General features: G+C 36.5%; 2 protein-coding genes and 1 long non-coding RNA gene across 3 annotated transcripts; 2 read left to right on the plus strand and 1 right to left on the minus strand.

Moving 5' to 3' along the window:
* The first annotated feature begins 17922 nt into the window (after nucleotides 1-17922).
* Nucleotides 17923-22513, plus strand: LOC107794573 (uncharacterized). The gene is made up of 4 exons (XR_001649952.2): nucleotides 17923-18220; nucleotides 20804-20885; nucleotides 20961-21077; nucleotides 21627-22513. It is a non-coding gene; the product is annotated as an uncharacterized LOC107794573 (long non-coding RNA).
* A 5467-nt stretch (nucleotides 22514-27980) lies between these two features.
* Nucleotides 27981-30784, plus strand: LOC107794574 (non-specific lipid transfer protein GPI-anchored 25-like). The gene is made up of 4 exons (XM_016617069.2): nucleotides 27981-28586; nucleotides 29762-29797; nucleotides 29891-29977; nucleotides 30288-30784. Exons 1-4 carry the CDS (start codon nucleotides 28220-28222, stop codon nucleotides 30437-30439), a joined length of 642 nt encoding a protein of 213 aa, XP_016472555.1. The 5' UTR covers nucleotides 27981-28219; the 3' UTR covers nucleotides 30440-30784.
* Nucleotides 30785-32179: 1395 nt separating this feature from the next.
* LOC107794572 (proteasome subunit beta type-2-A) lies at nucleotides 32180-37904 on the minus strand. The gene is made up of 3 exons (XM_016617066.2): nucleotides 37643-37904; nucleotides 37426-37549; nucleotides 32180-32691 (listed from the first exon to the last, which is right to left on the minus strand). The coding sequence occupies exons 1-3, from the start codon at nucleotides 37798-37800 to the stop codon at nucleotides 32359-32361; spliced, it is 615 nt and encodes a 204-aa protein (XP_016472552.1). The 5' UTR covers nucleotides 37801-37904; the 3' UTR covers nucleotides 32180-32358.
* Between the last annotated feature and the right edge of the window lie 34185 nt (nucleotides 37905-72089).

A 72089-nucleotide genomic window follows, 5' to 3' on the forward strand; every position in this document is an offset into this window, starting at 1 on the left:
TCAATTATGTGCTCCTATTTGTGGGGGCTACATACATACGAGGTGACGAGAGTTCGTGCGTAGCTACTAAAATGTGTAAGTCCGGGTAGTCTAGGACCCAAAAGCATGTTATACTTGGAGTATCTGTAATCTTATTGACAGTTGAATTGCTTAAAACCTATCGAATTGGTAAATGAATTTCTAAAAGGATTAAACTTCATCTTCACGTTCATTTAAAGAGAATTTTACCTCTTTCTTGAGTAAATGCTTTCCTGATAAAAATGTGAACTTAATGTGGAAATATGTGTATCTATGAGTACCTGAGTCACACGTATGATTCGCAAACAGGGTAGCTCTATTATTATGTGTGGCCGCATCGCATGTATGATTTGCGAGCGGGGACCGTGTCGCATGTACGATTTGCGAGCGGGGTAAATAGATGCATCTATGGTTCGAGCCGTTCGACCCTCAGCAGTGCACATTTTATTATTGTTGGTCCGCACCATTCGACCCTCGGCATTACTTGCGCATGATAATTGCTGCAAACTGTTGGTGATTTTTAGCTGTTTACCAGCCTGGATTTAATACCTGCCTACAAAAATGAAATGACGAAGGTTTAAAGTTTGTATTTTATGGAAGAACTTGCCCTCTCTACTGCTATATGCTATTTGGTAGTAACTTTTATGCTTAGCATTTCACCTGAAAATCTTAATTGACCTTTAGCAAGTGTCTAATTCAACCCTTCGTCACTACCTCTCTTAGGTTAGGCAAGATGTTCATTGGGTACACGTTGTTTTCGTACTCATACTACACTTCTGTGTATTTTTATTGCACATGCACATGCATCTCTAGTGGCCTAGTAGGCGTAGCAACATGGTTGATACGGAGACTTAGGTGAGCTGCACTCTCGAGATAACCCGTAGCCAACAGAGTCTCTTTCATATTACTATATTTATTTTTTGTCCAATATTGTATTCCGGACAGTTGTTGTATACATTATTCCTTAGAAATTGCCCATGTACTTGTGACACCGGGTTCTGGGATGATCACTGGATTTTATTTCAGTAGTTAAATTTTGTAAAGACATCCTCATTTATTCAATGGAGATTGTTATCTATCATTTATTTGTTTAAAGAAAATTATTTCAAAATAATTAAATAAAATGAGAATTTATTAATACTTCTGTGGTGGCTTGCCTGACAGTTTTGTCCATCGCCATCACGACCCTTAGTGGATTTTGGGTCGTGACATATTAACCACTTCAATTAAATGCAAAAAAGAAGCCTAAGAGTCTAAACCGACCAAATGCCATATATAAGCTCGTGTACATACTCGTCACCTCGTGTACACGTCTTTCACATAATTCAAATAGTACAATCAGCCTAAATCCTAAGGGGTAGTTTTTCCCACAGAAAGTTAGGCAAGATATTTACCTCAATTAAGCTAAATCAATACTCAAAATAGCTTTTTCCTTTAAAATTCACCTCTGCTCGGCTCAAATCTAGCCAAACAACGACTTAACAATATCAAACAATGCACGAGAAACCAATGCCAATTAATAAAGCTATAATCTTTATACAATTCCCCAAAAGTCAACAAAAGTCAACTCCGGGCCCTCCCGGTCATAGCTCGAGTCGAAAGGTAGGTCTCAACTATCCATAGCCCCATGAGTTTATATATGTGTTTTATTTCCAATCCAAGTCCGATTCGCCTCTAAAATCTCAATTTTTTATTTTTCAAAACATAGACAAAAATCCCAAAATTCCTCTTAGATTCTTATGAATTTGATGTTAAATCTTGTATACAATCATGAAATATAATTGAAAATCTAAAATCACTTGCCCAATAGTTTGATATGAAAATATCACCACAAAATCGCTTCCTACCGAGTCTAGGATTCAAAATATGATAAAATGAAGCTATGTCCCGAAATACTTAGCTATAAACAAGATGCATATGTCTTATTTGCGACCTGGGGTTCGCAAATGCGAACCCCCCAATTGCGGAAACTTGATCGCAAAAGCGACCAATGACCAACTTTGTTGACGTCGCAAATGTGACATAAAATCTCACAAATGCGAATCTGGGCACCTTGCAAAAGCGACAAGAGGGTCGCAAATACGAAAAAATACAATGCTAGGTGCCATCGCAAATGCGAAATCAATAGTGCCACCCAACCTCACAAATGCGTAAACCTCCTCGCAAATGCGAGGTTCACAAATGCGAACAAGATCTCGCATTTGCGAGACCTAAAGCACTAGAACAAAACCAACAAAACTGAAACTCTTCCAAACACTCTGAAACGCGTCCGAAACCCACTCGAGCCCCCGGGGCTCCACACCAAACATCCACACAAGTGCATAAACATCATAGGAAATCGCTCACGCGATCAAAATACCAAAATAACATCTAGAACTACGAAATCTTACCATTAGTTGAAGTCTCCAATACATTAATATCACTGCTATGTCTAAATAATTTAAATGAAGTATTACCCAACATGACATAATAAAGAGTAAACAACAGATATCTTACCATATCATGAGTTCTCCAAGTGTTAATAAGAAGAAAGGTCTGTATTTGAGAATGAATACAACAACAAGTGAAGATAATGTATTAAGAAAAAATCGTTTACTTTATGGGCCATCTTAGTGAAATTTTTAATTGGAAATCTCAGCTGGTCATACTAATATTTAATGGTGTTAGTCATGTATATGATGACTATGATAAAACATAATAATGAAGCACCTCTCGACCTCCCAGAGATGGCACAAAAAGAAAAACATAATCAATCTGCCTTCAGCCTATGGAAACAAATCAAATTGCAATTGCAATAGGCACCACTGAATTTACTTTTGAATAATGATTATAATCAAAGAAATTTGCAAATCTCTGGAAGAAATTATCATTCTTTTAACCGTATAAGGTCCTTACATGAAATTTAGAGAATTACATGTTGGTTAATGAGAACACATCATAAGCAGAGATGCTAACTTTCTGAAAGATTATAAATCACCAAAAGAGAGAGAAAAAAGTAAAATTACACCAATTTACCTTAGTTTTTTGTGAAATTATGCCAATTTTTATATTCAAAATGAGAGAAAAAAATATGGAATCTGAAACCCAAGAAGATACTCAAAGCTGAATAATTTCGGGATGAAAAACTAAATTACCATCAAAATTGACAACAGTAATTCAATAGCACCATTTACCAGCCTCGACCGCTTCTTTTTGAGTTTTCAGTCATTTCCAGCTAGCAGTCTAATATTTATCATGGTTGTCGTTATCGGAGAAATAAATTTCTACATCTGGCCAAGTTACAACAACAACAACAACGACCCAGTAAAATTCCATTAGTGGAGTCTGGAAGGATAGTGTGTACGCGGACCTTATCCCTACCCCGAGAGAGTAGAGAGGTTATTTTCTATAGACCCTCGGTTCAAGAAGGCGAAAAGAGATAATATATCAGTACCATTAACAAAAACCATAGAAATAATAACAATATCATAAGAACCAGAAAATAGATGAAAAGAAAAAATAATAACCAGTAAATAAGGCCGACATTATGAAAAAAGGAAGAGTAGTGTGAACATAACATTAACCACTAGCAGTCTAAGACAAAATCCTATCAGACTAGCCTCACACTTGTCAAAGTAGAACTAAGCTCAACTCCTCCTAGACTACAACCCTAATGCTCGACCTTCATAGCTTCCTATCAAGGGCCATGTCCTCAGAAATCTGAAGCCACACCATGTCCTGCCTGATCACCTCTCCCCAATACTTCTTAAGCCACCATCTACCTCTTCTCGTGCCTTCCAAAGCCAGCCACTCACACCTCCTTACCGAGGCATCTGGGCTTCTCCTCTGTACATGCCCGAACCATCTGAGTCTCGCTTCCCGCATCTTTTCATCCATGGGGTCCACACCCATCTTCTCTAGAATATCTTCATTCCTAATCTTATCCATCCTAGTGTGCCCGCACACCCACCTCAACATCCTCATTTCTGCTACTTTCATCTTCTAGATATGTGAGTTTTTAATTGGCAAACACTCAGCCCCATATACCATGGCCGGTCTAACCATCGCTTTATAAAACTTACCTTTGAGTATCGCTGGTACTTTCGTGTCACACAAGACTCCAGATGCTAGCATCCACTTCATCCACCCCACCCCTATACGGTGTGTGACATCCTCGGCGATCTCCCCATTTTCCTGGATAACTGATCCAAGGTACTTGAAACTCCCTCTCCTAGATGACCTGAGATTCAAGCCTCACGTCCATGCCTGCTTCCATCGGCTCGGCGCTGAACTTGCTCTCCAGGTATTCCGTCTTAGTCTTGCTTAACTTGAAACCCTTAGACTCAAGGGTCTGTCTCCAAACCTCCAGCCTCTCATTAATTCCGCCTCGCGTCTCGTCAATTAGAACTATGTCGTTAACGAATAACACACACCATGTGACCTCCCATCACCAGGGCAAATAAGAATGGGCTGAGTGCAGATCCTTGGTGTAACCCCATAACAATCGGAAAATGCTCTGAGTCGCCTCCCACTGTCATGACTCGAGTCTTAGCTCCATCATACATGTCCTTAATCACCCCAATCTAAGAAACCAACACACATGTTGCCTCCAGTCATCTCTAGAGAACCTCTCTAAGAACCTTGTCATACGCTTTCTCTAGATCAATAAACACCACGTGCAGATACTTCTTCCTATCCATGTACTGTTCCACCAACTTCCTAATAAGGTGGATAGCTTCCGTAGTAGAATGACCCAGCATGAACCTGAACTGGTTGTCGGATATAAACACCATCCTCCTCACCCTCACTTCTACTATCCTCTCCCAAACTTTCATGGTATGACTTAGTAATTTGATACCCCTATAGATGTTATAATTCTGGATATCACTTTTGTTCTTATACAACAGAACCACCGTACTCCACCTCCCAAATTTCCAAATCCCGAAACCCAAATCCCAAAACCATCTCAAGAGCTGCTTTTGACCCAAAATATTACTGTTTGGATTTTTAAAAAAATTCAACAATTGCCCCAAACTTTTATAGTTTGTAAAAAAGTCCACTTTCTGTTATTATGACCCAACTAATTCATATTTACTGACTTTTCCCTCATTAAACTCACGCAGCTTTGCGCTTCTCTAAAAACAGAAGAAAACCTTCGCCAAAGTTGTGCTAATATGTGGCGATGCACCACAAAGACAAAATTTGAAGGTAATTTGCTAAAATCTGCTAATGCTTGTATAAATTTTCTTCAGATTTGTTTCGCTTGTTTTGTATGAATTTTTTTCAGAGTTGTTGGGTATTTTTAATAGTTTTAAAAACTTATGGGTATAAGTCACATTTCATGTTTTTAAAAAAAAGTGAAATATGTTTTGAAAAATTATGTCCAAACAGATTTTCATCTTCAAACCAAACTCCACCCAATCAGATTTTTTTAAAACAAATTTAGAAATCTATGGCCAAACACTTGTTAAGTTTGATTTGAATTTTTGGCTTCATTTTGAAAAACTTTATGAAATACATATGAATTAAAATTATAAACTTGTATCTTAAAATATCTATTATAAGAAAAGTTGAAATTATTTTACTTTGGGTTATTTTTAATGTTGAAGAATAAGGAGAAAAAATTTGTAACTTAAAAAGTCCATTTTACTAGTCTATATAGAATAAGAGAAGCAAAAGCACTACAGTAAGACAAGTGTCTTAACCACAAAAAGCCAAATGAGCATCTATATAGAATAGGAGAAGCAAAAGCACTACAGTAAGACAAGTGTCTTAACCACAAAAGATATTATACATAAGATAATATATTATATATAAAATACATTTTAATAATTATTATAATATTGTTAGATTTTTATAAAAATAATAAAATGCTTATCTCTTTATACTTTTGATGAATTCAAAATTATAATTTAGTAAAAATATATTACATTATTTAAATTTTCAGTAAACTACAAAACGAGAAAACTAATCAAATATTACATTAGAAATAAATGTACAAAAAAGGTAAATAAAGATAATTTATAATATTTATATTTTGAATTAATAAATAACACTCAAGAAAATTATTGGGCGGTAGTCCGCACGGCCATCCAGATCTAGCTGCTTTAGTACACTTTAAAGGTTGGCGGTAGTCCGCACGACCAATAAGGATTCGAAATATACGGAAATTCTATTATAGTTTAATGACTGTATGGAAGGATCTATATCCTTTTACCCAAGCAAGGGGCATGTCTAAGCCCGATACATACTCTTACTGAGCCCATGTGTCTAGCAGTTCTAACTGTGAAAGAGATAGCCCTTTTGACAACTTCAGCGGGCTTTAATGTCACAGCTGGCTAGACGTAGCCACTAAGGCAAAGCCAATAAGAGTAGTACCAGAACCGACTGTACCACCATCTTGGAACCAAATCAAGAAACTATATTAAAATTTCTTTATATTTTGAAAGAGTCTGGATTCTTCATGGTTAATATTCAAGAGAAATTAGTTCTTCAACATAGATATGAATCCGTTTAGCCGGACATAGTCACGGCTGGGGAGAGAAACTAAGTATATAAAATACTATATAAAGAAATAAAATAAATACCTTTAAGGCCGGGACGCAAGGCCCTGAAGATGAAGGTTGAACTTCAAACTTTATTTACTTCAACTAAGTTACAAAAATAAACTAAGGATTTACAATGGAGAAGGTTTAGAGAGAGAGAGAGGGGTTCCGACTCCTGCTTCTTCAAATGAAGAAGTCTTCTATATAAAGAAAACAAAGAATCTAAAACAGTAAATTGGGTCCCACATCTGGGTCCCTACACAGTGTTTCTACTGTTGTTGAACAGTGTTTCTACTGTGGGTAAACAGTGAATCTACTGTTGAGTGGGTCCTGGCGGCTGGTAAGTTGTCAAGTCTTTTTCTTGTCCAGATTTTGCATTTGTTGGAGGAAATCTTCCACCTTTTCTAGATGTTTGTCAGATAGTATCATCTCTGGTTGTGTTGGTTGTGAATCTTCTACGATATCATCACCACTTGTTTCACTTCTCATTGATGTGTCTGATCTTTCGCACTGATCTAGTGTCTGAAGCAAGTTTCTTTATACTTCTTCCAAGTATTGATTTATTAAATCAGTTTTATCTCCTTCTTGAATTGAGATCCTTCGAGCAATATGTTTGACTATGCTATCCTCTATCATCTTTTTCTGCGGGGTCGTTGAATATATTTGGATTTGTGTTTTAACGGAATCCAATAACTCTTGTCCATATAATGTATTTGTTTTGGGATCCTTCTTCATTAATTTATCCCAGAAATTATTGTAGAATACCCTGTATAAGCAAGGGATTTGTTCTTCTGTGAAACCCAATTCAGGAGTCCATTTATGAATCCAAGGGATCGAGAATTCAATAAAGAAATAAATTTGATCTATTTTATCGAGGTAGCTGATATGATCTGCGTGATATAATTCTGTTAGAACTGGATAAATTTTTGCCCATTCTTTGTATAGTTTAAGAAATGGTTCGGGCAAGATTTTAATTGTGGGACCGTGGTATGACCACTAATTTAAGAACCAGTTAGGAATAGGATTTGCAAAAATATTTGCACACACCTTAATAAACCAAGTGTGTTTATGTCGTTCGTTATTATAATAAAGAACCCTGTCGAACGCCTGGATATAATCCCAATATGTAAAGTTCATGGCTGATTTGTTAAGGCTGATCTGCCTTTCTTTCATTGTAGAAATTCCCCATTCTTCAACAGATATAATCTGTTTGATAATGATTTTGGAGAAGTTATAAACGTTCTCATTTGTGTTATAACCTGAAAAGTGCTGGAATTCTGCACTTCCTGTACTGGTTAGAATAGTTTCATAATAAGTGTGGGTTTTATATGATTCACCCGGGTAGTATAATCCGTTAATCAGGTATCTCTGGAATATCTTCCATGGTTCATTTTTTCTCTGAATCTCAGAATTTTCAAGGAGAAATATCATTTCTTTCTTTGGTAATTTTTCGTATGACTTGATATCATCGTTGTCTTCTTCTTTAGCAATTGAAGCAAAAGTATCACTTTGCTTTTTGGATGCCAAATAAGCTTGCAGATGTCCATATAAGGGGCTATCTTCTGGAATATCATCCAGATGTATAGAATGGCCTGATGATTCACCTGTATGAGGTATTTTGGAGTTTATCAAGCTCCTTTTTCCTCTTTGTATTACTGGAGAATTTGATGAGGATCCGTATGACGATCCTTGAGAATAAGACTTACTAGGGGAAGATTTTTCCCTACCTCTGCCCCTGGTGGCCCACGAAGGGTCCATTCTGCATGAATAGCAATTCATTAGTAATTACAAAAGATATCAGAATTCTATTGCTGATATAATCCTGGCTGGGGATTTTATCTTCAAATTCTTGAAGAATATTATTAATAGCTTTAAGACTAGAGCATTCCTCTTCAATATCTTTAATAATGTCACCCATAATTTTATCAAGTATGAGACCTTTTAAGTCTCTGTTTAAATTAATCACTTTAAGAATAGTGATTAATATTTTATCACCTAAAGTCATGGTATAATAACTCATACTTAATCTAAATATTCCCGGGATAGGAAATCCGGAAGGGAATTATCAATTTCTTTTTTGTATTGTATTTCAAAATCGAAAGGCGCCAGCTGAGCCTGCCATCTAGCAAATATTAGTTTAGAAGCATCGTGCTTAAAATCTTTGTCAAACATATATTTAACAGATTGAGCATCAATTTTTATCAAAAACTTTTGGTTATACAAGTCGTCTTGAAATTTTAGAACACATTTAACAATTGTTAACATTTCATGAGCCACATTAGCATATTTCTTCTGGGCTTCGGTCCATTTACCAGAGTGAAATCTTATCAGGTATTCACTCTTATTATTGGGATTTACTTGTTTTAAAATCCCTCCATAGCCAACGTTAGATGCATCTGTCTCGATAATTTTTTGCCATGTAGGATTAGCAAGGGTTAAACAAGGTAAAGATTTAACACGTTGTTTAATACTTTTGACTAACGCAGTATGCTGGTTAGTCCAAGGCTGCCTATGATCCTTTTTCAGCCTATCGTATAGAGGAGCTAGATCACGAGACAAACTTTTGTAGAAAGGGGATATATAATTCAAACTTCCCAAAAATCTTTGCAATTGAGTCCTGTTAGTAATAACATCAGGAAATTTTGAGGCAAAATCAATTGATCTTTGTATTGGGATAATTTTTTCCTGGCAAATATTATGACCTAAAAAACGAACATTTATTTGGAATAGACTCATTTTTTGTTTAGAAATTACTAAACCGTTTTGTATTACAATTTTCTTAAAAATATTAAGATGCTTAATATGCATCTCCAATGTTTTAGAAAATACTAATATGTCGTCAATATATACGATGATAAAATCTAAATAAGGGTTAAAAATATCATTCATAATTTTCTGAAATTCAGAAGGGGCATTTTTAAACCAAATGGCATAACATTCCATTCATATTGCCCAAATGGAACATTAAAAGCAGTTCTATAAGTATGCTCTTTAAAAATTTGAATTTGCCAATATCCAGATTTTAAATCGAATTATGAAAATATATTGGCGTCATATAATCTAGATAGCAAGTCCCTTTTATTAGGGATAGGATATCTAATCTATTTTAGATGTTTATTCAATGGTTTATAATTTATAACTAATCTAGGAATACCTCGTTCTTTTTCTGCAGCATTATTAACATAAAAGGCAGAACATGACCAAGGAGATTTTGAGGGTTTTATCAAACCATTTTGTAACAAGCTGTCAATCTCGTTTTTGCAGAATTCAACTAGTTCAGCATTCATCTGGCAAGGTCGAGATTTAGTAGGAATATCATCCTTGGAGAAATTTTCTTTGTAAGGAAGAGTTACAATATGCCTTTTTCGGTTCCAGAAGGCACTAGGGTGATCGGCGCAAACATCAACAACCATTTTTTCAGCAATCAATTTAATCTTTTGCTGAACTTTAGCAGATTGTAAAGTATCGAATATATTCATGCTTAATATTTCTAATTGTAATGAATCAACATGCCTTTGTTTCATACTAATCAAGGGGTTAATATCTCTAGTTACGGGATCTGTAACAAAAGAATAACTTATCTTTTTATCTTGATAAGTAGCAGAAAAACCATGTGCATCTATGTTATTAAAAGGATAAATAGCATTATTAAAAGGGGTTCCAAGTATAATTGGGGGGTATAACTAGTTATTTACCAAAAAGAAGAAATGAGGAATACAGACTTTATTTTGGCAAATATGAGTATTCGGTAGATTGTATTCTATATCTAAAGCATGACCAGAAGTGGATTTAACCAAATGAGTGGTCTTTTGAAAATATTTAGTTGGAATTAATCCTTCCTGAATGCAGCTTACATCAGCACCACTATCAATCATAGCTATGTCAGTTATAGAAAAATTATTATCGATCAAAATAATACATTTAATATACCATTTATGTGCAGTAATAATTTGCATCATACCTAAAAACATATCAGATTTTTCTTCAGTCAGATCAGAAATTTCTTTTCCTTTATCATTAGAAATTTCAGAAATTTCTTTAGTCAAAAAATCAGGTAGAGAATTATTTTTCTCAATTTGAGTAATTCGGTGGTCGTAAATCATTTGATTTTGCTTAAGAGACTTAATATCCCTTTTCAAATTCTCAATTTCTTCCTTTAAATCATCAAAAGAAGTATCTCTGCTAGGCGTACTGGACTTCTGAAGTCGTCTATTAATTTCAGACAAAGAATAAGGCGCAAAATGTTCAAATTCGTTCTTGTATTTTTCAAAAGGTTTTGAACTACTAGAACTAGAACTTGCAGCTAAATTAATAATTTTTTCACGAAGTTTTTCATCTGTAACTTCTTTTAAAAGTTCTATTACATTATCAGATGTAATAGTTTTCATATTTAGATTATGAAATTGTGATTGCAATTTATAAAATTCGTCACTATCGCAAGTACAAATATCACCTTTGCAAGCAGTGCAAGAAGTATCAATATTTTTATCATTATCAGAAAAATCAATTAACTCAACTTCGTCTTCAGATTCAGTCTCAGAGTAATAGTTATATTCTGATCCTGAAGTGTATAATAAGCCATAAACCTTATCGTGTAACTCATCATCGAGTTCTAAGGTTTTCAGCTTTTGAAGCTTGCAATTTGGAGAAATATGACCAAACTTTCCACACTTATAACACTTAATATCAGCGAGATCTCTTTTTGATCTATTCTTTGTAAATCGAGTAGATTTTCGATGCATTTTTCTAGTATCACGTTCTTCCTTAGGCCTATATCTAGACCTCTTTTTCTTATACGGGCTATCCGGGTAAGGATACCTATGATATTTGTTTTTCTTCTTCCTACTTTGAGTAGAAGTTCCGGGTAAACCGAACTGGGTATAGAAGTCACCTAATTGGGATTTCTCTTTAAGCTTATCAATCTTAAGCTGTCTAGAAAGCTTAGCTCATTACACAATTTCAATCCTTCTTGTGTACATACTCCTATAAGTTTACCATAGGTATAATTACCATACTGAATCTCACTGTAACTACCCCTTAACACATTCCTTACTCTTTCGGCAAACAAGGAAGGGAGACCGTCTATAAACTTGGCTTTCCAATGGTCATATTTATTCTCGGGTAGTTCCATAACCCTACTCATAAAAGTATCTTTATACCATCTAAATTCACTAAGGGTCTTACATCTAAGCCCATTAAGTAAGGTTCTGATGGTCTCATGATTTGAGGTAAATCTACCATTAAAATGCTCTAAGATTGTAAGGATAAGGGTATACACTGCATCTTCTCTACCCTTAACTAGAGCCATACCTATATCATCAACACCTTCGTCGACGGCTGTAGCATTAATAACGAAAGTCTTTTCTTCTATAGATAAATGATTATCCCACCAGCCCCGAAGTTGGCCAGTAAATCCTGCAATAATCATTTTGCAAATAGTTCTATCCGTATTTTTAACACTTTTATAGATAGTCGAATACATAAGCATTCTGTTTACAAGAATGGTTAATTGTCTATTAGTTAAACCATCAAGATTCCATTCATAAATTTCGGAACCGCTATACGACGTATTAGTCTGATTCCAATCACGTTCCTCAATCAACACATCTTGAGGAGAAGGACGGGGATAATAGTAAGTTTGCATCCTTGGTCTGTCAGCATACCTACTATTTGGTTTAACTATGCCTTTGAGTTTATTAAACTCTGACTATGTCTCAGTTTTATAATCAGAAACGGGGTCAGTTTTATCAGCAAATTTTTTTGATAAATCAATTGGTCTAACATTCAAACCAGAAAGCTTTTTATCTAAGAGCTGAGCTAAGTCATCAAGAGATTTAAATTTAAAATCCTGAATCTCAAGAGGTCTTTGAATATGAGTAAGAATAGCTTGATCAACTGTTTTACTTCCTGAAATGGAGGCAATATCAGTTGGTCCTTTCTTAGTACTCACTTCTTTTATTAAAATAGTCAAATCATCAAGCTTTTTATCAAGAGAACCAATATGTTCTCCTAAATTTTTTACATATATACCCAAATAATTATTTTGAGAAATCAATTTATTAATTTCTGCGATACTAATAGCTGCAACATTATCATCAATAAATTTTTGAAAAGCAATGAAAGTAATACCAGTATTATTAGGTAAAATAAAGGGAGCCTGAGGAGGATAAATAACTTTAGTAATATTACCACTCCCATCTTTATAAGATCTTTCTAATACCTTTATATAAAGAGGCAAATAAGTTGTTATAAACCAAGGAACAAAATACATAATTTGATTATGCAGGGCACAAGTTTCATAAAATTCTTGAGATATATTGTTCAAATAATCTTTACTATAAGTATAAAAAAACCATGTTTTAAACTGGTTCCATTTATTACTAAAAAATTTCTTTTGAATATAATTTCGTGCCCGAGAACCGGGGCTAAAATCAATTTGGTGCGGAATCATTAAATACTATTGGGGTCGAAATCCATCCCGGATACAGAAGGAATATCCTTATATGAAATATTGTCATTATCTTGAACAATATTTGTTTGAGGGTTAACTTTAACCCTTTCAACCATCTTAACCCTTTCATCAGGTTTATTACTAATTTGACTAGCAATAGTGTGTAAAGAGACTGCACGATTGTGAGCTGGACCGTATACTGGTTCAACAGGGGAAATATGTTGAATAGCAGGGAGAAGTCTATGATTAGAAAACGAATGTCTATTATAAATAGTAGACTTATCATCAAATTGAATACAAATCATACCATCCGGATTTTGAGTAACATACGAAAATTCAGTATTTGACAAGTCGTCAGTAATCTGACTTGGGGATATGACAGAATTTAAAGTCCAAGTAGTTGGGAAATTAATTTCTTCCTACCTAATAGGTCTCCTAGTGGTGACCTTGGATCTTGCAAAATTGGTTTCTACCAATATGGTCTGATCCGATGTATCGTATAACTTACATCTAGGATTCAAAGTAGATAACAATTTGAAATAAATCCTATAAGACAGACATATAAGTTCAGAACCAGGCGCATAATTATAACCATGCGTTTTCACATTTAAAGTCAAAGCATCAAAAATATTAACATCAGAAAGAGATAGTTGTAGATTGGGTTGAGTATTAAAATATACTGGACCATAGGCCACTGTAGATTCGATCGAACCCATCAGAGACTGTCTGAAGTTCAGATTTCTAGCATCTCTAAGAGCTGCTAAAAAGGTCTCTGGTAATCCTTTAAGGGTTAACGATTTAAATGCAATTTGAACCATACAAATATGCAGATAATGATAATGATGTTTATATAAATCTATATCATGTTTGTTTAACAAACAAATAGTCTGTTCATACGAATTTAATGCTAAAGAATGCTCAGTTGTTTTTATCAATTGTTTAGAAGAAAGTTTATCAAACCAACCATAATCATAAATGGTTTTTATAGAAACTTTAGGAATTGTCCATTTATTTAATAAATCAAGGTTTTGAGGTATATCTACCTCTTCAATTCTAGTACCTTTAGTACTTGTTTCTCCCAGATCCATTCCAAAAGCTTCATATCTATGTTGAATATTTCATATCTATTACATATTTACCATGCCAGTTCCTAGGCTCTGATACCATTTTACACCAGGATCAGGGGTAGGCGGGCGGTAGTCCGCACGGCCATCCAGATCTAGCTGCTTTAGTACCTTTGAAGGTTGGCGGTAAAGATTCGAAATATACGAGAATTCTATTATAGTTTAATGACTGTATGGAAGGATCTATATCCTTTTACCCAAGCAAGGGGCCTGTCTAGGTCTGATACATACTCTTATTAAGCTCATGTGTCTAGCAGTTCTAACTGTGAAAGAGATAGCCCTTTTGACAACTTCAGCGGGCTTTAATGTCACAGCTGGCTAGACATAGCCACTAAGGCAAAACCAATAAAAGTAGTACCAGAGTCGACTGTACCACCATCTTGGAACCAAGCCAAGAAACTATATTAAAATTTCTTTATATTTTGAAAAAGTCTGGATTCTTCATGGTTAATATACAAGAGAAATTAGTTCTTCAATATAGATATGAATCCGCTTAGCAGCTTACATAGATATGAATCCGTTTAGCAGAGAAATTAGTTCTTCAACATAGATATTTAGTTGGAATTAATCCTTCCTGAATGCAGCTTACATCAGCACAACTATCAATCATAGCTATGTCAATTATAGAAAAATTATTATCGATCAAAATAGTACATTTAATATACCATTTATGTGCAGTAATAATTTGCATCATACCTAAAAACATGTCAGATTTTTCTTCAGTCAGATCAGAAATTTCTTTTCCTTTATCATTAGAAAATTCAGAAATTTCTTTAGTCGAAAAATCAGGTAGAGAATTATTTTTCTCAATTTGAGTAATTCGGTGCTAAAATCAATTTGGTGCGGAATCATTAAATACTATTGGGGTCGAAATCCATCTCGGATACAGAAGGAATATCCTTATCTGAAATATTGTCATTGTCTTGAACAATATTTGTTTGAGGGTTAACTTTAACCCTTTCAACCATCTTAACCCTTTCATCAGGTTTATTACTAATTTGACTAGCAATAGTGTGTAAAGAGGCTGCACGATTGCGAGCTGGACCGTATACTGGTTCAATAGGGGAAATATGTTGAATAGCAGGTAGAAGTCTATGATTAGAAAACGAATGTCTATTATAAATAGTAAACTTATCATCAAATTGAATACAAATCATACCATCCGGATTTTGAGTAACATGCGAAAATTCAGTATTTGACAAGTCGTCAGTAATCTGACTTGGGGATATGACAGAATTTAAAGTCCAAGTAGTTGGGAAATTAATTTCTTCCCACCTAATAGGTCTCCTAGTGGTGACCTTGGACCTTGCAAAATTGGTTTCTACCAATATAGTCTGATCCGATGTATCGTATAACTTACATCTAGGATTCAAAGTAGATAACAATTTGAAATAAATCCTATAAGACAGACATATAAGTTCAGAACCAGGCGCATAATTATAACCATGTGTTTTCACATTTAAAGTCAAAGCATCAAAAATATTAACATCAGAAAGAGATAGTTGTAGATTGGGTTGAGTATTAAAATATACTGGACCATAGGCCACTGTAGATTCGATCGAACCCATCAGAGACTGTCTGAAGTTCAGATTTCTAGCATCTCTAAGAGCTGCTAAAAAGGTCTCTGGTAATCCTTTAAGGGTTAACGATTTAAATGCAATTTGAACCATACCAATATGCACATAATGGTAATGATGTTTATATAAATTTATATCATGTTTGTTTAACAAACGAATAGTCTGTTCAGACGAATTTAATGCTAAAGACTGCTCAGTTGTTTTTATCAATTGTTTAGAAGAAAGTTTATCAAACCAACCATAATCATAAATGGTTTTTATAGAAACTTTAGGAATTGTCCATTTATTTAATAAATCAAGGTTTTGAGGTATATCTACCTCTTCAAGTCTAGTACCTTTAGTACTTGTTTCTCCCAGATCCATTCCAAAAGCTTCATATCTATGTTGAATATTTCATATCTATTACATATTTACCATGTCAGTTCCTAGGCTCTGATACCATTTTACACCAGGATCAGGGGTAGGCGGGCGGTAGTCCGCACGGCCATCCAGATCTAGCTGCTTTAGTACCTTTGAAGGTTGGCGGTAAAGATTCGAAATATACGGGAATTCTATTATAGTTTAATGACTGTATGGAAGGATTTATATCCTTTTACCCAAGCAAGGGGCCTGTCTAGGTCTGATACATACTCTTATTGAGCTCATGTGTCTAGCAGTTCTAACTGTGAAAGAGATAGCCCTTTTGACAACTTCAGCGGGCTTTAATGTCACAGCTGGCTAGACATAGCCACTAAGGCAAAACCAATAAAAGTAGTACCAGAGTCGACTGTACCACCATCTTGGAACCAAGCCAAGAAACTATATTAAAATTTCTTTATATTTTGAAAAAGTCTGGATTCTTCATGGTTAATATGCAAGAGAAATTAGTTCTTCAATATAGATATGAATCCGTTTAGCAGCTTACATAGATATGAATCCGTTTAGCAGAGAAATTAGTTCTTCAACATAGATATTTAGTTGGAATTAATCCTTCCTGAATGCAGCTTACATCAGCACCACTATCAATCATAGCTATGTCAGTTATAGAAAAATTATTATCGATCAAAATAGTACATTTAATATACCATTTATGTGCAGTAATAATTTGCATCATACCTAAAAACATATCAGATTTTTCTTCAGTCAGATCAGAAATTTCTTTTCCTTTATCATTAGAAAATTCAGAAATTTCTTTAGTCGAAAAATCAGGTAGAGAATTATTTTTCTCAATTTGAGTAATTCGGTGCTAAAATCAATTTGGTGCGGAATCATTAAATACTATTGTGGTCGAAATCCATCTCGGATACAGAAGGAATATCCTTATCTGAAATATTGTCATTGTCTTGAACAATATTTGTTTGAGGGTTAACTTTAACCCTTTCAACCACCTTAACCCTTTCATCAGGTTTATTACTAATTTGACTAGCAATAGTGTGTAAAGAGGCTGCACGATTACGAGCTTGACCGTATAGTGGTTCAACTTGGGAAATATGTTGAATAGTAGGTAGAAGTCTATGATTAGAAAACGAATGTCTATTATAAATAGTAGACTTATCATCAAATTGAATACAAATTCTACCATCCGGATTTTGAGTAACATGCGAAAATTCAGTATTCGACAAGTCGTTAGTAATCTGACTTGGGGATATAACAGAATTTAAAGTCCAAGAAGTTGGGAAATTAATTAGAAAACTAATCAAATATTATAGTAGAAATAAATGTACAAAAAAGGTAAATACAGATAATTTATAATATTTATATTTTGAATTAATAAATAAATAAAATATAAATAAATAACACTCAAGAAAATTATTGACAAATTTAGATAATTGAAGAATTTTAAACAGTATAACATAAATATAAAAATATATATTTTCAGAATAAGAAAATATATATGTATGTTCTACTAAAAGAGAAGTAGTATCAAAATATTAAGTCAATTGACAAATTAATAAAAAATTATATTTGTAAATTAGTAAATGTATAGTACTAAGTACTGCTAATTTAATAAAGAATAAACAATGAATAAATAATTTATTCAATTACTATAATACTTTGTATCCTTTGATTTTGTATAGATTTTTATTATATTTATATATACTACATTAAATAATAAAATAATATAATTATTATTTATTAAAATAATATGATATATTAGATCATAATTTAATTTACGTCCAATTATGTGACACTTTGACCCAAAAAAAAGAATTATCTAAAACTACTGGTAGGAATAGTACTGTAGATATTTCGACAGTTTTGGCACATTTCATTTTCGGAAAATTTCCCTCTCGCCGAAAAAATATTAAAAGATTTGCCTTCTCAATCTTCTCTCTTTTATCGGGCAGCGACAAATCTATGGCTTCCTTCGAGACAGGAGCATAACCTTCATAATATTTTTCTCAGCTGTTTTTGTTAGTTTTTTATTTTCGTTCGCTCCGCAGTTGTTCGCATTCGAGAAGGTTTCGGTGTTTAGTAGGTGGGTTTGAGACCGGAGGAGATCTCGTTTAAGGCTTAATTCGGTTTTGAGTCCTCAAATAACATACGGTAAAATCTACTCAACTTTTCTATTGTTAGCCTAATTTTTTTTATTTGCTATTTGTTGTCGCTTTCTTTTACTTGTGAAGACCAAATGTTAAGTCTCTTTTGCTATTTATTTTGCTTGTGAAGAAATAGCCCTAAATTTATTCCATCAATTCGTTCCTGTCTAAATCTCTGATGTTTTTCTCATGTTTCGTGGTGCAATAGGTGTTACAGATCTAGATTTTCTGTTTCATGTGTGATCTTGTCTCACTGACAGTCTCAGCTCCTATTTCTTTTTGAAATAATTTTATGTCACTTGATTACTCCTTTTTCTGGTACAAGATTAATTAGTTGGAGAAGGGAAACCCTAGTAGCCTTATCTGCGATTAATAAGATAGGCTTCCTTGATGGGTCTTGTGTTAAACCTTTACCTCATTCTCTGAATGAGTTAGTTATCATGGCTCCTTAACTTACTGACCCATCAAAGTAAGTATCCGGGTTAAGGGCTTGCCCATTGTGCATATGGTTCATTTTTTTTTTTTTTTGGGAATCAATATATAAAATCTAATCCTGTTTTTTTCTTCTTCTTCTGGTTCCAAATTTTGCTGTAATAATTTTGTTAACATTATTATGTTTGATATGATCTTTCTTTCAGCATTTTTTTTCACTTCATCTTCTTTTCCTTCCATTAATTCCTGTTTCATTTTCAGCCCTTTACAATCACTGAGTAACATAAGCCTAGTTATACGACGACGAAAGGTGATTATAAAAAGTTGCGAAAGGTGATTATAAAAAGCTGCGAAAGGTGATTATAAAAAGTTGTTTTTGCTGCCTCCTGGGAAGGAATACTTTCTTTTTGTGGGAGATAAGTCCTTTGAAATCAAGGAAATTGGAGATAATTGGCATGAGACTATTGAGAGGAAGGGGAATTTTGTCAACAGACTATCGGTTGATAGGACTAACTTACTGGGAATTTGCAAATACCTTAAAATTACTTCAAAAGGCAAATGTAGAATCACTAGAAAGTGGGAAATTATGAATCAGTTATATTCATATGTTATCTTTCAGAACTTTAATGTGTATTGTAGATACATCAGAATAGTGTCACAAAAAGGCAAGACGAAGTCCACCATAATCATTCCAGAGATAAGAGTTATGCCATATCAATAATTCTAGCTAGGTATAGCTATGCAGAGATTGTCGAAATCAAAAGCTAGCCCAAGAATGAAGTCAAAGTAGTAGAAGTAGCAAGGAAAGAACAAAATGTGATTGTCATTTATAATGGTTTGCTGAAATCCAGAGTTGAGTATTTGCAGAGGTGCTTGTTGGGTATTTCGAAAACTTAAACTCAACCATCCCAATAAGAGTGAGGTTCAAAGATGGGCAGAGAAGTTATGGAATATACCCGGGGGGTTATAGTTAAAGAGCTAATGGTCTCCTTTTTCTATTTGAATTCCCTTCCAGAAAAGAAGCTGCAAGAATTAAAGTGAGTGCCGGGTCACTTAAATTGCAGGTTACATTTGAAATGGTGGTTGCCAGTGAGTCTCTGTCATCGGAGAAATTGGTGTCAGATATCATATGGGTAAAACTCCTACGTTTCCAACGCATCTATGGTCAGATAATATCTTTCAAGAAATAGGAGATAAGCTGAAGGATTCATTGAAATGGATGAGGAAACCAGAGAAAGGAAGCATATGAGATGGGCAAGAATATGTATTCAATATTCAGGTGTAAAATTACCGGAAAATATGGAATTAATGGTGGATGATTTGGTGTTCTTTGTTCCGATACTGGTAGAATCTAATATTTGGGTTTAAAAAAGTGATCGGAAAGTTGATCGAAAAATCAATGACCCTCATCAAGATCGGGAACATGAGCAAACAACCTCATTAATGCAGTGTGAGAAATTGAATTTTTCCAATGAGGATTCGTCATTAAGGCAAGGCATGCGTGATGAGCGAGATAATAGCTGTGAAGAGCGAGATGATCGGAATCTAGAGGGGGCTGGAGTAATAATGGAGAATGTAACGGTGTAAATCCCAAAAGAAACATCGAGAAAGTTATGGGCAAGCAGACTGTTAACGGACATTACATTGGAAAAAATTTAAGAGGCTCATATAAAGGACACTTTCACAAGTCCCAACTTGCTTTGGACCGAGGCTCATATGAATGGAATGAGGATTCATATCCCTGACCCCAACTTGCTTTGGACCGAAGCGCAGTTATTGTTTCGAAAGTAGGAATATCTAGTTATCCATTCTCTCTGAATTATAGGTTATGTGATCAAGTAATTACCGATTGATAGTTAAGGTTGATTTCATATTTAGGTATACATCATATGGATTTCTAGTTATATAGCATTTTTTCGGTAAACAATAAAAATAACAATAAAAGATGAGAATGATGTCATCTAAGAACAAATGTTAATCATTTGTTGGAAGAAAATAAGGAGTGTGTATTCCACGTCTCTTGTCATTTTAACATGAATAGGTATTGACATTGTATATTTTTGCTTATCTTTGGATATTCTGTTATTCAGTCCATACTTATATTCTACATTTCTATTCATCAAATATAAGCCTTCAATCGATTCTTCTGTAACTCCAGGTAGCCCTATGGCAATGCTAGTAGCGTTCCACCGACGTTATAAAAGAGATGGTTTTGGCCCCATTATTGTTCCCAAGGACAAGTTTGTGCTCTCTCTCACAATCTCTTTTACTTTATTTCTACCTGAAGTAAGTGGTTGAGTTTTACTTGCTTTCAGATTATGGGGCGACAAACCCAAATATCCTTGCAAAACTTTGAAATTGGGGGTGAGCGTGAAAGAATGCCGGAAGCAATCATACGCGCATTCGGTATTTTTAAAATGTGTGCTGCCGAGGTTCGTACTACTATAAACTAGACAATATCAATTTTATCTCTAAAATTATACTACCTCAACTTTAGAAGGGCTTCTTATGCAATAGAGCCTTTTCTGTGTCTGAGTTGGTTGTTTCTTCTTTCTTTTTTTTTTTAAGCTGATTTTTCCATGATTGTTTTAGCATTTGTAATTGGTCAGCTGCTAACTGCTCTAATTCTCTGCTTTGTTGGTGAATTTTTGGTATGACAAATTTTTTTTTGCTTCTTCTGCTTACGTGTTTAAGTAATGGGATTAGCTCAAGTTTATAAATTTAGCTGGATTAGAGCCTTTTATTTGGCTGGCTAAGCAAGACTTTGTTCCTTTTTTTTTTTTCTCTCCTTTTTCTTTTCAGTTGTTTTTTTCTTTTTTCTTTTCAGCAGATTTCTTATTGAGTGTTTCAGAACTTGTTGACGGTATGCTTTCTAGTTGGTCTAATTATACTTCGTTGGTGGGGATCTTGGGGGTTGGCATAATGGTTTATCAGACTTGGCATAAAATTTTCTTTGCTTTTGTCTATTTTGTTGAAATTAGGAGCGCACCTAGAGAACAAGGGAATACAATTCAAGTTTCAGCAATCAGGAGCCCACCTGGAGAACAAGGGAATACAATTCGAGTCTCAGCAATCAGGAGCCCACCTGGAGAGCAAGAGAATGCAGTTCAAGTTTCAGCAATCAGGAGCCCACCTGGAGAATAAGGGAATACAATTCAAGTTTCAGCAATCAGGAGCCCATCTAGAGAACAAGGGAATACATTTCGAGTCTCAGCAATCAGGAGCCCACCTGGAGAACGAAGGGAAGAAGCAATTCAAATTTCAAATAATCAAGAGCCCGCCTGGGGAACAGAGGAAAGGAAACAATAGTCAAAGGAAGACATTTAAAGGGTTCAGCAATCAGGTGCCCGCCTGGAGAAGAAAGGAAAGCATTTCAAAGAATACCATTCAAGTCAGCCACAAAGGAACTTCTGAGGAAAATACAAGTCAACGAGGCAACATCAGTCACAAGATCAAGTTTGAAAATAAATCTTTGTAAAGCATAGATCATAGCTTAGTCTAGCTTCTTCATTTTTGTCATGGGGTAATAAGGAGGTCAGTAGGCAGTATCAGCAGCAGCAACAGCAGTAACAGCAAAACCGCAGCTTCATGGTAGTCTCAGCTACCAAAACTTCCCGAACTACATTGACCTGATTCCTTTATAGCTAAGGATATGTAGGAAACCTTTGAAGCAGAGGTTCGGTCAAAAATTTCAAAAAATGCTTCCCACGGAGTGTTCGAACAGGCAAAAATCTCTCGTATCCGCTCACTTTATTTTTGCACGAAAACTCTTCATGTTTTCGGACAAAGAGGGGCAACTGTGAGCATGTAATTTTTGCTTCATAAGAATTACTCCAAAATAATTCCCAAAATTAGGTATTGTCTTTAATTATGTGTTATTTTAGGAATTATTGTGTGATTTTCCTGATTGTTTGCATATATTTATGTGCATGTTTAATTTTATTAATGCATCAAAAATACAAAAATATAGCATTTGCACTTAAGATTTGTTTTTTATATTTTTTGGAATTAATTAATAATTAGGTGTTTTACAAAAATGAAAATTCAAAAAATAATAACATATTTTTGTAATTTTAGTCAAATTGTGTGATTTTCTTTTAATTTGGCATTTAATTATTTGTGATAATTATTAGTTAGAGTTAATTAGTATTTCTAAGTTAATTTGGTGTTTTATAATTTAATTAGGATTTTAGTTTTAAATTTTTGAAAGAAAAAGAAGAAAAGAAAAGAAAAAAAGAGTTAATAAAATATAGGAGATCAAATCTGGGCCAAAAGATCCCCAAGCCCAAACAATTACCTAGCCAGACCTGATCCCCAGGCCAGCCCAACCCATTCCCTACCCGGTCCACCCCTACCAGAACCAAACGACGTCGTTTGGACACGTTTTGATCAGGGCCGTCAATTTTATTTGATCGGACGGTCCCAAACCTTCCCCACAACCTGACCTATTCCCAGACCACTCAGTTACTACACAAAACGACCCCATTTCATCAGAAAGTTAATCGGAGCCGTTGGATTCCCATCATCCAACGGCCCAAATTAACTGACTAATTTAATATACCAAACACCACCCCCACCCCCACCCCCCCACTCGTCTCTTCAGAGACCAAGAACATGCACCACCGCGCACCGCCCTCGTTCGCCCACCGGAAATCGCCTCACGGCGGTTCCGGTGGCCCAAACAGCCCCAAATTAACACCATCGATTCTCTTTCATCTCCCCAGCCCAAATCCCCAAACTGTTTCCTTCAAATCACAGCCAAACTTGTCAAATCTTCGATCAAAGTTTGAACCCCAAACCCTAGGTTACCCCCAATCACTCCCAAATTAACACCACACAACCCCCCATAACTCCCTCATACCAAATCCATCAATGGTTTCCTTCGAATCTGACCAGAACTCGTCGAATTTTAAATCTAAGTTCGAACCTAAAAGTTCAAAATCAGTTTCCGTTGATCCTGATAACATGCATCGATCCAAGTCTCTAGTTTTTGTGATTAGAAGGTCGACTCACTACAAAACCGATGCTGTTCATTTGTTCTTGATAAAGAACAAATGATTAGCATTAGTTTGGGGTGAGTCACAGTATCAAAGCCAAACCCAAGTTCGAGCCTGTCCTGTGAGTTCTCTCTTAGTCTTTGTTTATTTACATTAGTTTTATTCTGATATTCGTCTTCCTCATCTCTTTTTCTTTTCCTGGTCAATAAAAATTCGATAAGTACTCTGGTATAAACTATTTATGTTCACTATTTATTTATTTAGATTGGTTTTGTGGATGTGTTTCGTATAATTAGGATATCAGAAAACTTTGAAATGGTATCTCGTTTAATCACTTAGGCAGAATAACTGGGATTAGTTCAATAATTTGGTTGAATGTGTATAATAATCAACTGATTAGTATAAGTTTATGCAAGTGGTCACTAATTGAGAAGCTTCTAATAGTGGTAGGGTAGTATTTGCATTATCGAATTAACTAAAAGCACTAATTGAGTGGATCATTAAAGAAATGAAAAGTTGAATTGGTAGTGGAAAATGCAATAATTGAATGCCCATTTAAGGGAGCTGAAAATCAGAGACAAAGGGGGGATTCAGAAAATACTGGAATTGAATACAAAAAAGAAAAACATTCTAAGAGAGAGATTCTAAGAGGGAAGGAGACAGAAAAAAGATACAGAAAGGGAGCTTAAGAATACAGAGAGATAGAGTACAAAGATAGATAAAGGAGAGCTCAAAGACTTTAAGAGATAGAAAATCCAGAAAACCAAAAACGGCTGAACTTCTGAAACTGCACTGATTTCTGGCACTTTTGCTTGATAAAAATTGATCAAATTCTGTATTATGTGGGTCTTTTGATCTTTTTAATGAGCCAAAATCTCTAAAAGCTTTACATTCTGCACTTGAGTTGAGAAATGGTCTGAATTTGGGGGTTCTGAAAGCTTTGTTCTAAATTCTGTTGTTTGGTTACTGTTTGATTGGTTCTGGGCACTGTTTCATAGCTGTGACTGCTGCTGCTTGGCTACTGATCTCACATTTCTTACTTCCTCTCATTTTCCAGGTATGCTTCAGCATTTGAGTAGCATATGAGATGTAAAGGGAAACTATGTAGTTGATTTAGATAGTGAATAAATGACCTCTGTTTTGAATGATCTGTTCATGTGTTTTCTTGTCTAAATTAGTTTGATTACCTGGACATTATTATATTCAGTCATGACTTATGTCGTATATTTTAGGAAGATGCTTGAACTTTGGTTTTTGTTATTTTAATTCTAGATTAGATGAACTCCTTCTCAAATACTTGTGTGTTGGAACTGTTATGAATGAAATTTTAGTTGTTTGGTTGATGTTGTTCATCTAATTTGATTGTTTTTTGTTGTTGTTAATTGTTAATTGAGTCTATGGTTGAAGTTAATCTTATTTTAGTTGTATGAAATCTCAAATGAGATCTTATATTGAATAAAAATTAGCAATGTCAACAATAGTGACTATTGAGCTATATAGATTTGTGGTTGAACTTTTTTCTTGGTTAAAAGACTCATGGACAGAATTGATCCAACAATTTTGCATTTAAATGGTCTGTGAGTGTTTATATAGATTTTGATTTTGTTTGGGTTAAGAGGTAGTCTTTGTTGGTAAACTCAAAAATGAAAAGAATTGCGGCTTTAGATAAAACCAGCATATACAGGTTTTCCCCTTTCTAGAATTGATTTGTCTGTAGACAAAATACTAGTACATGTATTTTTTTATTTTTTATTTTTGTTCGTATGACATTTTTGTTAAATCAAGCAAATGATACATTTAATCTCTTTCTTCAACTTTAAATGCTAAAAGGACTATTTGAACGCTAGTTAGCAATTCTCATCCTAGCAGAAGCATATCGAGCGTTAAAATGTTCTTTTTGCTTTCCTTTATTAACCATCAGTTGCAAATTTAGTATTTTATAAACTATAGGCTTCGACAGAAGGATTAGATTTAAGAGTAAGTGAAAATTTGGATTTGAAACGTTTTATTACTATACTTTGTTGCTTATTGCTAGGGACATGCTTAGGCCGCCCACACCCAGATAGGCAATCTTTAGGATTTTCGATGTTTGCGTGACGTAATTATAATTTCCAAATATAAGTCAAGTATGCGTTCGCGTAACTTTGGGCGACACAATTTTAGTAATTAAAATGTTATTAGTTCAATTGTGTACACGTTTGCATGGCACGATTACAATTTCTAAAAAATGAACACTCGTAGTTTGCTTTAGGCTCGATTTAGACTAGTGTTGTGATTACGTATACGTTTCACGTAACATAATTGCGAATTTGATTCTAAAAAGTGACTTGAGGGATGTGTTCGCGCAACTTCAACCAAATATTTCTTAATAAATAGACAAAAGCGTTATTAATCATGGACACGTTCGCGTGACATGATTTTGATGCGCCAAAAGTGTTATTAATTATGTACACGTACGCGTGACATGATTCCTTACATGCAAAAAAAAAACGAATATACGTACGCATGATTCGTTTCAAGACAATTCTATAATTACAAATAATCAAGCTAAAAGCGGTTATAAAAGTTAAAAATACACAATAAGTTTAAAACGTGTAATAAGTCAGATAATTAGGCCAAGTATAAATTGTTAAGCGACCGTGCTAGAACCACGAAATTCGGGAGTGTCTAACACCTTCTCCCGGGTTAACAGAATTCCTTACCCGAATTTCTGGTTCGCAGGCTACAATACAGAGTCAATCTTTTCCTCGATTTGGGATTCGAACCGGTGACTTGGGACACCATAAATTATCCCAAGTGGCGACTCTGAATCTTTAAATAAACGAATCCCGTTTCGATTGTCCTTTAATTGGAAAAACTCCCTTATACACTCTTTCTCGGATGTGTAGTAAAAAGGAGGTGTGACAAGCTTCATTTTGTAAATCTTAGCTAAGGTGAGCTGATGTGGCAGTTAGTTGGAAGATTCCGGAAATTAGTTAGAAGCAGTTAGGAAGTTAATTGTTGTTAAAAGTTAGTTATATGAGCGGAAAAGAGAAAGCATCAAATTAGTTGTATATAAAGATCTCATTGTGCACATTTGGATCTCATTCATGAAATAACATTCTTCTTCTTCTCTAAATTGTTCTTCTCTTAGCTAACATCTCGGTTGATACCCTGATCTAGCCTAATTGTTCTTCGAAATTCTTCATTTCTTAGAACTGTCGACACTCGATTGCACTGTGTGCATCATATATATTGGGTTAATTATTTAAATTTAAGTAAGTTGATTTAAATAAAAATCCAATATTATTGTGCCAGCCTATTTAGATGGATATTATTGTGCTAGCTTATTTAGATGGTTTTCTTCTAACTAGGTCGACCTATAAAGACTAAGCCCATGGCCCATAAGCCTTTTTTAGAGGCTACTCGACCCCTACAACTATATAAAGGGGTCACTTCTCTCATTTGAGAAGAAGAAAAGTGGAGACTACGATTATTACAATATTTTTCAATCCCGCTTAATTTCTTGATACGAATTTTATTGTTTACAATTGCTACACACGATAATTGTATGCCAATGTATAAGGAGATGATGGAATTTTTAATTAAGGAGCTAGAAAATGAAATAGAATGTGATTGTGAAACATGAGTGAGACCACAAAAAAATGTGCTAGTTGGTACGACGATATAAGTAGGCCAAAAAGGCAAAGCTACACATTAGCACCAAAGATGGATCGTAAGTTTGATATGATAGCTCAAAGAGAATGAATGCTCTTATGTTTACTAGCTACATGAGTTTTTGCATCTATCTCTACACGCTATATGTACTTGGATCATTACCAACTGCAACGTGCAATTTTCCATAATTTTCATCCCAAGGGAACATAAACAAGAGGAATTGGCTAAGACCTAAGCTCTCTCTACCTATAACGATTAGTCACATAAGGATAAGAAGGGGCCCTATTTTCTATCAAAAACATTTTAGAGAAATAAAATTCTCAAAAGTTTCAACGGAACATAATAACGAAATCTTTCTATAAATAGTAGTTAAAGTCTAAATATGAATTTGGTCAAAGTTCATTACATCCTTTCAAAATACAAATCTAAGCAAAAGCTTTTGGAATGCAGGGAATAAATAGAAGGTAAAAACTTATCCATGGCACCAAATCATACTAATTTATATTGATTAAATGATAAATTGAAATAAAAATATGGACAATTAACTAGAGTTTAGGATAATAGTATAGGTAAAGTTATGTGCCATATATTCATAGGATTGATATAAACATTGTGTGCTAATAGATTAAAAACATGACAACAAAATAAAACAAAGCTAAAAAGAAATACCGGCCTGATACATAAAGAGGACAAAATAAATTAACCATCTAGACCATTTCTGTAAAATCGCGACAAATTAGAGGGTATATCTGTAATAAAGAAAATCTCCTTTCCCGCCATTCGCTACTCTCCTCTTCCATGCACAAAACAGAATACAACTCCAACAAACTTACAGACTCAGTTCAAATCAATCTCCACTAATCTGTTACTCAACAACTCACATACCCGTTTCTCTCTCCTCTCTCTTTTTCTCTAGAACAATGGCCGACGTACTCTTCCTAGTCTCTGTTCTACTACTCGCCGCCGCCGGCAGTACACCTTCGGCACTGCCGTCAACACCACCGCCGTCTTCCGGCTGCGCTGACGAACTAGTGGCATTCTCTCCATGCCTTCCCTTCATTTCCGGCTCCCCGAACAACATCTCCGATTCGCCTCCGGTTCAGTGTTGCGATAACTTCGCGGCAGCGTTTGATGATAATACCGCGATTTGTCTTTGTTACCTCGTTCATAACCCTCAGATCCTTGGATTCCCTATCAATTCAACGAAGCTGATGTCGCTAGCTTCTGTTTGTCCTGTTAAGGAGAAAGAAGGCGAGGAGAATTTATCTCTTGAATCTCTCTGTTCGGGTAATTTTGCTTCCGATTTCACGCTTGTTTACCTACATTTTCTGTGATTGCACATGAATCTTCTAGAAGTATCAAGAACTTTTCGTTATGGACTGATGGTAACATTATACTTGGAAGTAAATGTGTTACTTACTCGAGTCTATAGTTTGAATTAGTTGCTCTGTTTCAAAATGTTTGATGCTTCCGTCTCAGATGTTCAGGCTAATTGTGATTTTAAAAATGTATATTTAATGTTTAATCATTTTCATATGAGGAGAGTTCTAGCTTATGTAATCGTGTAGTTTGTAAATACTTATCTAAACTTTAATTTTAAAAACTGATTCAATTTAGGTCAATTTAGCTCTACAGTTGATCAAAACTGGATAGATGAGATTATGAGAAGTGCCAATATGGGACAGTAGAGAACTATATTACCTATGCTAGAATTTTTGTTGTTTCTTTGAGGGGAAAAAAGGAAAATACTGGTTCTGCTTTTGGCAGCAGTAATTTAATTAAACTTTATAGATTTAGGCGCACTATATATATATTCGATAGAGTTCAGAATGTGCTGCTTACCAACGTAAGCATTTTCCTAATACATGCATTTTAGATTTGGAGGAATTTGCTACATATCTTGTGATGCAGCCGATACAAACGAAGATTTATATAGCATGGAATAATGCATACTGGTAGTATTGATTACTAAGGTAAAATGATAAACCTACGTAGAAAACACATGTTATGTATGCATCATTTGCGAGTAAATATATCCACTTAGTGGATCATGATTCCATAGTTGGATTAACTTGAAATAGTTGTAACTTAGCCATATATGAGTACTCCATCTGCAGCATTACATAGCTAGTTCCAAACTGAGCACTATTCCAGGAACCAATGCCTTAACCAGTTAACCTCTTTCTCTATTGCCCATTTTGTTTGCTAATTTTACACTTGAGTTTCATTCACCACTTACGTTATTCCGGACTCCTTTAGGGGTACATATATGAATTGCAGTATACTTCTAAGAGTTCAGTATATTCATGTTAACCTATTCGACACAAATATGTTAAAGACAAATGACAAATTACATATATAGTTCACTACAAAGAAGATTTTACATTCAAAGATTAGCCATTTCAATTAGTACACAATATCTCGACATAAAAATGCTTAGTATTTTTGTTTCCGTGACTCAGGATCAACTATGCTGCCTCCTTTTCGGGCAATAACAGGTAATTTTCCTTTGGTCTTTTGCTATTACCAAACTGGTGATGCTACTTATTCACAATATCCTGATCACTTCATTGTGTAAAAATTTCTAGCAGATCACAGGGGTTCAAGTTCGGGTCCAAGGCGTCCTAGCCCTAGCCCTAGCCCAAGTCCTAGGCCTACACCACGCATTCCACACCCAGGTAATCTACACCAATTGGAACTGATATTTATATCTTCTGTTTCTTTTAATGTTTATAACTTTGACATACCAACTGTTCCCTTCAATTTTCATGAATGCCTTGCTACCAAATTTAGGGGCACTACTGTATCTCTAATCACATTCATAAATTGATAAAGCCACAAACTGCATTTCTAGAAGCTTAGATAGAAAACTACGACTACTAGCTTCCAATATGGACGGAAAATGAATGGAAGAATAAAACAGGGGAATGAATTTTGAAGGGGGAAGTTGAGTTTATACTAGAAAAATGAATTATCACTTTATTGCAGGTGATCATGATAACCCTTCACCGCAAGAACCACCAGGACAAGGCAGTTCATCACCACCATCCTCTGTTGTTGATGATAATCCTGCCCCTGCTGCTCAGGCCACACCATCATGTGCATCAACCATAGCCATACGAATACTGAGTTACATATAGGGTTTCTCATTCCAATATTGATTTCCCTGTTTTTCTCTGAATGTGGTGATAATCCTTCTCGTGCTGCCCAGGCCACACCATCATGTGTTTCAATCCTAGCCAAAGGAATTATGATATGGAATTACTATCTCTGTGGTCTCTCTGCCATAATATTCACTCTCCGGTATTTCTCTCGCAAGAACACAACTTAGGTATTACTGTCTGTTTCATGGCTTCATAAACAGACAGGTCAACATATTAATAACTCCTTCTAAAGTGTAAGCATCAGATTGGATTTTGAAAAACACCTATTGTGAGGCTTGGAAGCCCTAGTAGTTTCAATCTGACCTCCAAAAAAACAAAACAGATGTTGCGAGCTTTATCTGTACTGGAGTTATTTCCACTCATTCTGATGCGTAATCTGAGTATTAATCTTGTATTGCAGTTTTCATATACCATTAGTATGTAGTTGACTGGTTTATATGCAATTGCATTAGAATTTTGTGTTCATTATATGTCATCTCAATATATAGTTCACAGGCTTTGTTGGCGTTTTTGCTGGATCAGTGCGATGATCTAATAATGCCTTTATGTATCTACGCTCTCTTAAATGTGCTTTTAGCATATGCTCAATTTAGAAAATACATCAGTTTTCCCAATAAACAACACATATTTTTTCGTTACTTTGCTTTTACTTTGTGCTTTTGTGCACTTAATATTTGTTCTCAGCTAGAGGATTTTATCAAATATCTGCTCATGGACAAATAAGGGAGTTGGACAAGTTAGAATTGCTAATTACTAGTTTGAAGGAAATAATGAAAAAGCTTGTCTTACTAGCTACAGCCATCCATTCTATTAACTTGTATTGCTCTTGTTCGTCCTCTTCCTTTCTTTCAGTTGATCAGTTGGTGTCAACATTTACTGAGCGATAAATTTACATGTCATAAGGACTAGGATTAGATGAAATATGTGTACGATGCTCTTTCTTTGTTTTTTTTTCCTAGAGGCGTTAGGGGAGGCCGGAGAAGAAATTGTTAGTGTTTATCCATTTAATATATGAATTATCAAAAGTACTTCTATGTTTACTTTAAGCTCTCTCTTGTTCTTTCTAAATTTGGGGTATAAAAAGGAGATTCCATTAACAATTTTCAAGAAATAACATAAGATGGGTATGTAAACTAGAAATTTTACAGATTACTCAACAAATGACAAACACTTTTATTACTTTGTCCTTTCATTTGTTTCCATTATTCTAGAGGACTTTTTTAGTCTGTCACTAAGTTGGTGTAGGAACTTGGAAACGCTCTCTTTCTTCCAATCAACAAGGCCTTTAAGTTGAAGACAATATACCATCCGCGCTCCGAAGTTTGAGAGGGTAAAATGAAGCCCCCCTTTAACATATTCAGAATGCTAAATCTAGCAAGGCTTCTAGACAAAGATGGCCTGATTAGCTCCAAAATGAGCCTCAGAATCTATGCGAAGCAGCTTCCAGCAAACCTACCTCCCAACTGTCTCTTTTAGCATAATAAGTTCTCCCCTGCATTATTCACTTGAAGCTCTTACAGTTCATTTGAAACTTATCCTCCAACACAATCCACATGCTTAATCGAGTCTTTTTAACCAACAGCCTCACCCAAACTAACTCTATTTTGGTCTGAAGACCGACCCCTGTATTACCGCTATTTTCAAACAAATGAAAGAAACGCATGCTAGCATAAAACAAGTGATAGTTGAAACATAAGAAAGTCTCACATCACCAGCTTTCCATCAACATGCAACTTGAAAATAATTAAAACTAAATTCCTTGCTACAACTGGTGTATCAATCAAACAACAAACACTTGTAGCAACAGATATTTTGGCAGTTATAATGACTGAAGTTTTTCCCATCACATAGATTCATATGCTTAAAGAGTAAACATAACAACCAAAAGCAGAGCTTCAAGAGTCGGAAACAGGGGCATCTTTGACAGACTGGCGCCAAGCATATTCCCTAGCTCCATCCTTGTCAACAATTTTAATCACAAAGTTTGGTGGGGCAACCACCAACCTAGATCGGATCTCCATGATGCACTTATCAGCTAAATCGACAGCCTCTTCTACTGTCATGTCCTTCCGGTAGTGCCTATCCATCATGGCGAGAGAGAAATACGAGCCATAACCAAATGCTGCCTTATCCACTTTATGAAGAGTAGCAATATAATCAACGTAATAAAGAGAAGGGCCAGTCTCTTTGTCATAGCCAGCCAGGATAATGTTCACCATGTAAGGATTCTACAAAAACAACATTGCAGTTACCCAATGTGTAGCAGATAACCAATTGCACATCAAAATTCTGAAAACTAGCCCTTGAAAGAATGATGACATTTCAAGGATAAAACAGAGCGGAAGGCTTCTTTCCCCAGCATCCTCTCCATAATAAGTAATCAAAACCAAGGAACTCAAAGTAAATGATAAGGGACAATAAGGGCAAAACTGGCCAAGACACTCTACATTTTGTTTTAAAAAGCTTCAGATGTCAAACAGAAGAGTGTGACACCTTGGTTCCATTGTCATAAATCTGATCATGCTTATAAAGAGAGATGGTAGGAAAGATCAATGATGCACCCATTTAGGTGGACCCTAACAGGTATATAAATCTAATTATTAACACACAGTAGCAACTGAAGAATGCAGCAGAGAATGGATTTATTGGCTTTAGAATTCCACCAGTTCATTACAGTTTCTTAAAAAAGAAAAAAACAAATTATGAGAATCTTGCACATTTTCTTTTATCTACAGCTGCACTGCTGCCCAGATTCGGCTTTATTTTGCTTCTCTACTCTGTAACCAAAAGATTAAGTAATATCATTTGTGTGATACTATCAATACTCTTACCATGTAAAGTTAAATCTGAAATCAATCTGTGTGCCAAAAATTCCTTCTAGCTACAGTTCTTGCTGTCTCAGAACATGCCACATAGAAGCTGCCCCTTAAAATATGATTAGTTCTTTCCCTGTGGGGGAAGCCAGGTTCCTTGGTGATAGAGCATGTCAAAACTGTATCTTTGCTACCACCATTCTCCCTTTATCTATCAATTGGTTTTCCACATATCAGACTTCACTATTTGGTATGTAAGATCTCTTCCTAATCAAAACTATGTCTCATAAGCGAGATTGAAGGAGAAATACAAATTAGTATTTCCTAATACGACATTGTTTCCCTTCTCTTTTTTCTTTCTTTCCTTTTCATTTTAGATTCTAACGCAAGACTAGGCTGTATCTTCAAGCAAAGCTCTCTTCTCTAATCGTCTTCTCAATTCAACATAAACTTCAACAACAACGAACCCAGTGTATTTCCATAAATGGGGTCTGGGGGAGGGTAGTGTGAGCGTAGACCTTACCCCTACCTTATAAAGATAGCAATTCAACATAAACTCAGTCATTATTATTTTCATTTTCCCATTAAGTAATTGTATATAATTGAGTTTTAAACAATAGGTGTCTTGGCTTTAAGCATTCTAGAATTTTAACAATAGGGTGTTAATGCATTTAAACAGCTCTTTTTCTTCTCTTCTCTTGAGGTGTTTCATCTATTCCATGGTTTTTGTTATCTTTTTACAGGAAACGCACCTATACTGATCAGTCAAAAACTTGGGGATAAATTGATGAAACTCTAGATAAAGCTGAAGCATTTGAGGACCAAGAATTGTATTTTGTTATCCCCGAGACTTTAAGCAGGAGAAATAGTTTGATTACAATTTTGCTTTCCATAAAGCACTATGTGATCTGTAATGTATCAGAGGAATAGGTACAATGAATTTTCTTGCAACATTTAGCAATGATGATGTCTGTGCTATAAATTGATTCCACTGTCTCCCATGCTAAAGTACCTTTTAATTGCACATATACGTTTTTCTGAATGATGTTCATTTTTTTTTTGAAAGGTTTAAAAAAAAATTTGAAAAGGAAATGATGTTCATATGGATATCTACATGATAGTGGCGTGTAATTTGTTAGGGAATGTGGGTTCAAAGATGTCCTAATGAATACGAGTGATTCTTCTCCTGTTAACAGATCCTATTCAAGATTTTCCCCGAACAAGTGATCCAATTCAAGATTTTTAAATGGGTGAATGACTTATCTGCCCACATCTTCCTCATATGCATGCTTCCTCTTAATGGTGGCCAATTCTTAATGACTTCATTTCCAGCTGTAATAACACATTAACCGTAGCCAGTACTCAAGTTGGAGCAAACCCCCTCCCCCTCCTTGTCCAACTTAATTTAGATGGTTGTTCTAAGGTTAATTCAGTTTGAAGTGCCAATGGAGGAACCAGCGCAAGCCGTATGGCAACATATCCTAGGCCTATTTATACTAGTCATAAAAAGAGAGCAAGGTGGTTTCGGTGTAAATGGTTTTGAAGCACGTCACTATTCATTTCATCATACTTCATAACTACAAGATTAACAAGAATACATGGAGGCCATAAAGCTGATTTGCATTAAATGGGAGGCACTTCATTTTACCCGAGTTCTCACTATCCATCAGCACACTTTGTATTTCTGTTCTTTCCCAATTAATCAATTTGTTCAAAAGAAACAATGAAGTTAAGCGAAATCAAATAGGATTTGTGGGGTCTGCCTAAATGCAAACAATTTAAATATTTAGATTCAATCTTTCAGGAGTGCCACGACATATCCTATGGCCTACAGGACTATACCTACCAAAGCGACAAGGCAGATTATATAGAATGCTGCAAGAGTAGCAATGTTAAATGAAAAAGAATATTAGCGCTTACCAAATCCACAAAGAAATGATAAGTTTGATGTGATTCATATAAGATTAGACAAAACTTTTGAGAATTATAAGATTAGGAAAAATTAGACAAGATTTTTAATATTTTATATTATACATAGGAGGTAGGAAAACAGAAATGGGGAGCGGACTACAAGATGGGAATTGAACCCTCACCAACAAGGTGAGAGTTCAGGTAGCCAGCCAGCGGAGCTACTAAAATTCCCCAAATTAGAAAAGATTAAAAATGATTCCCATGCAACAGAGGGTTCAAAGGGCATATACAGAGGATAAAAAGAGAAAAGGTCACTTGAGATAATTTGGTCATGTTTTATGTAAACCTAAAAATGCACCACAAGTGTGATAAATGATGAATGAAGGTGCAAAAAAAGGACCTAAACCTAAAATCATATAAAGGGAAGTTCTCCAAGAGGACCTAAATTTTCTCTACTATCTCTCTAAATCCAATGGATTTATCTAAGAATGAACACAACGTAAGCAAATGATCAGTGTAGATGATCCCAATTAGTTGGATTAAGACTTAATGGTTGATACCTACACTAAATCTCATACTTGCCAGAATCTGTTTAGTTTGCTAAAGGATTTGTATGTCAGTGCAGGAATAAGTGCGAGACCTAGAGAAACTCTAATTTTAGATAACCCTTACTTTGTCTTAAAAGACAAATTACTGAGTATTAAAATAAAGTGGGCCCCAATAGAGCAAAATCAATGTAGAGAATTTATAAGCCACCCTCAATTAGTTAAAAAATTAGTTTGGAACTGAAGTTTAGGTGATTGACCCATCACTATCTTTTAGCAAAAATATATATTGAGCAGACAAACAAGTCTGTGCTTTGAAATCAGGTTAAACGCACAATGATTTTTGCAAACAACCTGTTTTACTTCTACAACCGTGACCTACAAGTCATCAAGGAAGCAACTCTAACATTGCACCAAAACTTGCCCTCTATAGCTTCACTGGTAAATGCACTTATACTACAGCTGAGGAAGAGATATTTATGTTAGGATCAGAAAGGTTCCTCAACGTTGTTTATCATGCAATTATACCCAAACTGACAGATGGGCTACATAGTAGAGGTTATACTAAGTTTTATACAAGGAAGAAAGTTTCTCTACTTCCTGGAACATAAATTTTATCAATTTCCAGATTCTGAAAGGTGCTTTTGTTGTTTAACTTTCTTCCTTTTATTTTTTTTGGGATGATAATTAAACAGTAAGTTATGTAAATCTGAGGGAAAACCTCCAGTTAACATTGTCACCAAAGAAGCTAACACAAGAAGACAGAACTTTCACAAAATTAGGAGTGCAATCAAAGATAACGATCTTCATGGTGAAGCTAATGTATACACAAAATGGAGAGAATTCAACTACATTAAATGACATTAAGTGATGATGTATGATATTTTTACTGCTGCAGACACTTTGAAACACAAGGTTGATAATATGGCAAGACTCAAAAATGCTACAACAGGAAATGGCACAAGAAGTGCCAACCTTGTGCCATTACCAACCGTATGTTATGCCCTGATAAATATGCAGCATGCAACGGCTTAGACACAACAACAGCGACTCACTATTAGACAGAGCAGACAACTACAAGCAGTAGCATATGCCAAACTTGCCAGGACAAACTTACTTTGCTCTCTCAATAACGTTTTCATACATACAAACTTATTAGAAAACCAGAGAAAGATGCTTAATTGTTTCAGCATCTGTTTGAATTTTCAATTTCCCTCTGTCTAGCTTTACAGAACCACAAAATGAAATGGTCCTGAATAGAGAGAAATGGTTTCAAGGATTCACTCCGCTGACCCCAACTACTTTGGAGTAACACTTATTACTTCATTGACAGGGGCGGATCTAGTGAATAAGTTACAGATTCATTTGAACACAGTAGTTTCGGCTTAGACCCTACATATGTGTTACAAAAAATCACTAAATAAGTATAAATAATAGATTTGGAACCCAGTAAATTAGATGAGATGGTGGTAGAACTCCTAATTAAAACTCATAAAGTTCAAATGCTGCATCCGCCTCTGTTGATTGAGTTATAGTTGATTATTGATTTATTAACTGACTGAAACACCAAGCCCTAATTTTGACATTTTGGACTTCTACAAATTTAAAACCCTAGAATTGCACAATAAAACAAAACAGGCCCAAATTCATCATTTAACCACAGTACTAAAACCCTAGATGCTATAAGCAATACCTTTCGTAAGGCTGTAGCAAGCTCGCCTCTTGTAAAATTAGCCGCAGCAGCCGTAGTCAACGGAATACCATTACGGAACTGGTACAACGCCACATTTTTTTGTACATACTCAGTGAACTGAGCTCTGTAATTTCACCCAAAAAACACTCAAAAACTCAACATAAATAAAAAGTTGATGGAAATCGAAAATATGATTATTGAATCTAGGAAATATAACCTGTCGCCGGCTTCACCGCTCGCTCCCATGAGCTTGTGAGAATCGAGGATCATGATTTTATCTTCGTTGGATTTGTGAACCAGTATACTGTGCACCGCGGATGAATCCGCCACCACCAGTGCAAATCCATTGCCCACCATCCCGAACACGCACTCCATCTTCTTCTAGGAAAAAGTTCTGAGGAATTCTCGCACACAAATCTGAGGTTTGGTTTCGAATAAGAGCTTTGAAGGCGTCTGTCTTGGAGAACAAGCAGAGTTTGCTTCAATTTTGAGTTAATTGCACTTTGCTCTATATATCTTATCATTATTATATCAAACTACCTTACACTTTTTGAAATTTAGAATTCTACTACACCAACTTTAATTTATTTTTTGTCCCTTAGCATTGATAAAATTCTAATTATAGTTTTGTGATGTCTGACTAACCACATTTGATCTTTAATATTTGAAATGTGCAATTTTGACCCTTTTACTTGAAAATATTCATTAATTACCTGGATAATTATTCGTTCCATTATTTAGTTACTCATTTCTTACATTGAATTAGTAATGTTACTCCATATTTGAGGGTATTATAGTTCTAAATATTATATATTACCTACATAAAGAGAAAAAAATATACACTTTAACTAGTTGAAAGTTATATATGCCGAGTCCAATATCACAAGGACAAAATACAGAATTTTAAAATAACTAAGGGATCAAAATGCTAATTAATTAAAGAAAAAAACCTTTTGCTTTGACTTTACAGGGAAAAAAAAAAGTGTTATGAAATATTTGTCTAATATCTAGTTTCCTACCCGAAAATACAGAGTTAATAAACACTATTTTTATTTCTATTTTATCAAAATGAACAATTTAGCAGAACTCAATTAATTTTTTTTATGGAAAGAGTAGAACTTCCCTGCAAAAGGAGTGAAAACAATATTAGCCTCAGCAAAATAATGAAGGATTTAGGGAGATCACTACCACTTAGAGCCTATTTGGAGTACTTTTTTTTCTCCAAAAAAGTACATTTTAAAAAATTTAAGCTGTTTGGCTAATATAGGAAAGTACTTTTGGCCAGCAGCAGAAGCAGTTTTTCTGCTTTTGGGAAGAAGCAGAAAATTTTAGCTTCTTCCAAGAAGCAGAAGCAGAAGTAGAAAATTAATTTATTCAAGACAAAACTATCCTCACCGTAAATTTATATTTTTCAAATTATCCCTTACTAATTTAAGTTTCTTATTTTCATTTTTGTTTCTAGTTTTTACCATTCTTTTAAATTAAAGACATTATATATGTGAATCATATTGTAACTTTCCAAGTTCTTTATTGACTTTTCTTGTCTTCGATTTTTCTTTGTGTAATGTCTTGTAACTTTACAAATTATCTTCTTCTATTTTCACACTAAAGCAAATTATCTACATCCTTCTTTGGATATCAATTCTCTTCCTGCAAATAATCATTTATAATTTCTTCTATTACATACTATTAGTTCCTGAATCTTCAAAACAATCATCAAATCTAATTTGTGAAAATTACGTATAAATAGGTAATAAATTTACAATTGCATCGCATAATCTATCTATATATTATTAAAAGAAGAAGAAAAAACATCCACATTAAGCCAAGTGGCGGCCTCACAATAGGCCACTTGGTAATTTAGGACAAAGTTAGTAAGATTATGTAATAATTAGTTTCTTTTTGAATTTAAATTTTAAAAAAATTAAATTATATATTATGTGTTGTTAATAATTAGTTACACTTTTTGAATTTGAATTTAAACATACTTAACTATTTTTTATGAATCTTTATATATATATATATATATATATATATACAAAAAATTTATATTTACATATTTAAAATTATTTTTATTTTACGCTCAATGCCATCTTTCAAGTTTGACACTCAGAATCATCTAGTTACAACAACCATAGCTATACATAATTTCATCCTACGCCATTCTTCTATCGATAAGGAATTCAACTATTATGCTAATGAAGATATTACTGCAGAGATTGGGAAAGGAGATGTGCCTTCCGTTATTCCTTTAGAAATGCAAAGGCAAGTCTTAAATATGGAGGCGTTGTGCGATAGAAGTAGAGATGAAATTATTGAGAAATATTATCATATGTGAGTAACTTTAATTATTATTTCATTGTGGATTATCAATATATCGTAATTTATGGAATAGACTTCTAATTTATACTGAATGATATATTTTGATTATTCGAATCATGTAACAATAAGTAATTATACTAGATAATATTATATGCTTTGGTATAACTATATATGTAAAATTGATTTAAATCTTTAATATGTTTATACTTTTATGTTTTATATTTTAATTAAATTAAATAAAAAATAATAAAAGTATCTTATGATAAATATTTAAGTTTATTTTTCTCTTTAAAAGGATTGTAAGACTTTGGTACTATCTTTTTGGTAATTTGACACTCAAAAGCACTTCTTAGAAAGATTGGTCAAACACAATTTGTTTACCAAATGTTGCAAAAAGTATTTCTTAAATGAATTGGCCAAACACAAACAATTTTTTTTCAAAAGTACTTTCGAAAAAAGTACTTTTCAAAATAAGCAGATTTTAGTAGCTTGGCTAGACGGGCTCTTAATATAGTTTTTGTCATAGTTTTTGAAGTGATATTCTTTCTTTCAACATTATAGTTTTGTTGAAAAGTCCTAGGTGCGAAAAAGTTATAATCAACACAATATCTCAGGAATTTAACATTCTCAAATTCAGCATCATGATCAAATCTAGTGTAAGCTAATTGACTATCTATTTTTCTTTATAATTTCTTAATGAATGCAACAAATAGTTCATAGTATGTTTTATCTTTAGAGGCAAGAAACAAGGCTCAAGTGAACGTGGAAGTGCCATCAACTATCACAAATATATACCTCTTTCATTCTCTACTTTAAACCCTCATGGGACCACACATTCATATGCAATAGTTCCAAGGATATAGAAACACTTATCATTTTCTTTAATTTGAAGGAGTATTTTCACATGTTTATCTTTTGCACAAGCATCACAAATTTTTTTCTTACTTAATATGAATTTAGGCAAACTAACAACCAAATCTTTTAGAAATTCCAGAGAGAAACTTACATGTCCTAGCTTTTTGTGCCATAACATTGAATTATATCTAAGTCGTTGTTGTTGTTGTTGTTGTTGTTGTTGTTGTTGTATATCAAGTACACGAGGACATCTTAGTTCAATTTCAGGGGAGGACATAATATCAACTTTATAAACATTCTTATGCATTTTTCCCTTAAGAACCAAGTTGCCAGAATTAAGATTAGTAACCATACATGCACCAGAAGTAAATTCTACCGTGTTCCTTTTATCACACATTTGAGACATACTTAGCAAGTTATATTTTAGACCTTTAACATAGTATATGTTTTTAATTACATTGGAGTGAGACTTACCAATCTTACCTAATAATGCTATCTTCTTTCTTACCATTACTAAATCCCCCACTCCCTCCTTGATAGACTATCAGTGAGAGAAAATTTCCTCTTATATCTTTATGTATCGAGAGCAAGCACTGTCCACGTCTACATGTTCTTATTTTCCCTCATCTTAACCTGCAAAATAATTTAGCGGTCAGTTAGGAACCCAAACTAGCTTTAATCCCTTTCTTTAAGTAAAAAAATTATCAAATTCTTTTTAGCCTATCCTGGCAACCTTACATTTTTCAATGAGAATTAGGTTTATCAACTTTTTTTTTACAACATATTTCTGAATTGCTTTAAACATAGCAGTGCATGAATCTTTAAAGTGTACGTTATTCCCATAGCGTGTGCACAAATGACTATCACGGATAGAGACATGAGTGATTTTAGAGTTGTAAGCAGTCTTGATCTTGTTATGTCACAATCCCTTAATATTGCTATTGTGTTTTTCATGCAAAGTGATTAATACCTCTGAGGAACTGTTTCACTTTGGAGTTTATTTTCAATTTATGTCTTGTTCAGATTTTTTTGGAGCACCCTATTTTTCTCACATTCAGTAGAGAGATTACATTTAGCCTTTTTCAATATAATCTGTAGATTCTTTTCTGAATCTCGCTAGCATGAAACTTTTCTTTATTAGGTGCATCAAGAAGTATTTTATTCTCATGTTCTAAAACTTATTTTTCATTACCTAGAGTGAGAACCTGGTCTTTTAGATCTTTAACAATACTTTTAAGGTTTTTCTTACTAACTTCTAGGTCATTGTTGTCAAACTTTAGAGTTAAGAGAGGCATACATTTATGAGTTGTTCCTTTTCAGCACAGAGACTATAATATGCATCAATATCAATTAAGACCTTAGACAATAAAATTAGTTTCTTTTTATAATAATTATGAATATATTCTTTACTTTCATAAAAGATTACCTTAGATTGTTCATCTTTCACATCAGAAATCTGAGTTGGCCATTAAAGGAAAAAGGTCGTCATCATCTGTGTCTAAGTCATCCTTAGACGTCAAAACTGATGCTCAACTTTTTTGTTTTGTTGTTCAAAATAGTCATTTCATTGATTACTTTTCAAATATTTATAATTAAATAGTTCTTTATGTAATTTTTATTTAGCTTATAAATATATAATTTTTATTTTTTAAAAAAAAAAATTGGAGTAATAAGTTGATGACAGAAGCTACACCAAAATTATATTTTGATTTTGTAATCCAAACTCTATCATTTCTTTCGTGCAAAGGCGAAAGACTAAATGCTAAATTATTGATCCTACTTAATTCGGATGGGCATTCACCCCAAAATATATACTCAACAGCAACTTTATGGATTGTGTTTAGGGTTATATAGCCAAATTTTATGTGGAAAAATAAGTTAGCTTTTAGAAAATCCATGCATGAGAAGATGACATTTACACTTTTAACCATAACCATTTAGAATTTTAATTATATCCAGCCGTATAAAAAAAAATAAGAATCAATTAATTAAAAGTAATGCAGGTTTTTGTAATGAGTGTGAGTCGATAACTTGAGAATTACTTTTAACATATAGAGTTGATAACTGTTTACCCACAAAACAAATAACAATTGAATTTATATTGTGGTTTTAAGGACACGCGATTTTACTTGGCACAAACTAAGAAAAATGCAAATTGATATTGAAATTAACTGCAAATAGAAATATAGCAAACCAAAAGAAATGTATAGCTTTGATCCTCGAGCTAGGTCGTCTTCGAATCAAACAAATATTTCACTGAGAAATATGAACAGAATAACAGAGTAATGAGAACTTAAGAGAAAGATAGTATATTGCTTTATGTAGCGCCAATATGATATGTTTTACAAATGATCAAACACCCTTTATATAGCAAGAGAGTCTTACCCTTAATACAAAATTCTAAATACAGTAAGAAATCCCATGATTAGCCGATTAATCGGCCTCTTCTTGATACGTACCGAGATTCCTGCTGTGATCCTCGCCCCATCGCGGATATCTTGGCTTTCCTTTATTTGGCGTGGCAGGCTTCCCTCGATCTTGCTCGATTTCCATCCCATTTGGTCTCGATCTTAGTTGGTCTTGATCTAAATCGGTTCCTAAGTCACGAGCTTGGCTATCTAACTTCGTGTCACGGTCCGATATGATATAGGGTCGAACCCTGGCCGGTCAGGCACCGGTCTCGATTAATCATAAAAAGGGGCAAGCCCGATTTTGACCATATACAGATAGTCCCCTCGTCTTTTGGAGAGTAATGACAAGGAACGATTTGAGCCCTCGATCTTCATCTCGATACATCATGACATAAGCATCGTGACGTAAGCAACAAAAGTAACCAAAATGTCTCGTCGATACAGTTTCCCATGCTTTTAATGTGTGCCAGTCGATGGCCGACCACTACCGTATTTTAACCGTCATCTTAAACCTATAAATGTATCTTTCTTCTTTTGCCCAAACTTTATTTTCAAATCTTCTTTGCTCTAATCTTCAAAATCCTTTGCCTTCCTCAAAGCTTGTATTTTCAGATCTCCAGTGTTTCTTTGCCTGTTTCATCACAAAATACCAAGTGTTTCTTTTCAGTTCCCACCTTCTTCATCCGTAAAAGTAAAATGGCTAAGACTTCAAAAACTGTTCCGCAAAAGGAAACTGTTTCATTGTCACGGTCGACCGGTGAGGAACCGGCGGCGCAGCCATGCCCTGAAGAGTTTTTCCCGGGGGGTGTGTCATCAATTCTAATTTCAAGGTTGAAATAACTTACTCGGTACTGAGCCGATGCGAGCTGGTATCGAGGTATATATATGCTCGATAACCGATAAACTCCTCTCCCAGGTTAAAAAAGATTGCAACTGGGGTAAAAAATATGTGGTGGTGCCTGCTCTAGAATAATCAATCACCACCCACGTGGAAGAGTTCTTAAGTGTTTACACTTACCCCTTCACATTGGGTCCCTTGGATCCGATTATCATATATTTCTACAAGAAATACGATGTGACCCTCGGTCAGATTCATCCCTCTTTCTGGAGGATAGTGATACTACTTCGTTTCTTCGTAAGTAAAGTCGTCGGGCTTCCTTTCACCCTCGACTACCTCATACGCATGTATAGCCCCTGAAACTATCGAGGAGGACTAATAAAGCTTCCATGTCGGGCCATCAGGGCACCTTTCTTGATCATAGATGAGGAAAAAAATTAGGGTTGGATGGGCCTGTCATACCCCAACCTCAGGAGGCGCGACCGACGCTCAATCAGGTGAACTGACTGAGCAAGCCTTTCTGTACACCTCCTACCCAACTCATTAAGATCAAGGAAACATGCTTTTATTTAATTATATAGTAGGAAAGATCGTACATATAACATTGCTAGTTCATTTTATATTACAACTCTTACACCATAGTTAAATTTCCAAAATTTCATACAATTTACAGTTTAGAAGAACAAGAGTTTAGAATTACAACACAGTCCAGTAACTCATCCAACACTCGTACATAACCCACACAAACATCTACGGAGCCTCTAAAGATACAAAAGACAGTTATGATAATGCTGGCAACAAGGCCCCAGCTACACCTTAAAATGCGGTAGTTTATAACAAAAGATACACTGCATGACCCCTGGAAGAAAAGGGGCTCACCAAGACTGCTGAGAGGAGGATGCACCGCTATCTGCAATCGACACTGTCTGCTACGGAACCACCTACATCCATTCAAAGATGTAGCCCCCCCTCCACACACAAAAAGGGCGTTAGTACTGTGGAATAGTACTAGTATGTATAACTAAACACCATCTCGTTAGAAAGAACATCAATATAAGAATAAAGTAATCATAAAGATCAACAAAAGCCTTAAACAACACCACATCATCAAATTAAGGAATCATACAACTTTCAAATAATTTCCATAGCTTTAAGTTGGGACATTTAATACTATTACACTATCATCCACAATACCACCGATTTCTTGTGCGGAGTCCGATCACAACCTGATCGGCTATGTTTTCTCATTTGAGACATGTATCTCAATCACAATTTCATTCTCACAATCCGGTTTCAATATCAGCACAGTACCATCATGTGTGCGACATGGCGTCCCGGCCCGATCGGCTAGGCTACCTTACCAAGACATTTTCATATTTCATCAATCATCTTATTTCAGATTTATTTCACATATGTCAATTCATCGACACTTGGGGCTACAATTTTTACATCATGCTTGGCACTAGGCCACATTTCATAACTCAAGCTCTTTTTCCCCACATTTCACATCATTTTCACTTTCAACATTAAACCTTTCAATTCAAGATAATAGGCACATAAAAGAGCAATTATAAGTCGTAAGCATAAAAAGGATTTTACACATTTCGACATAACAATCTCAATTTAAACTCTGCTTGAAGTCTAGGCATTTTAGCACATGTTTCACATTCTTGACACATTCTCAATTGACAAAATAGCATATTGAAAGCATTGAGACATACCTTGCACATATATTCTTGCAACACGATTTCATTTGAAATAGCAACCACTACATCGATCAATTTTCGGAACTTACAACATTTGCATTGACACCAAGGGAATTCAATTTCTAAGAAGAGGGGTTTTAGCCATACATACCTCAATAGAGCTTTCCTTAAATTCTTACAATAATTTCGGAACCCTTAGCAACTTCGATCTCTTTCACGAACATTACATGTTGAAACTAAAATTAGAGAGATGATCAAGATTCTAGCTCATTTGAACACATTATCAAGCACTAAGTATGCATTATAATTTTAAGCCCTCTTTGTGAAAGATTCTATCATCCTACACCCCACTCATTACATTTTTAGCTCACAATTTCCCCATACCCTTTTATCATACATGCATGCAAGATAATCAATCCTTATACCCATGAACCCACTTACTACTTATTACATTCTTATAAGATTTCAAAATTTAGAGCTAGGGCACAGATTTTTACATCTTAGAAGAAGGCTTGATAAACTTTACTTGATAATCTTCAAAGATTGGGCAAGGATTGAAGAGTGATTTGGTGAGGATCACTTTCTCCCTCTAAAACTCCTTCTCTCACTCTAAAGGTAGCAGAAAATAGCACAATATGGTCTAATGGGGTGTTTTTAACGGATGAGGTCGGATTTTAAAAGTTAGAAAATAGGAGCCCTGACTCAATCTGCGGTCGCATATGCGACCGCATAACTAATATGCGGCCCGCAAAGGGACCGCAAAAGTAGCCCTCAAGGGCTTGAATCTTCTGCCCGGGTATGTGACCAATATGTGTTCATCATACTTGTTCTACGGTCGCATAATGCACCGCCAAACTACCCTTCACAAAAATCCCAAGGAGGTTATGCGACGACTATGTGGCCCACATATCAATTATGCGATCGCATAATTGGCCGCATAGTTGTCCTCAAAATTAGCCAACCTTCTGCCTCACTCTACGGCAATTATGCGGTCTACATAGCTATTATGCAGCCGCATAATGGGCTGCAGAAACACGCTCTTCTGAAAAATATTTTTCCTCAAACTTTTAATGCACAGATCGATCCAAAAATTCCGAACCTTTTATAAATTTCTAACACGTATTCCTAACTTGGCACTATGAGATTTTGAGATTTTGAGTAAAAATTTATGGGGCCTTACAAGGCCGATTTGTTTGAGTGAAGACCTCGAACTTGATCCCAGCCGAGAGTATGCCATTTCCTGAGAAATGGAATATGAGTCATAAGTATAATTTTGTCCTTAATTTCTGTTTATTATCTTCATTTTCACCCTTTCTTATTAGTGTTTTACTTGATGCAGTCGTTGCCTGGATGCCGGGTGTGATTCCCCAACTCGAGCACTGGGTTAGGAGCCTAATATCGTAGTCAACACATGTTGAGCACGCATGGCGCGATTTGGCGAAGGGTCAATGGGAGGCTAGTAGTCATGGTAAATTATTCTTCCTGACTTAATAATTTGACCATTGTCCGAATATTTTCCCGAGCTTATGCGTTTCTCTTCTTTTGAAAGTCTCGGGAAGGATGTGATGATGAGGCCCCCATCTGGTGATAACGAAATCCTTCCCCCCACCATCTGTCTCGAAGCCGGTGAGGGAGAAGAAGAGGAAAAAAGCTTCGAATTCCACAAACTTTGAGGGGAAGAAACCCAAAAAGAAAACGGCCCATAAACCCAAGGGGAACATCATCCCTCTAAATTTAGATTCAGTTCACCAGTTAAGGGATAAGGCCGAAAAAGAAGAAGAAGACTCCGGGCTGGTGGCCCGTGTGCGAGCTGGCACCAAGATTCGAGGAACTACTGAGCCGGTAGGAGCTGAAACTACTCTACCTCGACTTGATGAGATTGAGCAGGAAGCCTCACTCGAAGTCCCCAAGCTAGAAAGAGCTGAAGACGCTTCACCTTGGGGTGAGAAGGCTATCGAGAGGCGGTTGATACTAGTATAGAAACCATGCTCGAGGCTTCCCGAGATGAATGTGGTGCCCCAAAAGATTTACTTGGGGTGATAGATATCGGAGATTCCCCCTCGTTTCCTAGATTCACCGAGTCTTTGATACATGAAGCTCAGGTGGTGGAGACTTGCCACGGGGAAGGGGTCCATGGAGCAGTAGACCCTTTCTAGGGCTATTTTGTTTGAGTGGAAGATTCACCGATCTGGGTGACATGGAGGTACCGATGAAGAGATCGAGTGAGGCATTCTCGAGCTTTAAACTGACCAATCAGTTTCTGACCCCCAGTTTTGATCCCGGGCATAAGCGATCAATTATCATCTCGGTCCTAGAGGATGCTCGAGTTCTTTTTGCCCTCGTAGGGGTGGCTAGCTATCTCTGATGCTTGGTCTCTAAAGAAGATCAAACTAAGATGGATGAGGTGGAAACACCCTTTCTTTTCAACGAAGCCCAATAGGCTCTAAACTGGGTAATCCCAGATTTCATGTCGATGTCAATTTTTGTACTTAGACTTTTCTCCCTTTATATAACTCTTTTTCTATGTTTGTAGGCTTCGGTGCTTCATTATGAGGATTTTCTCCGATCTCGAGAGGAACTGAGCCGGTATGAGGTCGAGATCCTAGGGCTTACTAAGGAAAAGGATGCCTTCAAGCTTCTCAGTGAGCAAAGAGAAGCGGAAGTTAAAGGCCTCTGTGCTGAGCTAGAAATGGCTCAGAAAGAACACGCCAAACTGGCCGAATAGGTAAAAAAAAATCTTTGAAGTTAATGATGGTGACTCGGGCGTGGTGGCTAATGGTTCGAACCCACAGGTCCAACAAAAACTCGATGTGATCGGGCAACTCTGTGAGGAAGTAGACGTAGTGAAAACTAAGGCCGAAGAATGGAAGAAGAATATGGATCGCCTTGCCTCAGAAAAGGAGACTGCACAGGCCCAGCTGGCCTCGGCTGAAATCCAACACCGAAGCATGAAAGAGAAAACGTTGGTGCAAGCCAAGAAAATCGAGGAGCTCTAGTCTCAGTTAGGTTCAGCAATTTCTGATCGGGAAAAGCTGGTCAGAAGCTCAAAGCGGCCAAATCAAAAGTCGAAGCGAACAAGGCCAATGCTAATGCAGTGGTGGCTATTTATTGGGCCGATGCCGAAGCTTCTCAGGTCCGAGATAAGGAGGTCTCCGAGGTTTCTTAGGTTCGAGAAAATTGGGTCGACGAGCACGCCAAAGGCCAATCTCAAAGGGAGACTCTTGAGGAGATCCATGCTCGGGGCTTCGATCTTACAACCGAGATCAAGAGTGCTAAGGAGCTCGAAGATAAAGCCAGGGGTTAGATTACCCTAATGACGATGATTCTGAGAGCCTGAGCGGATCCGAAAGTGGAGAGGGCCCCAAGGGGGAAGATGCTGCTCCCGGAGATGACTAGGCTCTTTAGGCTTTTGAGTAGTTTTTGTATTTCTATCGAGGCCGTTTTAGCCTTTTGTAAAGAACTTCCATCGGGCCGTGTTGCCCTTGTAAAAAGATTTTTTTGAATATATAAAACTTTTTCCCTTCCATGGCTTCTAAATGTGTTGTCTTTTTGTTAATTTATGTAAGGGTTAAAGCGCCTTAGCATTAAATTATGATGTTGTATTCGAGGGTCCAAGGTTTGAGATGGTAAGGACCGATAATAAGCACTGCCCTCAACCGTTTCTCATCGATAGACCCCAAATGATTATTCAAACTTGAGCTGATGTAACCCTTAAGCTTAATGATCGAGTGAGAACCTGCTCGAACTCAAAATAATGTAGCCCTTAGGCTTTCTAGTCGAGTGAGAATGATCTCTCGAATTCGAAGTAAAAGAACCCTTAGGCCTTCTAGTCGAGTGAGAATGATCTCTCGAACTCGAAGTAAAGGTAGCCCTTAGGCCTTAGTATTTTTGTTTTCTTTTGTGTCTTTTTAGGCCATTTGGGTCGTTATGAATTTCATATTCAGCCGATCTGGCCTTTGTAAAAAGATCGTTTATATATATATATATATATAAAAGGCTTTCTACCCTTTTCGGCTGTCAAATATTTTCCTTTGCTTTATCATTCGTATTTACAAAGGTTGGAATGCCATAGCATGAAAAAGTAACGTAGTGTTCGAGGGTTCAAACAAGACTTTGCCTTTATTGCCTTTTTGTGTCAAGGCATTATTGGGATTCGAAGTTACCAAAGTTTTCTCCCAAAAATATCTCAAGTTTAAGATTCTGTCGAGGGTAGCCTTTTAGAACCAGTTGTGAAAAAAAAATTCTTTTTTGAAGGATTATTTTTGTTACGGGTTTCGGATGTCTCTGGGCCGTGTTAAATTGGTCGTAGCCTTTTAGTTTGGGATATTCCCATTGGGCTCGTTTTCCCGTTTATTTTATCCAAGCTTGCCCGAGATAACAGTCCCAGAGTAGGGTGGCTATGGCCTTTAGAAACCGAGGAGTTTCCTATTAGGTCTTTTGTCCCCAAAGCCACTAATTCGACCTATTTGAGTTTTATTTTTCTGACGGCAGTCCCCGAGTGTGGAAGTGATTATCCGAACTCTGGTTGTAATTGGCCCTTGAGACCATTTTCTTAAGAGATTGAAAGTATGGGGTCATAAAGTGGAAATTTTTCCAAGACATTAGATAGTTGTAAGGAAAGTACTTCTCTTTATTCTTGTAAAAAATAGTCATACATGGGTACATGTTTTATGTCAAAGCTTGAGCAATCTATGTGGGCATGATTCATTTTGACCATTTGGCCCTTAAAATAAATCCTACCTATTGAGAACCTTTCATTTCGAAATAATTTCCTTGCCAAAACAATTCAATATTCGAGGGTAATCCCCCAAGTATTTGAGCTTGATTGTAGAGAATTCTCGGATACTATAAACACAGTCTTTGATACTGATTCATGATCGGCCTTCAAATCTAAGTTAGCACGATCCATTGTTGCCTCATTAAGAACCTTGCCAAAAAATTCAATTGGGACAAAAACGGTTCAAGGGAAAATGAGTGCAACGCATGCTTTCAGACCTAAAGGTTTTGCGCCGCTCCTTATCGATAACATGCAAGTGTTAGTCAAAAAATAGGAAGAATTGAAATGGGATCATACCTCAGTAGAATATCGTTTGAAATGAGTTACGTTCCAATTGTTCGGTAGCTATTGTCCATCCATCGTTCCAAGATTATACGATCCTTTCCCTGTGACCTCGAGAATCTGGTACGGCCCTTCCCAGTTCGTACCCAATTTCCCTTCATTTGGATTTCGTGTGTTTAACGTGACCTTCCTCAGTACCAAGTTCCCAACATTAAAATACCGAAGGTTGGACCTTCGATTGTAATAACTTTTAATACGTTGTTTCTGAGCAGCCAATCAAACGAAAGCAGTTTCGCAATGTTCATCTAATAGTTTCAGGCTCGTATTCATGGCCTCGATCGATTCCTTCATCGCATATCAAAATTTGATGCTCGGCTCCCCAACTTCGACCGGTATTAAAGTTTCGGTGCCATAAACCAAAGAGGATTGGGTGGCTCCGGTACTGGGCTTCGAAGTTGTGTGATATGCCTAAAGGACTTTAGGCAGGATTTCTTTCCATTTTCCTTTGGCGTCAGTCAACCTTTTCTTGAGGTTTTGTATTAAGGTTTTGTTGGTCGATTCATCTTACCCATTCCCATTAGGGTGATAAGGTGTTGATAAGATCCTTTTGATCTTAAGGTCTTCAAGAAATTTGGTCACCTTACTGCCGATACACTGTTTTCCGTTGTCACATGCAATTTCGATGGTATTCCGAATCGACATACGATGTGGTCCCACATGAAGTCGATGACTTCTTTCTCCCTAACTTTCTGGTAGGCCTATACTTCAAACCACTTAGAGAAATAGTTAGTCATGAATAAAATAAATTGAGCCTTACCTGGTGTCGATAGAAGAGGGCCGACGATGTCCATCCCCCACTTCATAAACGGCCATGAGGATAAAACTGAATGCACCAGCTCCCCGGGTTGATGAATCATCAAAGTATGTCTTTGACATTTATCATATTTTTGCACAAACTCCTTTGCATCTTTTTTCCATATCAACCCAGTAATAGTCGGCTCAAATTACATTTCGAACCAGTGATTCAGCGCCTGAGTGGTTCCCGCATGTGCCTTCATGGACTTCCCTCAGAACATACTTGGCATCTCCCGGTCCAAGAGATATTAATACCGGACCGTCGAATATCCTTCTGTGTAAGGTTCCATCTTCGGACAGGCTAAATTGGGCTGCCTTTGTGCGCAAGGCCCTCGATTCCTTTGGATTCAAGGGAAGTTTTCCATTCTTCAAATATTATATGTATTTGTTTCTCTAATCCCAGGTCAATCTTGTGGAGTTTATCTCGTCGTGGCCTTCTTTGACCACTGACCTCATGAGTTGTATGGCAGCCCCCGAATTTAGTTCATTGTTTTCGACCGATAACCCTAGGTTTGCGAGAGCATCGGCTTCGCTATGTTGATCTCGAGGCACATATTGCAAAGTCCATTCCTTGAATCGGGGTAGAGTTAATTGTAGCTTATCTAGGTATCTTTGCATTCGTTCCTCTCAAACTTTAAAGGTTCCGTTAACCTAATTCACAACAAAGAGGGAGTCGCATTTGGCTTCGATTACCTTTGCTCCCAAGCCTTTGGCTAGTTCGAGACCTGCAATCATGGCCTCATATTTGGCCTCATTGTTAGTCAATTTTACAGTTCTAATAATTTGTCTAACCACATTACATTTGGGTGGTTTTAGCACGATGCAGAGTCTGGACCCCTTTACGTTCGAAGCACCGCTCGTAAAGAGGGTCCAGATCCTTGAAGATGTACCCGAGTTGACTAATAGTTTTATTTTAACCTCGGGTATTAGGGTCGACGTGAAGTCAGCCACGAAGTCTGCCAAGATTTGAGACTTGATGGATGTCCGAGGTTGATATTCAATATCGTATCTGCTGATTTCTATGGCCCATTGGCCAATCATCCCGAAGGCTCGGGCTTATGCAAAATATTTCGAAGAGGATCAATTATTACAACACATATGGGATGACATTGAAAGTATGATTTTAGTTTCCTAAAGGAGCTTATCAAAGTGAGCACTAATTTTTCTAGATGGGAATACCTGGTTTTGGCTTCACCTAGGGTCCGACTAACATAATAGATAGGGAATTATGTGCCTCGTTCTTCTCGGACTAGGACTCCACTTACCACTATCTCAGATACTATAGATACAAGTAAAGTTGTTCGTCTTCCCTCAGCGTGTGAAGCACCGACGAGCTCAAGAAGTATCGTTTAAGCCCTTCCAAGGCCTGTTGACATTCCGGAGTACATGTGAAGTTATTCTTCTTCTTCTTCGGCAACAATAAGAATCAATGGCTTTTATCGGAGGACCTCAAGATAAATCGCCCCAAGGCATTTATGCGCCCTTTTAACCTCTGCACGACCTTTACGTTGTTTACTATTGTGATATCCTCTATATCTTTGATTTTATCGGGATTGATCTCGATTCCCCGATTGGATACCATGAAGCCAGAAAATTTGTTGGAGCCGACCCTAAACGCGTATTTTTCTGGGTTGAGCTTCATGTTGTATTTTTCAGTATGCTGAAAGTTTCCTGCAAATGCTTCAAATGGTCCTCTACTCGCATGGACTTAACTAGCATGTCATGAATATAAACTTCCATAGATTTTTCTATTTGTTCTTCAAACATCCGATTTACTAGTTATTGATAGGTTGCACCAGCATTTTTTGGTCTAAATGGCATTACATTATAGCAGTAGGTACCATATTTAGTGATGAACGATATCTTTTCCTGGTCTTTTGGGTTCATGCGTATTTGGTTGCACCCGGAATAGGCATCGAGATAATTGAGGATCTCGTGGCCGACCGTGGCATCGATCATGCGATCGATATTAAGCAAAGAAAAAGAATCCTTGGGGCATGCTTTATTTAGATCTTTGTATTCAACATACATTCTAAGTTTGTTTCCCTTCTTAGGGACTACCACCACATTCGCTAACCATTCGGGATATTTTACTTCCCGGATGGAGCCTATTTTTAGAAGTTTGGTTACCTCATCTTGGATGAAAGCGTGTTTGACCTCGGACTGGGGCTTTCTTTTTTGCTTCACCGGATGAAATTTTGGGTCCAAGCTCAGTTTATGGGTGGTAATTTCCAATGGTATCCCTGTCATATCTAGATGGGACCAAGCAAAACAATCCATATTAGCTATAAGAAATTAAATAAGTTTTTCCATGAGCTCGGGGGTTAACCCCATGCCTAGGTATACCTTCTGATCGGGCAGATGTTCGATCATCAAGACCTGCTCCAGTTCTTTGACAGTTGACTTGGTAGCATCAGAATCTTCGGGGGAGATAAAAGACCAAGGAACCCTGAAGTCATCATCTTCGTCAATTCCTTGCTTGTCTGATTGTGTCGAAGCTGGAACTGATAATTGCTATTTGGTCTCCCTATTTCGCTTTCAATCCTAAGTCCTTTGTTAATGAGAGTATTGCTATCGAAATTACTTCATCGACTTCAAACATCTTCTTGGTGGCGGGTTGCTCCCCATAGACTGTTTTGACTCTCTCTAGCATCGGGAACTTTAGAACTTGGTGAAGGGTCGAGAGCACTGCCCTTACATTATGGATCCACGGCTTTCTGAATAGGGCATTATACCTGATATCGCCCTCGATCACATGGAACTTTGTTTCTTGGATGGTCCTAGCCACGTTTACTAGCAAAATTATCTCGCCTTTGGTGGTGTCACATGCCACGTTGAATTCATTTAGCACTCGGTCCATGGGCACAACCTGATCCTGTAGGCCGAGCCGTTCTACGACCCTTAATCGAATGATGTTGGCCGAACTACCTGGACCAATTAAAACACGTTTAACTTGAGTCTTATTCATAAGTACAAATATTCCCAGTGCATCTTTATGGGGTTGTACGATCCCTTCTGCATCCTCGTTATTGAAAGACAATGTTCCCTCTGGTACGTAATCCAGAGTTCGCTTCTCCCATATGATCGACTCCTTGGTGCATTTAAATACTGGTCCTTGAAGAGTATCGACCCATCCAACGATCATGTGAATCATGTGATATGGCTCTTCTTGCTCGTTCTGTCTGTTTGTGTTGGCCCAAGTAAAGGTGAAGTTTTGAAGACTAACAAAGGAACTTAGACATGGACCAGGTCCATCTTGTGAAGCACATTTATGATCAACTCAAACATGTGAGATGCACGTGAACGGGATAAACCTAACTTATCAAAAGTAATATCTCCTTATCATGATTGAAAAGGTTGCATATTGGATAAGGAGAAATACTCTTTACACAAAGAGAACACGGTTTAGGAAAAGTATAGAGTTAGAGTATGAGATCAACTAGAACTCTTCCACCATGGAAGAGTAGCATCTATATCCTATTCAATCTCTAATTGCTAACTCCTTAAATATTAGTGTTGTTCTCTTTTATAGGTAATGCACATAAGCAAAAGTTAAATATTAATTGAGAACAAAATAGCAAGGCAATTTTGCACGAGATTTATGTGTGATTCAAGCGTGCAATCCTGAAGCTACTTGAACCAGATAGAAAAACCAGTTTCAAGTGTCTATCTTTTATTCTAGTTCAATTGTAGTAAGTGATTTTACATTGTACATTTCAGCTTATTTAGAAGCAATTGTATTAGGTACTTAGAGTTTTTCAAGTTAGAGTTAACTTGAAGTTGTCACAACAATTGAGGTTGTGTGCTACAACGGATTAGAGTTAATCCTATGTTTACAAAAGAGTTTTTGTAAATGCATTTTTTGGCTCAGTGATTTTAGTGGATAGTTTGGGAAAATTCTACTTGAAGGTAGGTTGTGGTTTTTCACCTTTTGAGCCAGGTATTTTCCACATAAAATCTCTATGTTCTTTATTTTCTGTATTTATTATTCCGCAATAGTGGCAGTTGGAACACATAGAATAACCAGATCCTTCTATAATCAAGTTAAGCAAAAATTGGGTACCACACAAATCACCTCCCCCCCTCTTGTGTGGTATTGAAGTATAAAACATCAACTGGTACTAGCGCAGATTTTCCTTGAAGACGCTAACACCTTAGGAACAGATCAAGAGAAGTGCACTACCTGAAAACTGGGAAGGACAATCTACTGCTAGGCCTCCACTCTTTAATGGCCAGTACTATTCCTGGTGGAAGAACAGGATGAGAGACCACATCATAGGAGAAGAATATGAACTTTGGGACATTGTTACCGATGGTCCCCTGGCTACTACAAAGAAGAATGATGAAGGAGCGGATGTGCCAAAGACGAGAGCTGACTATACTGCTGAAGATTTGAAGAAATGGGAAAAGAATGCCAAGTTCAAGAAATGGTTTATGTATGGACTAGGTCCAGACGAGTACAATAGAATTCAAAGTTGTACTACTTCTAAGGAGATCTGGGACACTCTACAAGTGGCCCATAAAGGAACTCTTCAAGTAAAGAGACCAAGAGAAACACTGTTGTATTCTCAATATGAGAATTTCACCACGAAGGAAGGTGAAACCATCCAAGAAATGTACACAAGATTCACAATACTGATAAATAAACTTAAGTCTCTTGGAAGAATTATTCTTGAAGAAGACAAGATTGAGAAAATTTTGACAAGGGTCTTGCCAGTAACTTGGGAAAGCAAAATCACTGCTATTCAGGAATCAAAGAACATTACCACTCTCAAGTTGGATGAGCTGATTGGAAATCTTACTGCCTATGAACTGAGAAGGAAAACCATGAAGATGGATGCACCCAAGAAGGAAAGAAGCCTAGCTCTCAGAATATTTGAAGGTGCAGATTTAGAGGATGATGAAATGGATATGATCACAAGGGATTTCAAGAAGTACTTAATGAGAGGAAAGGGTTCTTCAAGAGGTGAAACCTTCAACAAACCAAGGGCCCCTGAAAAACAGACCAACGAGGGCTGCTACAAATGTGGTAAGACTGACCACATGATTAAGAATTGTTCTCACTGGGAAATTAAATGGAAGAAAGAAAGGGTTGAATGAAGAAACAAGAAGAAGGAATGGATTCAACCCAAGAAGAACAAAGGATCAATAAAGGCTATGGTTGCTACTTGGGGAGAAAGCTCAGTTGAGGATTCAGAAGATGAAGCTGGAGATGAACAAGCACTTATGGCCATTGGAGAATCAGACGATGAACAAGAGGTAAGTGTGATTCATCTCAAAGACAAGATTAAATTTTTGTCTAAGGAAAATTTATCTGAATTACTGCTAGATTTCATTGATGAGTCTGAGGTCATAAACAATGAGAAGGAACAGTTGTCTAGGGAATGTGTGATCCTAAAAGCCAAGTGCAAAAATCTGGAACTCAGGGCTAGTGAAAATGATGGTAAAAATACTGAGTTGAAGAACCAGGTTCTTGAACTTGACACCAATGTCTTAGAACTTAGATCTGAAAATTTAAAACTGAAATTAGGAACAGGTAAAAAGAAAGCTGATCATACACATCTCACCTTAGAATAAAATCTAGGAAAAATAAAGAATGAGTTGTACGAGAGAGAGGAGCAGATAAGACTCCTAAAAGAAGATCTAGGCAAGGTAAAACATGAACTAGACATAACTTGCAAATGGAATAAGTCCTCTGATACACTATCCTGGCTACAAGAGAACCACAGTAGCAATAAGAGAGGACTTGGCTATGGGACCCCAGTACCTAAGTGGGATCCCAAAAGCATCACACTTCCTGAGAACAAAATCTACACACATTGTGGCAAGACTGGTCATTACAAAAGTGAATATAATGCAAAATAAAAGGCCAGTCAAAAGAATAAAATCTTTGTTCAAGAGAAAAATAGGCTGCATGGATGGGCTAAAGAGAATCTAATTCACCCCTTTGCCTATAAAAAGAGACCCAAACTAGTTTGGGTTCCTAAGACTAACCCCTGATTTTGTTTTGCATGTCCAAGTGAAGGGAAATAGCCAAATATGGTACATGGATAGTGGCTGCTCAAAGCATATGACTGAAAGTAAGAACTAGTTCCTTTTACTTGAGGACCTAAAAGGAGGCAATGTCTCCTTTGAAAATGGGAAGAAAGGCGAGATCATTGGGGTTGGAAAGGTAGGTAAGACAGACTCACATTCCACTGAGAATGTCTACTTTATAGATGAATATAGCCTAATCAGTGTATCACAACTGTGTGACAGAGGTAACCTAGTAGCATTTACCTCTACTAATTATTTTGTGATTAATCTTACCACTGACAAGATTATTTTGCAGGGAAAAAGAGTTAACAATATTTACATTGTAGATTTGTCCACTCTTTCAAAAAACGAACTCACTTGCTTGAGTGTGTTGGACAATGATCCCCTCCTATGGCACAAAAGACTTGGTCATGCAAGTCTAAATCAACTCAACAAATTAGTCTCTAAGGACTTGGTGATAGGGTTACCTAACATCAAGTTCAAGGAAGACAAAGTTTGTGAGGCTTGTGCAAGGAGAAAGCAGATAAGATCCTCTTTTAAAAGCAAGAAAGTGGTAAACACAACCAGGTCGATGGAATTGGTTCATATGGATCTCTGTGGTCTAATGAGAACATTGAGCAGATGTGGTAAGAAATATGTGACGGTACTTGTTGATGATTACTCTAGGTTTACTTGGGTATTGTTTTTAACATCTAAGGATGAAGCATTTGACATGTTTACTGCCTTTGTTAGAAAAACTCATAAAGAACTAGGTAATCAACTTGCATCAGTTAGGTCTGATCATGGAACTGAATTTGAACATGCTAAGTTTGCTGAATTTTGTGATGAGCATGGTATAGATCATAATTTCTCTTGAAGATATGGCTAGGACTATGCTTCTTTCTAGTAAACTGCCCCATAGCTTCTAGGCAGAGGCTGTAAATATTGCATGTTACATCATTAATAGGTGCATGACTAGACCTCTTGTAGAGAAGACTCCCTATGAGTTACTTAAAGGGAGAATACCAAATATATCCCATCTTAGGGCATTTGGATGCAAGTGCTTTGTGCACAATAATGGAAAGGACTCCCTAGGTAAGTTTGATCCCAGAAGTGATGATAGAGTATTCTTGGGATATTCTTCACATAGCAAAGCTTATAAAGTGTACAACAAAAGAACTTTGTGTATAGAAGAAAGTGTACATGTAGTTTTTTATGAAACTAACATTCTTTCTAAGAGACAGGAACATGAAAATGAAGCTATTGGGTTGGTAAAAGAATTAAGTGAAGTCACAGCTCAAGCTGAAGCTGCACCAAAAGAAGGAATAGGTGATGGAACAGGTTCTTCCATCCACGTAAACCTGATAAGGGGAGCTGAACAAAGAAGAAGTGAATCTAATTTCCAAATGGAACCTTTCTATGAGCCTGTTCCTCAACAACAGAACATGGGAGAAACTCCAAATAGAAATCAGTTGGTTGTGAAACCTTACAAGTATCAAAGTTCTTATCCTATTGAGAACATCCTTACTAACCTAACTTCTGGAGTTAAAACCAGATCTCAATTAAATAATCTGTGTGCTTTTGATGCATTCTTATCTCTTATGAAACCTAAAAATGTTGTTGAAGCTTTGCAGGATGCAGACTGGGTGTATGCAATGCAAGAAGAACTCAATCAGTTTGAAATAAGTCTAGGGTGGCATCTGGTCACAAGACCCAAGGAAAGATCAGTCATTGGCACTAAATGGGTTTTCAGAAACAAACTTGATGAAGATGGAATAGTTACAAGGAACAAGACAAGGCTAGTGGTCCAAGGTTATAGCCAAGAGGAGGGCATAGATTATGATGAGACATTTGCTCCAGTTGTAAGACTAGATGCAATAAGACTCCTCATAGCCTTTGCAGCACACATGGAATTTACCTTTCACCAAATGGATGTGAAGAGTGCCTTCCTAAATGGCTGCTTAAAGGAAGAAGTCTTTGTAAAACAATCTCCATTGTTTGAAAGTAAGGGGTGTCCAGATCATGTATACAAATTGGACAAGGCCCTATATGGACTGGAGCAGGCTCCTAGAGCATGGTATGAACGCCTATCCAAATTCTTGCTTGAACATGGATACAAAAGAGGTAAGATTGACAGCACTCTATTCTTGAGGGAAAAAGGTAAGGATCTACTAGTAGTTCAAATATATGTCGATGACATAATTCTTAGGGCAACCACTGAAAAACTGAGTACGGAATTTGCTAAATTAATGGGGAGTGAGTTTGAAATGAGTATGATGGGTGAACTTAACTCCTTCTTAGGCTTATAAATCAAACAAAACCCAAATGGAACCATGATCCATCAGCAGAAATATACAAAAGAGTTGATTAAGAAGTTTAAAATGGATGAATCAAAAGAAATAGACACACTCATTGCAACAGCTACTAAATTATACATAGATGAACCTGGTTCATCTGTTGATCAGAAGTTGTATAGGGGTATGATTGATTCACTTTTGTATCTTACTACTAGCAGACCTGACATAGTTTTCAGTGTAGGGATTTGTGCTCATTTTCAGGCAAATCCTAAGGAATCCCACTTGACTGCTGTCAAGAGGATACTGAGATACTTGAAAGGCACTACTGACCTTTGCCTTTGGTACCCTAAAGGTAGTAACTTTAATCAAGTAGGATATGCTGATGCTGACTATGCAAGTTTCCTTGTGGATAGGAAAAACACCTCAAGTATGGCTCATTTTCTTGGTTCATGTCTGGTATCATGAGCCGCTAAAAAGCAGAATTCAATGGCCTTATCTACTGTTGAGGCTGAATATGTTGTTGTGCCTCTTGTTGTGCTCAACTGTTGTAGATCAAACAATAGATGTTGGATTTTGGCATTGAAGTTGGTTGCATCCCTATCTTTTGTGATAACACTAGTGCTATAAGTATGACCAAGAACCCAGTACATCATAAGAGGACTAAGCACATAGATGTTAGACATCACTTCTTAAGGGACAACTATGAGAAATGATCGATTACTATAGAATTCTATGTTACTGATAAACAAATTGCTGACATCTTTACTAAAGCACTTAGTAGAGAAAGCTTTGAAAGAAACAAGTTAGAATTAGGGATGAGTAAGATCACCTAATGGGACCATTTCAGAATGCACAATGAAAAAAATTGAAAAAAATTGAATTTTTTTTGGCTAGGAAATCTGGAACTTGTGTAAATATCTAGATTAATATTTACTCAGTTTCATACTGTAAATAGTATACTCCTATGACATGTGTTGATATGACTCACTAATCTCTAACAAAAATTTCTCTATTTTGGTGAATTGAGGCATGATCAAGAGGATTCTAAATGAAGAACCTGGTTTATCAATATTGGTTCATCTGAATAACGAGGTATGTTTTCTATACTCTGCACAATTAGAAGTATAAATATTTAAATCATGAGCAGAGTCCTACCTATGTTTAAAAACATCAGAAAATCCTATCCGTTTATTTTTGAACCAGTTCCGTCTCTACTAGAATTCTTACCACATAAAATACCTAAAATCTAGGGAAGCTTAAACGTTCATTCAACCTGAAATTTCAGGTTGATTAGACCTCTAATTGACTGCAAAAAGCTACCGTTAGTCATTAAATAAGTTTCTCTTTAAATATCCATCATCACCCTCTGTCACCCTCATTATTCTAAACCGTCAAAAATTTCCTTCACTCTCAATTGTTCTCTCTTCCAAAAGCCTAACTCACAAACTCTCTCATGAAATCAGTTACAATGTTGAATCCTCAAAATAATCTAGGTACTCCTCCACCACCCTCTCTTTATGGTTCATCCACACCTCCTCCACCCAGTACAAACCCCCAGCCTAAGAAAAGACGTGTCAAAATGCTCTCTCGAAAAGCTGTAGCCACGGGTGCATTGTCGAAGAGATTAAACGCACAATTGAAGGCTACCCAAGCTCAAGAATCTGAACATTCAGGCGATTCCTTCAAGTCTGCAAGTAAGGGGGAAAGACCTGCGTCTTCCGACTTTGAGAAAATTCAGAGTTCCCTTTTGAGGTACATTCTCTATTGGTTGAAAGTGTAGAAAATAGGTTTGTTCTTGTTGGGACTATTAGAGATGTGAAAATGCCTGAATTGAGAAGGAGAGAAGATAAAAATAAAAATGAAAAAGAGAAAGAGAGAGAGAGAGATGGTGCAAGCTATGATGTGAGGGGAACAGGGGTAGAAGTGGTTGATTCGTCACCCATCTCTGAGATGATTAGACCAGCAATTTGTGGGGTTGAGGGAGATATTATAGGAGAAAGTGGCAAGAACACAGGGGGAAGTGGATCAGGGGAGGCTACTGAGGGTTTAGTAAATTTGAGTTCTCATGTGGATGAACCCGGTTCGTATATTGAAGAAACCCTAGCAGATCTTCTTAAGAAAGTGGATGCTAGTTATAATCCCAAGAAAAGGAGAACTTCAGCGCCCAAGATTCCAAGCACTACAAAGAACACCAAGAAAAGAAAGGCCAATTACCCAACAATTGCTGAAATTCCCTTGCCAAAGGGAAGAGCCACAAGAAGTATGGTGAAATAGAGTGAGTGAATTACAAAAAGATTTAGCTGAAAGGAAGAAGAAGAGGATAGATAAAGTAAAAGCTAAGGTTGCAGAGACTTCTAAGGCTGTTGATGTTGAAGAGATGGAACAGGTCCATCAGGAGGAACATACAACTATGGAGGTTCAGACCCCCAAGCCTAAAAAGACCAAGACCACTTCCAAGAAGTCTTTATCAGAGTCTAAGGTTGTTGAATCTTCATTGGCCAAGAGGACAAGGTCTATAATGAAAAACAAACCAGTTAGAATTGCCGAGGATGAGGAATAGAGTGATGAAGAAAAGAGTGAGTCTGATAGTGAATAAGAAAAGCTGGCCAAGTTTGGCAAAAGAAAATTTTTGAAAGGTAGATTGCTGAAAGACTTGGTGGAACCAGGAATGGTTCGTTTGGTTGATGCACTAGCTGTTCAGGGTTAGAAGGACATGGTCCTTCAGATGGATGGAAGGCTAGCTAGGAATGAAATCATTGAATTCATGGCCAATACAGAGGTCAAGGATGGCAGAGTCACCAACCAAGTGAAAGGAGTTTAAGTGACCTTCGATGCAGAGAAGCTGGGAGAGATTATTGACATCCCTGCTGAGGGATATGATGACTACACTAGGCAAAGATGGCCAAATCTGGATTCTCTTCCTCCTGCCCTTGAAATCACTAGGAGATTCTGTGATGTTGAAGAAGTGAATGAGGCCAAGTCTGTGCACAAGAGTGAATTTAAGCCACAACACAAAATCCTATTTGAGTTTGTCAACAAGTGCCTACTGCCCAGGTAGGAAAGAAGGCACATTGCTAACTATATGGACTTAGTTCTGATGGAGTGCCTTGAAAGTGGAAGGCAAATCAACTGGCCTGTATTCATCATCAAGCTACTAGACAGGGTTATAAATCGATCCAAGGCCCATGCCACCCCTTATGAATTTATTCTTACTACTGTTCTGGATCGGTGCAAGGTACCTCTGAAGAAGTGGGAAATGGCCACAAGCAAGGACCATTTTGGCATTAATACTCTGATTGCTTCTGACTATCTGGTAAATACCATTCCTAATGAACCTGGTTCATCAAAGAAGACATATATCAATAGTAAAGTCAGGGCTCTAGTTTAGGAAAGTGAGGCCAAGGATGCTGAGATAGCTAGGTTGAAGGCTTGCTTAGCAGAGGTTGAATCTGAGAGGGATGCTCTCAGAACTGAGCTTACCAAGGAAAAGGACAAGAATGATGAGATTCTTCAAAATATGTTGAACCTTCTCCAAGCCCAAAACCAACCATCTAGCTCTCCTAAGCCTTAGGACTTCTAGTCTTTATCTCCTGAACCTGTCTAGTACCACCAGTGACCCAAATTAGGGATTTTTCTTTCTTTTGTTCATATTTTGAATACTTTTGCTTTCTTTTTGTGGATTGTGGTAGCAACATATCTTCTATCAATGATATTTAATCTTTTGCTCTTGCTAATTGTTAATATTTTCTTGATAGTTTGAATATGTTTGCTTGATTACTAATAATTAATCCATGATTGCACTTGCAGTTGCCCCAATGGCCATGAGTAATTGTTAAAATTCTTGGACTCACACTTTGTTTATGCAACTTTTCGATGATGTCAAAAGGGGGAAGAGATATTGTGCTTTATATATTTTGAACAAGTGATGTTTATAACCTAATGAACCTGGTCCTTGATGATAAGTAAATTTTTCTAACTTTGTATTGATGAATAAGCTGAGTTCTGACAGGTCCTAAGTGAATGAAAAGCACAGAGTTTGTCATCATCAAAAAAGGGGAAATTTGTTGGCTCAAGTAAAGGTGAAGTTTTGAAGACTGACAAAGGAACTCAGACATGGACCAGGTCCATCTTGTGAAACACAATTATGATCAACTCAAACATATGAGATGCACGTGAAGGAGATAAACCTAACTTATTAGAAGTAATATCTCCTGATCATGATCGAAAAGATTGCATATTGGATAAGGAGAAAGACTCCTTACACAAAGAGAATACAGTTTAGGAAAATGATAGAGTTAGAGTATGAGATCAACTAGAACTCTTCCACCATGGAAGAGTAGCATCTGTATCCTAGTCAATCTCTAATTGCTAACTCCTTAAATATTAGTGTTGTTCTCTTTTACATGTAATACACATAAGCAAAAGTTAAATGTGAATTGAGAGCAAAATAGCAACGCAATTTTGCAAGCAATTTATGTGTGATTCAAGCGTGCAATCCTGAAACTACTTGAACCAGATAGAAGAACCAGTTCCAATTGTCTATCTTTTATTCTAGTTTAATTGTAGTAGGTAATTTTACATTGTACCTTTCAGCTTATTTAGAAGCAATTGTATTAGGTACTTAGAGTTTTTCAAGTTAGAGTTAACTTGAATTTGTCGCAATAGTTGAGGGTATGTACCACAACGGGATTAGAGTTAATCCTAGGTTTACAAAAGAGTTATTGTAAATGCAGTTTTTGGCTCAGTGATTTTAGTGGAGAGTTTGGAAAAATCCTATTGGAAGGTAGGTCGTGGTTTTTTCACCTTTTGAGCCAAGTGCTTTTCACGTAAAATCTCTGTGTTCTTTATTTTCTGTATTTATTATTCCGCAACAGTAGTAGTTGGAACACATAGAAGAACCAGGTCCTTCTATAATCAAGTTAAGCAAAAATTGGGTACCACACAAATCACCCCCCTTGTGAGATATTGAAGTATAAAACATCAGTTTATTCGCTTTGTCAATTCTTTGAGCATATTTATGATAGCAAGATTGGTCTCCGATTCCTTCTCATTCAATTCTTCGAAGCTGATTCGACCTTGTGTACAACTTCCTAGGATGGCTCGAGTTCGACCTTGCTTGGTGTGTGGTTCTGATTTTGGAGCTGAGCTATTGCTGCCTGTTGGGCCTGCAACATTTCGAAGATCACCCGCAGGCTGATCCCGCCATCTTCACTGCCATGTGCATTCTGAGTAGCTGATCGGGTACCCCTACGAACACTGCTTTCGGGATCGACAACCAAATTTTCATTGATGGTTACATGCAAACTGACATCGATTGGATCCACAGCCGAAATTCCATCGAGGCCAGCAGGGGGTACAACGTTTCCTGGTGCAATGTTCTCATTCTCGTCATGATGGCTGAGATCATTGTCGATGTGTTGAGGTGTTGGCTGAGAGTTTGATATTTTCTGATCCTGTAATCAAAGATACTTCAAAGAATAAGTGTAAAATAGTATGTGTTACAAAAATTTGTACCAGACAATCACTATTATCTTTAGCCCCACGGTAGACGCCAAACTGTTACCCAAAAAATGGATAACAATTGAATTTATATTGTGGTTTTAAGGACACGTGATTTTACTTGGCACAAACTAAGAAAAATGCAAATTGATATTGAAATTAACCGCAAATAGAAATATAGCAAACCAAAAGAAATGTATAGCTTTGATCCTCGAGCTAGGCCGCCTTCGAATCAAACAAATATTTCACTGAGAAATATGACCAAAATAACAGAGTATTGAGAGCTTAAGATAAAGATAGTATATTGCTTTATGTAGCGTCATGATGATTTGCTTTACAAATGATCAGACCCCTTTATATAGTAGGAGAGTCCTACCCTTAATACAATCCTAAATATGATAAAAAATCCCATGATTAGCTGATTAATCAGCCTCTTCTTGATACGTGCCGAGATTTCCTCCGTGATCCTTGCCCGATTGCGGATATCTTGGCTTTCCGTTATTTAGCTCGGCAGGTTTTTCTCGATCTTGCTCGGTCTCTATCCCGCTCGATCTCGATCTTGGCTGGTCTCGATCTCGGTCCCTGAGTCAAGAGCTTGACCATCTAACTTTGTGTCACGGTCCAATATGACATGGGGTCGAACCCTGGCCTGCCACGCCCCGATCTCGATTAATCATAAAAAAAGACAAGCCTAATTTTGACCGTCAACAATAATGGAGTTACTATAGTAGAGAAATCCTTTTTGTACACGTAGTGATCCTCTAAATATGCACTCCAACATATATACTAGTAATCGTTGTAATAGGAATCAAAGTAGTTCTAGCAATGTGGTGCAACCCTAGCACCACACATAATTAATGCAATATTATCCTTCTTACCAAAAAAAAAAAACATATTAGAGCTGGTCAAATTGCCGCAAAAAGCCCTTTACAGTGTTATTATATACGTTAGATTCCTTTATACGGTAAGAGAGTTTATTGCCAAAACAAATATATTATAGGAGCGGAGTAATTTTTGTATATTAAAGTTTTGAATTGTCTTTAGTTCCACGCAAGAAGAGGAATAATAGAATTTTTAACGAAATAGGCCGATCCAAATTCGCAAATTTCACATTCTCATTCTCTGCTCAATATTATATTGCATATTCATATGCTTTTTCTTTTTTCTTTTGTCCAAAAAAAAAACTCTAATTTCTCATTCGGCCGACGGTGGAGCAGGCGATCCCACTTCACTGATGTTACCGATGACAATAGCTGTCGGGGGTGGCACGGTGGTTGTATCCTCGTTGCGGCCTAAATATTGGTTGATGTAACGAGCTGTTGCGGGTGGTTTGGGACAAATTGGTGGACCAACTGGTTGACAAGGTGCTCCATTCTTCATATCACAGCGGCAAATCCAATAAGGAATTCCTCCTCCTGGTGCTACGCAATAGGAATACACTAATCCAATGCCTCTGTAGCACGGTCGACAAGTTTCAGCGCATGCATTTTTATCAGGGCAGCCACCCGGTGTGCTGTCTAAATAGCAAGCTTCTGCTGATGGTGCCATACTTTTCACTACCATAAAAAGAAGGAAAAACAGGTTCAAATTAAAATTCCAAACAAAAATTTCGATTATCTTATCTTGAGGTACCTACTATTACTAGTAGTATTTATTGACGTTTTGTGAGATTTCTTTTAAAAAGTGTTTGTTTGTTGCATTCAAAAGTGAGCTTAACAGTTAATGAAATGAGTGGAAACTATGGAATATCAGGTTTTCAAATTTCAGAAATAAAGAAATACTAATTATATTAGTTACAAGTTGATAATTTCTTTCATTGATCTACCTAAACTTTAGTGGGTAGAGACGTAGAGTGTGCTAGTGTGAGCTAGAATAACAAATACTCAGTGTAATACTCCCTGCGTTCCAAATGACGTGAAACTGTTTGACTAGACACGAAGTTTAAGAAAAAATGAAGACTTTTGGAATTTGTGGTCTTAAACAAGTCAAAAGGGACTCTGAGTATTTATGTGGTTATAAAAACTTCTCATTAAGGGTAGAATTGTAAGTTTAAGCTAAATTGTTTCTAAATTTAGAAAGGGGTCATTCTTTTTTAAATGGACAAAAAAAAAAAATAGGTTTAGATAAACTGGAAGTAGTTAAAGTGATGGAAGCTGAGTCGGAGCTTCAAACACACCACTATATTAATCAACATTAAAGAAAAAAGAGAGGAGCTAGATTGTGACATGTACCTGAGAGGTATATCAGCAAAACCAGAGTCAAAGTAGAGTACCTAGCCATGTTGACCATCTTGAATTAGAAACCAAACTGTTTTAGAGAGTGTCTTGAAATTTCAATTAGCTTAGGAGACTTTTATAGGCAAATTTTTGGAGATTATCTGAATCGGAGAGCCATTCTCATGTGATCCCATCTAATATTATCGATGGTTGTCATATTTTCTAGTTACCAAACATATGAACAAAGTATTAAATGTGTTTCTTCAAAATGCATTGGAGTTCACGTTTCTTACTATAAATTTCAAATTATTATAGATTTTAGGAAAAGAATGGGATTAATGTGATATTCCTTTTATTTTTTTATTTTAACTTTTTCCAGAAAAGAAGGTAACGCAAGTAGCAAATGCAATATCTAATTTTTCTTTTGGATCGAAGAGGAGTTTAATTTAAGATTGGGATTAAGTGTGACTATCTTTACTTTTCACGAATATAAAAATAAAATAAAATGAATCAAACTGGCAATTTTATCTTTACACTATAGTCGAAGAAATTACAAGAGGCCAAATACTCTTATAATCTAATAGAACACTCATTAGTTTAGTTTGTAATTATGTCAATTCTCGCACAAAGATACAAGTGATATCACTTCAAGAAAAGATTGTTCGCACTCAATACATACATTAAATTAAAATAATTCGGATAAGTTTTTCCGATGTGATCTCTGCCAAACAAATTAACAAGGAGATTATTGCATATGAAGGTGTTGAGAATGGCCTAAAAGCTAGTCAAACCAGCTTAAAAATATTTCTTGACTTGTTTTTGTGTTTGATAAGTGGAGTACTAAAATACTTTTATGCCAAAACAAGCCAAATATCATAAGTAGCGGTTGCTCAACTCATTTGGTCAAACTATGGGTGGCAAACGGTCCGGGTCCGGTCCTAAATGGGTCTTGCGGGCCAGGCCTAAACGGTCCGGTTCTAAGTGGGCATGTGTTTCGTGGGCTGAGCTTAAACGGTTCCGGGCTTCGTGGGCTTTTGGGTGTAACCAGACCGGACCGGGACCACGAACTAATGGTCCCGGGTTATGTGGGCCGGTCCCGGTCCTAAACGGGCCGTAGTGGGCCTTGACTATTGTTTTTTTAAAATTTGCTTCGTGGGCCTAGCTTAAACAGCCCTGGGTTTCGTGGGCTTTTGGATGTAACCGAATACACTATATACATGGTTTATATGTGTGTGTATATATATATGTGTGTGGGCCTAAGTGGGCCTGACTTTTTTTTAATTTTTTTTATCTAAGGCAATTTCTTGTAAATTATATAGCTTATATATATATAGCTTAACGGTCCTGGAGGGTGGAACCGGCCCACTGTGGGCCTAAGCCCACATGGTTCCGGGCTAAATGGGCCGAGCCTACGGGCCTAAGTGTTCCGGGCTATTTTTATTTTTTAAATTTTTTTATCTAAGGCAATTTCTTGTAAATTATATATATATAATTGTGACTTAAATCTTCTCAAATAAGTTGTTATAAACCAATGAACAAAATACATAATTTGATTATGCAGGGCACAAGTTTCATAAAATTCTTGAGAAATACTATTCAAATCATCTTTACTATAAGTATCGAAAAACCACGTTTTAAACTGGTTCCATTTATCACTAAAAATTCCTTTTGAATATATTTTCGTGTCCGAGAACCGGGGCTAAAATCAATTTGGTGTGGAATCATTAAGTACTATTGGGGTCGAAATCCATCTCGGATATAGAAGGAATATCCTTATATATTAAGATGAACTCGGTATCAAAGTTGCAAATTAAAGTTTACATTTAATACTTCAAATTAACGTTCAATGCTTTCAACATAATACTTCAAATTAATCGAATAAACTAAAAAATTAAGCATAATACGTCTAATAATTTTAAAATAATACAATTTGTCTCAAATCAACTTAAAATCTTAAATACGAATGTCTGAAGAACGCGTAAGACAATTCTTTATATGCATCCTTAAATAGCGTGTGTCCTTCAACTTTGGAGGATGAGTGTAGGATGAACCAGCCCATTTGGGCCTCAAGCTCCTGGTCCCGGGCTTAAACGGGTAGGCCCGTTTAGGCCCACTATCTATATGAGCTCGCAGGCCTAGAAAGGCATTGGGCCTAACCGGCCCACTTGCTACCCTTAAGTCAAACTAATGATTTTACTTTATTTGACCTAGTTATTACTTATAATCCCTAAAATATCTTTCAATAGTCCTTCATATTGTCTTGCCTGGTCAAATTTAGACTTCTTCGTCAAACCCAGATCCTTTTCTTAAACTAGCAGTATACGGTTAAAATTGGAGAGTCCGATTTTGGGATCATCATGGCATTCTATAGCTCATTGCTAGAAGCCTTAAGGCACAGCTCGAGGTTTGATGAACCAGAAGGCTCAAGGCACAGCTCGACCTCGGGGCAGTACAAATTGGTGGCTATGATAAACGAGTGGGAGATTCCCAAGGCAAGTGGTTAGAACTGACCAAGTCTATAAGAATAGTACAAGTCCATATCGTGGCATTAAATGGCTGTACCAGCCGCATATCTTTGTAATAAACGCATCTGTACTATGTTGGGATTCCCCCTCCTATATAAAGGGGCCATTGTCATTTTGTAAAGACACATGATATTCAATACAAGAACAAGAACATTCCCGGCTCTCTAACTTAAACGCTCTTTATTGTCTTTTCTTTGATTTATTGCTTACATTTATTGTGCTTCATTGATTGTTCTTCATTTATTACTCATCATTGATCATAAATAGCCATCATTAAGGCCCTTAGGACTGTTAGTCCCCCATTGATCGATCCCAGTCAAGCATTTAGCTCGACCCCGAGGCCCAGCCAGACCGAGGCCCTGATCCACAACTGTTTGGTTTGGATAATAATGCTGCTCTTTACTCTTACTTTACTTTTCTAACTCACACTTAGCATCTACTGCTTAACAACTAGCATTAAGATAAATCACGTATTTTTAGAACCACAAAATCAAATCTAATTGTAATTACCATTTTCAAGTTAAATAGTTTGGCGCTCACCGTGGGGCTAAAAATAATAGTGATTGTGTTTGTGCTGGTTTACTAAATAACATAGGTTATTCTTTACACTTTTTCTTGCCCAAGAATCTTTGATTTCAGGTCAAAATGTCTAACTCAGTAAATGCACATGAAAACAACGATCTTGGAGACCATGGAGAGAATGGTGTAGTTGTTCCAGGCGTCGGTGTACCACTGTGAAACCCTGAGGATGCACCAGAGCCAATCCTCGCGGATGCGGTCTCACACAATGCCCAACATGTTGATATAAGCTCTCACACTAACATGAGTATACGCCAAGAAAACCTACAAGAAGCTCAGAAAACCCTAGCTCGGGAGGAACAAGAGGTTAGCCTTCACGTCATTTTTGAGATGTTGCAGGCACAACAGCTGGCGATTGCTCAACTGCAAAGCCACTAAAAAACTCCAAGCACAGCACCACCGGAAACGGCCCCTCAAGCTGAACATGTGCCGGAAAGATCGAGCGACAACGGATCGACAACTGACCCCGCTATTATGAAGATGCTTGAGGACCTCACAAAGAGATTGAATCGGGCAAAAAGAAGATAAAAGCTAATGATAAAAAGGTTGAGACCTACAATTCAAGGGTTGATCAGATCCCGGGCGCACCCCCGATCCTGAAGGGTGTTGATTCAAAGAAATTCGTACAAAAGGCATTCCCGTCAAGTGCGGCTCCGAAGAAATTCAGAATGGCCGATCTCCCGAAGTACAATAGAACCTCGGATCCCAACGAGCACGTCACTGCTTACACTTGTGCCGTAAAGGGAAACGACCTGAAGGACGACGAAATTGAATCTGTCCTGTTGAAGAAATTCGGGGAAACACTTTCAAAAGGGGCCATGATGTGGTATCACAACCTATCCTCGAATTCGATAGACTCATTCACCATGCTGGCAGATTCATTTATAAAGGCACATGCCGGTGTCATCAAGGTTGCTACAAGGAAGTACGACGTCTTTAAAATTAAATAGAGAGAAAACGAGATGTTGCAGGAGTTTGTATCTCGCTTTCAAAGAATGGAGTTACCACCAGTCTCCGATGACTGGGCGGTGCAGGCCTTCACCCAAGGTTTGAATGAACGAAGCTCGGTAGCTTCGAAGTAGCTAAAACAGAACTTGGTTGAATATCTCGCCGTGACTTGGGCGAATGTCTACAACCGGTATCAATCAAAGAGGGTCGAGGACAACCAACTAGGAGCCCTCTCGGGCTCGGTATATCCTAGTAGGCTCCTAGCAAAGGGCTAAAGCCAAATAAGGAAAGGTACCAACCATACACCAAAGATCGAAGAAACACCCCAAGGCATAACATACCCCGAAATGACCGAAGAGCAAATCAAGGTCAGAATCCTTGGGGACTCGTGAGCAGAGCCGGATTCGATAGATACGCAGGACCGATGGAGGCACCCCAAATATCTAAGTACAACTTCAACATTGATGTTTCAGACATCGTATCAGCCATAAGTAAAATCAAAGATACCAGGTGGCCAAAACCCATACTATTAGACCCGT

Source organism: Nicotiana tabacum, chromosome 7 (genome assembly GCF_000715075.1).
Source record: "Nicotiana tabacum cultivar K326 chromosome 7, ASM71507v2, whole genome shotgun sequence".
NCBI lineage: Eukaryota > Viridiplantae > Streptophyta > Magnoliopsida > Solanales > Solanaceae > Nicotiana > Nicotiana tabacum.

Coding starts and splice junctions, on each gene's coding strand:
- LOC107794574 (XM_016617069.2), top strand. CDS start 28,220: ATGGCCGACGTACTCTTCCTAGTCTCTGTTCTACTACTCGCCGCCGCC. Junction 28,587..29,761: donor TCTTGAATCTCTCTGTTCGG/GTAATTTTGCTT, acceptor TCCGTGACTCAG/GATCAACTATGCTGCCTCCT. Junction 29,798..29,890: donor TCCTTTTCGGGCAATAACAG/GTAATTTTCCTT, acceptor AATTTCTAGCAG/ATCACAGGGGTTCAAGTTCG.
- LOC107794572 (XM_016617066.2), bottom strand. CDS start 37,800: ATGGAGTGCGTGTTCGGGATGGTGGGCAATGGATTTGCACTGGTGGTG. Junction 37,550..37,642: donor AGCGGTGAAGCCGGCGACAG/GTTATATTTCCT, acceptor GTGAAATTACAG/AGCTCAGTTCACTGAGTATG. Junction 32,692..37,425: donor TTGCTACAGCCTTACGAAAG/GTATTGCTTATA, acceptor TTGTTTTTGTAG/AATCCTTACATGGTGAACAT.